General features: G+C 38.2%; 2 protein-coding genes and 1 non-coding gene across 8 annotated transcripts; 1 reads left to right on the forward strand and 2 right to left on the reverse strand.

Annotated features, from left to right (window-relative positions):
- Positions 1-534: 534 nt before the first annotated feature.
- LOC112917310 (C-type lectin domain family 4 member D-like) lies at positions 535-27,217 on the forward strand. Of its 6 annotated transcripts, none has more exons than XM_025995272.2 (7): positions 535-629; positions 16,286-16,388; positions 18,482-18,571; positions 21,054-21,158; positions 22,107-22,258; positions 23,296-23,411; positions 23,753-27,217. In XM_025995272.2, the coding sequence occupies exons 2-7, from the start codon at positions 16,358-16,360 to the stop codon at positions 23,895-23,897; spliced, it is 639 nt and encodes a 212-aa protein (XP_025851057.1). In that variant the 5' UTR covers positions 535-629; positions 16,286-16,357; the 3' UTR covers positions 23,898-27,217. The 6 variants fall into 6 exon arrangements, with proteins under 6 accessions (XP_025851057.1, XP_025851059.1, XP_072622182.1 ...); XM_025995274.2 differs by having other exon boundaries at positions 18,485-18,571; XM_025995273.2 differs by lacking the exon at positions 535-629 and adding an exon at positions 8,946-9,069.
- On the reverse strand, positions 26,714-33,864 carry LOC112917311 (C-type lectin domain family 4 member E-like). The gene is made up of 6 exons (XM_025995276.2): positions 33,730-33,864; positions 32,597-32,689; positions 31,439-31,528; positions 30,821-30,972; positions 29,746-29,861; positions 26,714-28,540 (listed from the first exon to the last, which is right to left on the reverse strand). The coding sequence occupies exons 1-6, from the start codon at positions 33,764-33,766 to the stop codon at positions 28,348-28,350; spliced, it is 681 nt and encodes a 226-aa protein (XP_025851061.1). The 5' UTR covers positions 33,767-33,864; the 3' UTR covers positions 26,714-28,347.
- A 28,620-nt stretch (positions 33,865-62,484) lies between these two features.
- Positions 62,485-62,615, reverse strand: LOC112917637 (small nucleolar RNA SNORA70). Its single transcript, XR_003234499.1, has one exon. It is a non-coding gene; the product is annotated as a small nucleolar RNA SNORA70 (small nucleolar RNA).
- Between the last annotated feature and the right edge of the window lie 9,474 nt (positions 62,616-72,089).

Consider the following 72,089-nt stretch of genomic DNA (forward strand, 5'->3'; position numbering starts at 1 on the left):
TGGAAGGGAAGGAGGGCGGGGGGTGGGGGGTGAATGGGTGACGGGCACTGAGGGGGGCACTTGACGGGATGAGTACTGGGTGTTATTCTGTATGTTGGTAAATTGAACACCAATAAAAAAATAAATTTATTATAAAAAAACCCAAAATAATCTGTAAACTGGATTCAGGAGTATTAAGATTAAAGAGAAACAGCCAGTGAGTTAACAAATAGCTATTGGTTACTTTGTGACTATCACTGTTTAGGTGTTTGAAGTTGATTGATGTGGAAAACATAAAAATCTCTGCCCTGGAATATGGAACTTAAATTTCAGTGGGGAAAGAACCAAAAATAAGTGTGTGGGCATATAAACAAACAAGATAGATAAATACAAACAGGTAGTATTTCAGTATGGTCTTTATAGAGCTTGCCTAGAGACAGGATGGTAGTGGTTGGAAGCAAGTCAGCTTGGCACAGATATATAAAGCATGAGGCTGTACGGTAACAAAAAGAAAATGATGAATACTAATCCTTCTTCTTCCTTCACAGTGACTTATCATTTTACATATGGCAAAACTGGCAAGAGGCTGTTTGAACTACAAACATATCATTCACATTTAACCTGCTTCAGTGAAGGGACAAGCATAGCAGGTAAGGTGTTGCGATGTCTAACTAGATTTTCCCTTTTCTCAGAGAGAGGTCAGGGTTGATCTCAACATTGGTTTATTCTCTCTCTCTCTCTCTCTCTCTCTCTCTTTTTTTTTTAAATAAAGCCTCTGCTTTAAGATATCTCCACACTTACATGTTCATATCAGGCTCTGCATTCACCCTCAAAACAATTTTTCCTCCACACTTCTTAATCTCAATAATGCTACCAACATACACTATGTAATTTGCTCAAGCCAACACTAGAAGTTATTCATAATAGTTCCTAATTTCTTTGTGCTTTAAGATTTTATTTATTTATTTGAGACAGAGAGAGAGAGAGAGAGGGCATGACTGGTGGAGAGGGGCAGAGGGAGAAGGAGAAGCAGGCTCCCCACCCTGAGCAGGGAGCCCAACATGGGTAGAGTTGGTCCCAGGACCCTGGGATCATGACCTGAGCGGAAGGCAGATGCTTAGCCAACTGAGCCACCCAGGCACACTTCATAACAGTTATTTTTTTTTTTAAGATTTTATTTATTTATTCATAAGAGACACAGAGAGAGGCAGAGACATACATAATCAGAGGGAAAAACAGGCTCCCCGGGGGGAGCCTGATGTGGGACTCGATCCCAGGACCCCTGGATCACGACCTGAGCCAAAGGCAGGCACTCAACCACTGAGCCACCCAGGTGCCCCTCATAACAGTTCTTGCTTCACATTATCCTCACCCTTATTAAATGGATAAAATCTTCTTTTTGATATATAAGGTTCTCAATAATAGCCTTCTCCATTCCAAGTATTAGCTTTATTACTGGTCAGTTTGGATCTTGGGACATGGCTCAGGATGAAACTGCCCTCACTCTAAAATATAGTCCTGGTAACTTCATTTGTGAAGAATTAGGACATTTCAGAATCATTGTCTGCCTCACACTATGTCTACTGAAAAAAGTCAAAGAGAGGCAAAGTGCATGTTGGTAGTAGTCTTTATGGCCTTACTCCTGCCAAGAAAAAAAATCCAAATAGATTTCAGACTCTTGCTACTTTAAGAACTAAATAATCTGATCCTCTGCTCTATGGAGAAACCTATGAGAGGTTAAAAGAAGACAGAAGTTTTATTTCTGTGAGATGTGGCAATTTTCTCTTTTTTGCTATTTGGCAAGAATATTGTGTATGAGGTGAGGGATAATTTTCTTTACTCTCCCTGATGTCTGGTTCTCTTGTCACATTGGGGTTCTTTTGTCAAATGATTATGGAGCTGGCCCTTCTGAAGAGCCAGAATGAAATTCTATCAGGATAGTCTTCCTCCTGTCCTCTGGAGAAATACTTGCAACTAGAGTTTTAAAGAATGCCTTCTTGCAAGCAGCAGGTGGAGCTTTAGCTTTTGCTTTTGGAATGCTCTGAAATGAATGAGATGGGTATTGATTAAATTTTCCCTCTCCCTCTGCTGCTCCCCCTGCTTGTGCTCTCTCACTCTTGCTCTCTCTCTCTAATAAATAAGTAAAATCTTTTTTAAAAAAGAAAGGCTTTCAGTTCTAAAATATTATAAATATTGACATTTAAAGAACTCTTACATCTCTTTTTAAAACCTATCTACTAGTGATTAATTACTATTACAGAAGTGTTACCCCTACTACCATCATTCATAAAAAAATGAACATGTATTCCTTAACCGTTGTATGTTTTATTCTTTTCCCCTTCAACTAATATTTATATCATACTTCCCCAATTTTCTAAAATATGTAATATAAGTATATATTTGATACTTTTATTTCCTAAGGAACATTGGACTTTACATGTTATAAAATTTCTTCTGGATTGACTTATCATCAAAATTATCATGAGGATAGAATATTCAAAATATATCTTTATTATAAATTTTGATAAATCATTACCAACAAAGTAAAACTGTTAGAAACTCATCTCTCTTTCTTTTTTTCTTTCAAAAGATTTTATTTTTTTAAATTTTTTAATTTTTTTAATTTAATTTATTTTTTTTTTTAAGATTTATTTACTTATTCATGAGAGACAGAGAGAGAGAGAGAGAAGCAGGCTCCATGCAGGGAGCCCGATGTGGGACTCGATCCCAGGACTCCGGGATCACGCCTTAAGCCAAAGGCAGACACTCAACCACTGAGCCACCCAGGCATCCCAAATACTTTTTTTAAAAAAGATTTTATTTATTTATTTGACAGAAAGAGTACAGCAGGGGGAGGGGCAGGCTGAGGGAGGGAGAGAAGCAGGCTCCCCATTGAGCAAGGAACATGACACTGGGCTCGATCCTGGGACCCTGAGATCACACCCTGAGCTGAAGGCAGACCCTTAACTGTTGAGCCATCTAGGCGTCCCATCCCCAAATACTTTTTTAAAAATAAATTAAAAATATTATTCCATTGTCTTCTTGCATCCAATGTTACTATTGAGAAACATGAGGTAAATCAGACTTTTCTTCCTTTGTAGGAGATTTGTTCTTTTTCTCTGGGATTTTTAAAAATACTCCTTCTATCTTTGGTATTCTTAAATTATGGTAATTTGTCTTAATATGTCATTCTATCTTTAGCTTTTATTATACTATCAACCCTTTCAAAAGCCATAATTCTATTCAAAATGAATAATTTTGTGACTTATTTTCTTTTCATAAGTAAGAATTTCATTACCCAGCAGCTACATAACTCTATCACATTTTTTCTCTTTTTGTGATGCTAGTAGTCACTAGTGGCCACTGGTGGCTTTTGATGACTAGATCCATTAATTCACTGGGTTACAAAATGCTGATATTGTAATTGTATAATTTCTTTGTCCTTTATCAGTTGGAATGCTTTTAGTAAGAGATTTTTCCCTTTCAACTATTGTACCTGTAACATTTCATCTAAGAAACATAGGATGTATACTTGATTCTTTCAATTTACTTACTATCAACATTCATGAATTTGTTCTCCGTAACTCTTATAAGATAGTTTAATTAGTTCATATGTTAACATTTTAAACTCATGGATTTAAAGATATTTGATGGGTGTCAATCCATTGGAATTCTTCATATTAAAGCTCAAATAATAACTTTTGACCAGAGAAAGACTCATAAGGTTGACTTCTGAATATTTTTAACATGATTGGAGAACTGTTTGGTAACTTCCTTGCTATTTGAAATGGTTCCAGGTTCATCTCTACATTCCTTCCCCCAGACATGCAATCATCCGTTCTTATGAGAAACTCGGCTTTCTCTTAGTGGAAAATAGCATTTCAAGACCACAGTCAGAGTGTTAACGATGGTCGTTGATAAGCTGGAAGAAGTTTTTTAAAATAAATATTTTATGTTAATGATGGTCATTGATCAGCTGGAAGAAGTTTTTTAAAATAAATATTTTATGGATAAATATTTTATGGAAGTTTTTTAAAATAAATATTTTATGGATACAAATATTTTATGGTTTTTTCTTTTGCTTTTAAAATGGCAAACTTTTTTTTTTTAATATATCATTGCTAATAAATAATATGTGCTTACTAGGTACAGACACAAGTCAAATCCCAAACACATACCAGGGTATCAACTGGATACAAAAAACACATCCTTCCCCTGTGGTGAGAGAGACCCTCACACCAGCACGAAACCTCAATAATATTGTTCTTTTCTTTTTTTTTTTTTTTTTTAATTTTTATTTATTTATGATAGTCACACACAGAGAGAGAGAGGCAGAGACACAGGCAGAGGGAGAAGCAGGCTCCATGCACCGGGAGCCCGACATGGGACTTGATCCCGGGTCTCCAGGATCGTGCCCTGGGTCAAAGGCAGGCGCCAAACCGCTGCGCCACCCAGGGATCCCAATATTGTTATTTTCTGTTATTATCTTTAGGCAGTTTTATCCATTACCTGTCAACTTCTAAATATAATTCTAGGAGAGAGAAAAGTAATTTGAGGAAAAAACCGGAATTTATTTAGGGAGTGATAAAAATAGAAAACTACTTACAGCGAGGATCAATACTGTAGTGGACTTTCTTAAAAACAATCTTTCCTTACAGCTATGAGGTTATATTGTTCTGCCTAATAAAATAGTACAGCTTAAAAAAAAAAAATCCTCCCTGGAAATTGCATCTTTAGTACCTGAAGAGAGTCAAGGAAGAAAACCCTGTCCTGCTCAGAGGGTGGCCGGAGCAGAACGCTGTGCTGAAAGGTGGCTGCCTGTGCACGTCGCAGAAGGAAAGAGGCAAAGGTCCATGCCACAGCATCGCTGCAGACGGACTTCACTCTTGCTCTCTAGAGGAGCTTCTCTAGCGTGGCTTTCTCCGCTCTCTTACACTTCTGTGCAACAATCAGTTCCCAACATTTGAGATACAGCCACATGAGTCTCCTTCTGGCATGCATTGGTATTCCAGGCACTGCCACAATGTGGATCGTGCTGAAGTATGTTGGTTGGGGCAGCTGGGACCGTGCATGCTCCGACAGTAGGCTCTTTTTAATTTTTTTTTTTTAAAGATTTTGTTTATTCATGAGACACACACACAGAGAGGCAGAGACACAGGCAGAGACACAGGCAGAGACACCGGCAGAGGGAGAAGTAGACTGTGTGGGGAGCCTGATGCAGGACTGGATCCCAGGACCCAGGAATCAGGCCAAAGTCAGTGGCTCAACAACTGAGCCACCCAGGTGCCCAAAATACTTTATTGTTTGAGAAATCCCTGAGGTATTTCCTGCTTTGGAAACTGTGGATATAGTTCATCTTCTTCATTAACATGAAAAGCCTGTGGTTTTTGAACTGTCATAACTGAAGACTGTAAAAAAAGCCAAATTTGTTTTACTCCCTTGTTTATAATGGCTATCTTCATCAAAACAGAGTATTAAGATGCCTTCATTTACATTTTGTAAATCATGACGAATGCTAAGATAATGTATGGGTCCTATGTCTTAGTTCTGATTTATTTAGAGGAGATTGAGCCTTTCACCCAGGTCAAATGGATTCTACTTGCTTAGATTCTATAAGTTATTTTAACTCGAGCTACATTTTAATTTGCTTCCTAATTGGACTCTACTTTCTCATACAGCTTTCCCCCCTAGTATTGTTAATTGCCTTTTATTAGATATCCTGTTTCTCTTATGCTCTTATTTTTCAACCCTTCCAATTAGTGTGCCTCTTACATGGCATTCAGCTTTAATCTGTTGTTTCCAGAGCCCTCCTCCTACTGCTCCATAGTGGACCCATTGCTATTCACAGTGGCCATTCAAGGACTTCCCTTCCTGGCTCTCCTGGTTAGACCTACTGTTTCTTGTACATTGTGCCTTTTTCTTTGTTGTTGTGGTCATAACTCTTTGTCTACAAACTTAAATGTGTGAATAATTTCACAGTTTTAAGTACAAATAAATCTGATTCTGAGATTCTGGTATGCCAGCCTGGTAGGAAACTCAGTCTCAGTCATCTTGGAGCTCCTTTTCCCTCACTGCTATTGCAGAAGGATCCAGGAAGCTTATGTGTTGTCCAGTAAAAGAGAGAGGGACTCTTAATTGGCAGTGCAATGGGGTCACCACAGCTTGTCCCATTGTTTGAATCTGTCTGGGATCTGGGTAGTGGATGGCATCAGATTTTCTGTGACAACAGTTCAGTTTCTCTCAGTGAACTAAACAGTTTTTCTTCTCTGAGGTCTATCCACTTTGGGTATCTCTGTCAAGATGCAGAGTACAAGTCCTTAGGGTTACTGGAATGTGACAACTTGTGTTCACATCTAAGTCTTTGGAAATCTCCTCTTCTATCTCTTTATTTGCCTTTTAGATGAATCACTCTAAGTATCACCATCTTCTGAAAAACAAAGGGGAAAAAGAGATATCATCAGAATTTTTTTCTTTTTGTCCCGGTGCCAAATACCTTCCCTGAGGTGAGAAAACGTAGGCCCAGTGACCTATGAAGGTGTAATTACATTATTCCTAATACCCAGTTATAATGGTAAGAAGTCAAAGATCAACTTTATGTATTTCTTTTGAGTAAATCTGCATTTTTTTTCTCTCTGGAAGAGTTTAGGGTCCTTTCTTGATGCTCAATCTTTTAAAAATACTTTGAGTCTGTGAGCATTAGTTTGTCATTTTTATGTGTTCACTTCTTGTATTATTTTAGGACAAAGAATGAGAGAAATATCTTGAAAAATACTGAGTCTCTGTCACATTTGAATGAGATCCTGTTTCATCTAATTAGTGGGTTATTTACTAACTATGCAATCTCATATTGTCTTTAAATCTCCCAGCACTTGTGGGATGTGGTGGGACAGACAAGTCCTATTCAAACTTCTACATCATCCCTTCCTCCACGGTGCCTTCTTTCCTTCCTCTACATCCCTATTTCAGCCCCATTCTGAGTTATGTGCTCCCATTTTTTTTTTATGATAGTCACACACACACACACACACACACAGAGAGAGAGAGGCAGAGACATAGGCAGAGGGAGAAGCAGGCTCCATGCACCGGGAGCCCGACGTGGGATTCGATCCCGGGTCTCTAGGATCCGGCCCTGGGCCAAAGGCATGCGCCAAACCTCTGCACCACCCAGGGATCCCATGTGCTCCCATTTTTCTTCATTATTACCCGGTAATTCTTTCTGGGCAGTATTCATTAAATATATAAGCATTTGTTGAAAATCTGTTTTACCATAATACAGTGTCAGCATTAGGAGGATGGACAATTTGGACCTATTTTGCCCATGGCCTTTTCCCCAATGCCTAGAAAAGTCCCTGGTACATAATAGGTACACTGTGGAACTGGTGAAAGACAATGTTCCCTGTTGTATTCCCACAAACTACAAAGAGCTTAGCACATAGTAGATACTTTCCAAATATTTGCAACTAATCAACTGATTCGTTTTTATTTCCATTACCTTCCTGGCCCTGGTTTCTTCATCAGGAATTTCCCTGTTATGTATTTCCTATTTCTCTTTTTCAGGTTTCATCATCAGACTGAGTCCAGACACTTTGAGTGCAAACAACTATTTCTTTGCTAAGTTTTGACACAAGATTTGGAGTTGAAATGTTTCTTTCACTTTAGAGTAATAATTCATCTGTGAGATAATGTGGGACAGTCTGACTAAAGCCATTATAGTGAAAATGGCAAAAACTGAAACCCATAGTATGGAAGAGATTGTACAACCCAAAAGAATGTGCAGCTCAGAATTTTCTCAACTAACAGGCTTTGCAATAATGCACGGTGACATTCTGAATAACAGATTATCCTGGATCCCTCACTCTAACTCTGGCTTGCATTCCATAGACTCATCTCCATTTCTGGGCCTGGTTGCCACACATTGGTTTGCTTATTTGGAAGGGTTGTCTGACCAACATCTTAATGAACTTAGTAGCCTGATTTGATTTTCATATCATTAAAAAAAAAAAAATTATTTATTTATTTATTTATTTATTTATTTATTTATTTGAGTGTGAGCAGTGGAAGAGAAAGAAGGAGAGGGAGAGAGAAAATCCCAAACAAACTTCCTGCTTAGTGCAGAGCCTGATGTGAGACAATCTCACAATCCTTAGATCATGACCTGAGCCAAAACCAAGAGCTGGACATTCAACTGACTGAGCCACCTAGGTGCCCCTTCATATCACTTTTTAAAAGGATGTTTGTCCTTTTCTTGTTCTTGTTTTTACTTCCAAGAAATAATATCTTTTATCATGTAGATATTTATTGCTGTGAACTTCCCTATTAAAACTGCTTTTGCACATCCCAAGAGTTTTTTTGTTATATTTCCATTTTCACTTGTTTCAAGACATTTTAATTTTTAGTTTGATTTCTTTTTTTAATTTCCTCTTGATCCATTGGTTAAAGCATTATTTTATGGTATGTGAAGTATGCCACAATCAAATAATAACAATTTCTTTAAAAGAAAAGAACTACATTCCCCAATCAAAATACATAGAGTAGCTCAAAGAATAGTACGTATGTATAACATGTTGTTTAACCTTATATATTTGTGAATTTCAGGTTTTTTCTTGCAATTTATTTCTAGATTTATGCCATTGTAGCCAGAAAAGATGCTTAATATGATTTCAGTCTTATTAAGACTTGTTTTATAGCCAGCCTAACGTGATTTCTCCTAGAGAATGTTCCCTGTACACTTGGGAAAAATGTATATTATGCTGCTCTTGGATGGAATGTTCTGTACATGTGTGTTAGGTCCATGTGTCATTTAAGTTCAATGTTTCCTTATTGATTTTCTGCCTGGGTAATCAATCCATTGTTTTTTTTTTTTAATTTTTTTTTAAAAATTTATTTATGATAGTCACACAGAGAGAGGCAGACAGGCTCCATGCACCGGGAGCCCGACGTGGGATTCGATCCCGGATCTCCAGGATCGCACCCTGGGCCAAAGGCAGGCGCCAAACCGCTGTGCCACCCAGGGATCCCTCAATCCGTTGTTGAAAGTGGGGCACTGAGGTCTCCAAGTATTACTGTACTGCTGCCTATTTCTCCCTTCAGGTCTGTTAATATTTGCTTTATATATTTAGGTGAGCCTGTGTTGGTTGCATATATATTTACAAATGTTATATCATCTTGTTGAATTGACTCCTTTATTCATTTTATTTTGACTTTTGCTATTTCTTATTATAGTCTTTGTCTTAGAAACTATTTTGTCTAAGAATAGCTACAACCTACTCTCTTTTCATTTCCATTTGCGTGGAGTATCTCTTTTCATCTCTTTACTTTCAGACTGGGGGTGTCCTTAGAGCTGGAGTCTCTTAGAGGCCGCATGTAATTTTGTTTTATCCATTTAGCCACTCCTATGTCTTTTGGTTGGATAATTTAGTCTATTCCATTTAAAGTTGTTATTGTTATTATTATTATTATAAGACAGCTTTATTGTGGTATACTTTATATACCATAAGATGTTTTAAGTTTATAATTCAGTGATTTTTAGAAAATTTGTAGAGTTGTAAAACCATTTCCACAATACAGATATAGAACTTTTTCATCACTCCATAAGTTTTTTTTTAAAGATTTTATTTATTTATTCATGAGAGACACACACAGAGAGAGAGGCAGAGACACAGGCAGAGGGAGAAGCAGGCTTCATGCAGGGAGCCCGATGTGGGACTCAATCCCGGGTCTCCAGGCTCACGCCCTGGGCTGAAGGCAGCGCTAAACTGCTGAGCCACCCAGGCTGCCCATCAAAAAGATTTCTTGTGCCTATTTTCAGTTACTCCTCATTCCCACTCCTGGTCCCTGGCAACCACTAATTTCCTCACTATATAATCTATGGATTTACCTTTTGTAGATATTTCATTTTAAAAAATTAACAATATGTATTTTTTGTGTCTGACTTTTTATCTTAGCATGATGTTTCTGAGGTTGTTGATATGTCAATATTTTATACTTTTTTATTGCTAAGTAATATTTCATTTATAAATACAGCACATTTTATTTATTTGTTCATGAGTTGGTAGACATTCAGATGTAGAGTAAATCTTTTTTCTTTAGAGCTTTATTGAGATATAATTTACATTCCATATAACTCAGTCATGTAAAGTATATAGATCAGTGGCTTTTTTGCATATTCACAGATTTATGCAACTTTCATCATAATCAATGTTAGAACATATCATTACCCAAGAAGACACCTCACACTGCTTAGTCATTACTCCAAAATCTATATCACCATGCCCTGCCCTAGGCAATCACTAATCTACTTTTTGAATTTTCCCAATCCGGACACTTCATATAAATGGAATCACACAATATGTGGTCTTTGGTGGTTGGCTTTCACTTAGCATAATGTTGTTAAGATTCATCCATATTGTAGCATGTAGCAGTATTTTATTCCTTTTTATTGCCAAATATATTCTGTTGTAAGGATGCAAAATTTTCCCTTCAGTGTTATTGAGATATAGTTGACATAGAACATTGTGTAATTTTAAGGTATACAATTGATGCATTTACAAATAGCAAGATGATTACCACTGTAGTATTAGCTACCACCTGCATCCTGTCACATATTTGCCATTTCTTTTGTGTGGCAAATGTTTAAAATCTATTTTTTAAGTAACATTCAAGTATATATAATATTTTTAGCTATACTTAACATGTTGTACATTAGACTGTTAATCTCATAACTGGAAGTTTGTACCTTTGACCAGTATCTCCCCATTTCCCCCACTCACCATTCAACCCTTGGTGACTACCATTCTACTCTCTGTTCCTCAGTTTGTCAGTTTTTGATTCCATACATAAGTAATATCATATAGTACTTATCTTTTTCTACCTGACTTAACTCACTTAGCATAATGTCCTCAATGTCCATCCAAATGGTTGCAAATGGCAGGATTTCCTTCCTTCTCATGTTTGAATAATATTCCATTGCATATTTATACCGTATCTTCCTTATCCATTCATCTGTTGATGGACACTTAGGTTGTTTCCATATCTTGGCTGTTCTGAGTAATGCTATAGATATCCCTACAATATTCTAATTTCAGTTTCTTTAGATATGAAAACATAAGTGGTATTACTGGATCATTGGTAGGTTTATTTATAATTTTTTGAGGAACTTCCACACTTTTCCATAGTAGCTGTACCAATTTACATTCTTACCAGCAGTGCTCTAGGGTTCCCTTTTCTCCGGATCCTTGTCAACAGTCGTTATCTCTTGTCTTCTTTATATAATAACCTTAATTTTAACAGGTGTGAGGTGGTATGTCATTGTGCTTTTTTTTTTTCCACTGTGCTTTTGATTTGCATTTCCCTGATGATTAGTGATGTCGAGCACCTTTTCATGTGCCTTCCGGCAATCGGTATGTCTTCTTTGGAGATGATTCAGTTCCTCTGCCTGTTTTTAAATTGGACTGTTAGGGGTTTTTGCTATTGAATTGTATTAGTTCTATCTGTCTATGTATCTATCTATCTATCTATCTATTTTATTTTATTCATTAGAGACACAGAGAGAGAGAAAGAGAGAAAGAGAGAGGCAGGCTCCATGCAGGGAGCCTGATACGGACTCCATCCTGAGACTTCAGGATCATGCCCTTGGCCGAAGGCAGGTGCAAAACTGCTGAGCCGCCCAGGCGTCCCAAGTTCTTTATATTTTTTAGATGTTAATGCTGTACTAGATATGTGTTTTGTAAATGTTTTCCTCCATTTTGTAAGTTACCTTTTCATTTTATTAATAAATGTTTTTGAATATCTGAAAAAAAGGCTTTTTAAAAAAGCAGAAAGCTTTTAAATTGGAGGTCATCCTACTTATTCATCCTTTGCTTTTGCTGCTTGTGTTTTTTGCTCTCATATCCAGGAAATCATTGCTGACACCAATGTCAAGGAATTTTATCCCTATGTTTTTTTTTCTGGGAGTCTTATAGTTTCAGATATTCTTAAAGTCTTTACTCCATTTTCAGTTCATTTTTATAAGTGGTGTAAGATAAGTGTAAGCACCACATTCTTACACTTGTGGCTATCCACTTTTCCTAACACTATTTTGAAGGGATGGTTCTATCTCCATTGACTATTCTTGGCTTCCTTGTCAAATATTTGTTGACCATAGGTGCAGGAGTTTCTGGGCTTCCAGTCTGACTCCATCGATCTATGTGTCTATTTTAATGCCAGTGCCACAGTTTTCATTACTTAGCTTTGTAGTATAATTTGAAATCAGGAAGTGTTATTTTCCAGTTTTGTTCTCTTTTTCTCAAGGTTGCTTTGGCTATTTAGAGTCTTTTGTTGTGCCATACAAATTTTAGTATAATTTTTTTATTTTTGTGAAAAATGTCATTGAGATTTTGATGATTGCATTGAATCTATAGATGATTTATATGTATAAAATGTGTGTAGACATTTTAACAATATTAATTCTCCTGATCCATGAATATAGGGTATCTTTCCATTTGTTTGTGTCCTCCTTAATTTTTTTCATCAAAGTCTTGTAGTTTTCTGTGCAGTTATTTTACTTCCTTGGTTAGATTTATTCCTAATTATTTTAGTGTTTTTGATGCTATTGTGAATGGAATTGTTTTCTTTATTTCTTTTTCAGATGTTTTTTTTGTGGTCTATAGAAACACAATTATTTTCTGTAAGATAATTGTGTATCTTACAACTTTATCGAATATGTTAATTAATTCTAGAAGTTTTTCGTTGGGATTCTTAGGATTGTTTTATATATGGGATCAAATATAAATGAAAGCAATTTTACTTGTTCCTTTTCTTTGGATACCTTTGATTTGTTTTCCCTGATTGCTCTGGCTAAGATTTCTAATGTTGTGTTGAATAAGAGTGGGAAGAGTGGGTACCTTTGTCTTATTTCTGATCTTAGAGAAAAAACTTTCACCTGTTCACCATTGATTATGATGTTAGCTGTGGTTTTGTCATATATGACCTTTATTGTGTTGAAGTATATTCCTTCTATACTTAATTTTTGAGCATTTTTATCATAAAAGAATGTTGTAGTTTGTCAAATGCTTTTTCTGCGTCTATTGAGATGATCATATGATTTTTATCTTTTATCTTATTAATATGGTGCATTACATTTATTGATTTACATTTGTTGAACCATCCTTATATCCCAGGTATTATTCCTATTTAATAATGATGATTTTTTTAAATGTGCGGTTGAATTTGGTTTGCTATATTTTGTTGAGTTTTTTTGTATCTATATTTATCCGGGATAATGGTCTATAGTTCTCTTTTCTTGTAGTATCTTTATCTGGCTATTGTATCAGAGTAATGCTATCCTCATAAAATGAATTTGGGAGTGTTTCCTCCTTTTCAATTTTTTGGAAAAGTTTGAGGATTTCCATTAATTCTTTAAATGTTTGGAAGAAAGTATTCCATTTGCACTTGAGAAGAATGTATATTCTACTTGTATATTCTACTGCTATTGGATGGAATGTTCTAGATTTGTCTCTTGGGTTCATTTGGTCTAAAGTTATTTTCAAGTACATTGTTTTTTTATTGATTTTCTGTCTCAGTGATCTTGTTGAAAGTGAGCAATTGAGAACCCTACTATTATTGTGTTGTTTCCTATTTCTCTCTTTGGGTCTCTTTATACTTTCTTGAAATATTATAGATGCTCTGATGTTGTATGCATGTATGTATATTTGTTTGTTTTATCTTCTTGATGTATTGATCTTTTGCCATTATATAATAACTATCTTTGTCTCTTGTTACCATTTTGGGCTTAAAGTTTATATTGTCTTATATTAGGATGGATACTTTTTTGTTTTTGCTTGCATAGAGTATCTTTTGCTATCTCTTTATTTTGAATCTCTGTATATGTTTGGAGCTGAGGTGAATCTCTTGTACTCAGCATATAGTTAGGTCTTGTTTTTTTAACCATCCAGCCACTCTGTGCCTTTGATTAGAGAACTCAATTCATTAACAATGAGAGTAATTATTGATAGGCAAGGACTTGTTAATGCCATCTTATTGTTTTCTGTGTTTCATGGTTCCATTTTTTTTCCTTCCTTTCTTTATGCTTTCCTTTGCAATAAATGATTTTCTGTAGTGGTATGCTTTGATTCCTTTCTCTTTATCTTAGTTTATATTTTAGATTTTTACTTTGTGATTCCAATGAGGTTTACATAAAATATCTTGTAGATATAACAGTCTATTTTATGTTGATAGCAATTTAACTTTGCTTCCATGCCAAAACTCCATCTTTTACTCTCCCTCTTTTTACATTTTTGATGTCACCATTTACATTTTTATTGTGTCTCCATCCATTTAGAAGTTGTTGATGCTATAGCTATTTAAAATATATATATTCATTTATTTTAGAGAGAGAGCTCGGATGCAGAGGGAGAGAGAATCTCAAGCAGGCTCCCTGCTGGGTGCAGAGCCCAATGCAGGGCTCTATCCCACAACCTGAGGTCATGACCTGAGCTGAAATTAAGAGTTGGACACTTGCTTTACCAACTGATCCACGTGGGCACCCCTGTCTTTTTGTGATCTTAACTATATCTGGACACAGCGTTTCATTTGGCTCAGGAAACTTTCTAGAGCAGAGTGTCTCTCATGTGTTTGAAATCGTGTTTGTTTTCTGGGGACACAAAATATGCCAGCTGTAGTTTATTTTTTCTTGTTCTAGGTGGGATTTATATATCCTCTAGGACCCTAGATTCTTTTAATAAAGAACACATATTACTTTATTTTTTTAAAGAGATTTTTATTTATTTATTCATGAGAGAGGGGCATAGGCAGAGGGGAGAAACAGGCTCCCTGTAGGGAGCCTGATGCAGGACTCAATTCCAGGACCCTGGGATCATGCCCTGAGCCAGAGGCATATGCTCAACCACTGAGCCACTCAGGTGCCACAAACACATATTACTTTATTTTTTTTAAGATTTTATTTATTTATTCATAAGAGACACACACACACACAGAGACAGACAGACAGACAGACAGAGACATAGGCAGAGGGAGAAGCAGGCTCCCTGTGGGGAGCCTGATGCAGGACTCGATTCCAGGACCCCAGGATCATGACCTGAGCCGAAGGCAGATGCTCAACCACTGAGCCACCCAGGTGTCCCAACACATATTACTTTAGACAAAGATCTAGTTTCTAGGGTTGTTTATGAGAGTGTGTGGGTAAATACTGTTGTTGCTGTGGAAATGCTTTGGGTTGTGACGGTGTTGAAAAATATATGTGTTGTCAAAGATGTAGTTTTACTTCCTCCTATTTCCAGCTTAACATAGCAAAGTAGTACGTTATTCAGGTCCACTAAATATATATATGTAGGTATACTTAAAGTAATATTGTAGCTTAAGGAAGAATGCAGGAAAAGGGCCATATTCTGAAGATGAAATTTAGGAAGACTCTCTAAGATGCTAGATACTTGTTTTTGTGATCTCAGGCTGCTCTAACAAAATACCATAGATTGGTGGCTTAAAAAACAGGCACTTATTTCTCACAGTTCTAGAGGCTGGAACATTTGAGATCATGATGCCAGCATGGATGGGAACACAAACATTCAGTCTAGGACAGTACTGTAGAAGAAGTCAGGGACCCTGATGCTGTCTTTATCACAGAATGTTACATTTCATTTGCCTTTGCCTTAACAAGCTTATTTTTCTCTCCTGTAGGAGGATTTGGGGATTTAATCAATAGCTCCACCATCCTCTTCTCAATTCCAAAACAAAAGTTCCTGTGTCTTTCCATACAATATATGTACACTGTGTACATTAAAAGCTTCAGCTCAAAAAAAAAAAAAATAAAAGCTTCAGCTCGATGTTCACATTGTCTTTTGGTATCTTGCACACAACTTACTCAGCTCAGAGAACTTTTTTTCAGAGTACTTTTTAAGGCAGAATTTACCTCCAGCCTGTAATTACCTTTGAAAATATAACATCCATAAATGAAAAAAGAGAGATGAAGGAATGCTTATTAAATTTTCATTAGGCATAATGATTATTCTCTTAGGGTATTGCTAAACTTTTTGTTTGAATGAGTGAAAACACATTGAGAAATGTCACATTACACACTCATCTAGTGATCTCAACATACTTAGTGGAAATTTCTACTGGCTGTTTTTGGGTGTTGCTTTCCCAATTTCCTTTTGCCTTTGCTGTCTCCCAGAGTGATCAAGGGAAACCTGTCTTTGAAAAGACTTCTTCTTTTGACTTGTCTTTTATTTAGGGAACTTTCTGATCTTACCAGAATAAGTAACATTAGTGTTCAGTCTCAAGTATTTCTGAGGGTTTACTCCTTTACCCACAGAAATACGCACTTGGGGAAGAAGTAAGAGAAGCTCTAGTTCTCCCAACCACAGGACAGCAAGAGAGTTAACCCATGATGGGGCAAGCAGAACCTCAAAATAAACGTGAGTACATTCTCTCCTCTCAGTTTTAAGGAGACAAATATCATTACAACTAAGATTTAAAAATACGAATTGTTAGTAGTTAATAGTTGTGAAAGATTGAAGATGATGAGGAGGAAGAGTTAAAGGAAATGTCAAAGACTTTGGTGAAGAGGAAGCTCATAGATTCAATATGTTGGGTAAGAGAAACTTCTTTGTGAAACATAAATTCAGCCAAGAAAGAAGATAAATTATACAGAAAAAAAAAGATGGGAAGAAAGAGAGTAATTTAGGAAGATTCTTTTAAAGGCAAGAGGAAGAAGGAAGATATACAAAATACACTGAATAAGGCTCAGTTTACCTGAGGCTCTGACTTTATCCCATTTTAAGCTGTACTTAAAGGACACAATATATTTGTATTACAAGAATATTAAGCCATATTTTTGGGAAATAGGAAAAATGTGAAATACATAATTTTTAAATTAATATTTTTGCTTCACCTCATCACTCCACCATGGCAGCCTTCAATGGAGCCACATTGTACACTGGTCCTGAAATACATTTTTTTTAAAGATTTTATTTACAGGCAGAGGGAGAAGCAGGCTCCATGCAGGGAGTCTGACGTGGGACTCGATCCTGGGACTCCAGGATGATGCCCTGGACTGAGGGCGGCGCTAAACCACTGAGCCACGCAGGCTGCCCTGACATACAATTTTTATGTAACAATATAAAATGTCATGAAGACTTTTTCTGTCAATACACACAAATATATAGGATTATTTTAATCACTGTGAAGAATTCCATCATAGAAATTCATCATAATTCAGAATATTTACTATTAATAATGCACATGCAACTATTGGTTTCTGGTGCATTTTTCTACTTCCAAAAGTGCTACATTGAATATCCTTCCATATAAATAAGTTCAGTTATTTCTTTTTTTAAAAAAAGATTTTATTTATTTATTTATTTATTTATTTATTTATTTATTTATTTAAGAGACATAGAGAGCACACATGAGCGAGTGGGAGAGAGGGAGGCAGAGGGAGAGTGAGAAGCAGACTTCCTGCTCAGCAGGGAGCCCACCTTTTGACTTTTGATATGGGGCTCCATCCCAGGACCCTGAGATCATGACCTGAGATTCAGGCAGATACTTAACTAACTGAGCCACCCAGACATCCAGTTCATTTATTTCTTTTTTATTTTATTTATTTTAATTTTTTTCAGTTCATTTATTTCTAAATGATAGAGCTCTATAATTGAAATTGTTGTGGCAAATGTAATTCATTTAAAAATTGATAAGTGCTCGGGATGTCTGGGTGGCTCAGTGGTTGAGCGCCTGCCTTTGGCCCAGGTGTCATCCTGGAGACCTGGGATGGAGTCCCACATTGGGCTCCCTGCATGGAGCCTGCTTCTCCCTCTGCCTGTGTCTCTGCCTCTCTCTCTGTGTCTCTCATGAATAAATAAAATCTTTAAAAAAAAGTTGGTAAGTGCTGCTAACTTGATCTAACGGCTTTCTAATTTATAGTTTAGCATAAGCATGTATTTCCTCACCAGAAGAGTTTATCTCTCCTCAGTCTTGCTGACGCTGTGTATTTTCTATTTTCTTTTAAAAATCTCATATGTGAAAAATTATACCATAGTATTGTAGTTTACATTCCTTTGAGCATACTTTTTAATGACTGTTTATAATTTTAGCAAATTAAATTTTCAGCAGATTTTTGCTCAGTTTTCAAACTGATTTTTGAAATTCTCTATACAGTCTAGACATTAATATTGTGACAAATTTTTCTTTCATATGTCCTTTGTGTTTCAACATTTTTTGTGTTATATAGATGTTTTAATTTTATGGACCCAAATTATCAATTTTTTATGATTTTCAGGTTTTCTGTCTTATAAAGACTTTCCATTCTAAAAAATTGTTTATATTTTTATGTATGTATGTATGTTTTTATCAGTAAGCTCTAAAATTGATTTATTCAGGAGGAAATCTTTAAGCTCTCCTCTAGATCTAAAGTATTATGATTTCATATTTAGCTTGCTCTTCAGTAGAATATTTTCCCGAGTTCTTGTGGCTGAGAAGGCAATATATTTATTTATCTTTCCTTTTATCCTAGTAGGAGGCCAGCATCTGCAGCTGATCCCTTGGGCCACTGCTGTTTTTTTCATCTCACTTCTCAGTGCTTGTTTTATTGCAAATTGTTTGGGTAAGTTATTAACAGAAATGAAACTCTGTGAATTATTTCCCCAAACAACTTTCAAAAAGTTTCTCTAGGCCTTTTGTTATTTTGATTTTCTCCCAATATTTCAATCCATACTGCTTTTTAGGGTCTTGACTTTAAAATCCAGAGCTATATTTTTAACCTTTGATGGTGCTGTCTTGTGTCAGAGAATGAAAAATGGGAGTCAAACTCTTTTCTATACATACAAAGGTTGGTGACTGTAGTAAATCATGCCCCATTTTTGACTGAGATTATAAAGGGCTGCATCTTATCAGTAAACAGTAACCAGCAACAACCCAGCTTTCAGATGGACTGTAGTCTGGTTTTGAAAAGAAGAACAATTGAGAAAGATTTGTTCTTTCTAATAGCAAGACCTTGTATAAAGTTATTATAATTATGGTGATATTGTATAGGTGCAAGTACAGATAAATAGACCAGAGGAGAGGAATAGAGAGCTTAGTTACAGATCCTGCATGTATGAACTCTTTATATAAAACAGAAGGGGATACTGCAGTTATCGGGAAAGGACAATTTTGTTCAGTTCATGTGCTAGAGGACCATTGAGTATCCTTATTCAAAAAGTGAAATTGGTCTCCTGTCTTGTATTATGTACAAAACCAACCCGAAGTGGATTATTGGCCAAAATGTGAAAAGCAAATCAGTAGTGCTTTTTAGAAGATAAATGGAGAATATATTTATCCTCAAGGCAGAGAATGATTTCTTACTCGTGCTATCCAATGGAGAAAATAAAGTAAGAATACTGTGCAACAGAAATATCAAGAAGGAAAACAGCCACAGGAGGTGTTTGTAATGCATGTAATGATTAAAAATTAGTGTACAGTATATACAAACAATACTTTTAAATCAATAGGAAAAACTCCTGACAATACAGCAGGAAAGTAGGCAAAATTTTGAACAGGTACTATAGAAAAGAAATTGGAAATGTTTAATAAACACATACAAAAATGTCAACCTCATTAGGTTTCAGGGAAATGAAAATTCAACTCACAATGAGATACCACTGCACAATACTAGGATGGCAACAATTAAAAAGTCTGGCACTATGAAATATTGATGATGGTGTGGAGCAACTGGACCTCTGATGAGTTGCCGCCGATGGGAGCATAGAGCAGTACAACCAGCTTGGAAAACTTTGCCACACTGGGTGATATGCTATATGTTGGCAAATTGAACTCCAATTAAAAAAAAAGAAAGAAAACTTTGCCACTATCATAGTTGGCAATATATATATCCTACAACCAGCAATTCCACTCCTAGGCATGTATCCTACAGAGATGCATACTTCTGTGCTCTAGGATGCATGGTCAAAATGTTCAAAAGTGGCATAATTCATAATAGTCAAACACTGGGAGCAATGCAAATGTCTACCAGAAGAATATATAAATATATTTTAATTCATTAAGACAGTAGATCACTTTATAGCAATAAAAATGAATGGATTATAGTTGTGTGTAACAATATAGATAAATTTCAGAAATTACACTGAGCAAAAGCAGAACCAAAAGAGTACATATTTTATGATTTTATTTATTTAAAGTTCAAAAGTAGTCAAATGTGATCTGTATGGTTTAGGGATATGTTATTAAGTGGTAAAATTGTGAAGCAAAGCACAAAGTGATTACTTTAAAAGCCATGGCATAGTTATCTTTAAGAGAGAGGAAGTGGGTTGTATTTGGGAGGTGAAGGCCATCTGGGGATGTTGGCAATACTGTGTTTCTTAAGCTGGGTTGTTGTTACCTGAAGTGGTCACTTTTCAATAATTTGATAAACTGTACATTTGTGTTTTTCACTTCTTTGCACTCAGTTATATTTGAAAGTAAAAATATTTATTTATTTATATTTTTTAAGGGAGAGAGTGTGTATGAGTGGGGAGAGGTAGAGGGTGGAGGGGGGGAGAGAGAGAGAGAGAGAAACTTAAACAGGCTCCATGCCCAGCACAGAGCCCAATGTGGGGCTGGATCACACAACCCTGAGACCATGATCTGAGCCAAAATCAAGTCAGATGCTCAACCAAGTGAGCCAACCAGGCACCCCTCAAAGTAAAAATACTTAAAAGACCAATAAATGTATATAGCTCGTAAAACTTGGCAGAACTATCCTGGTGTTCACTAAAAATCTCCACTCTAACACATATTCTGATAGAAAAATATGCTTAAAAGCATATACACATGAAGGTTTGCAGAACTACTACCATAAAGCACAACATGGATAATATGATACTAAAAATATTAAATTTCAACAATTCTTTTCAACCTATTCACCTGGAGCTGGAACAAAGGACCTGGGAAGTAAGAATAGGGGATAGTTACCTTAACTCAGGAGAAGAGAAAGATCAGAGTGACCAACTCCCATTTCCCTAATTAAATGATTATAGAGGAAAAGAAAACTAAAGCAACAACAACAACAAAACAAAACCAAAAAAGCTAACTCTTTTCCCTTTTGACAGTGACTCATCACAACTTTCTACGCTGCAGTAAAGGAATGGGAGTGTTCAAGTTACCAGAGTACCACACGAAGCTGATATGTACCAGAGAGATATCAAAATTGAAAGGTACAGATAGCAAAGGGCACAGGAGAATTTATTTCTTTCTTCCATTTCCATTCAGGTTCATGATCTGGATTTAAAGTTATCAGTACTGAGCAGCGCTGGTGGCTCAGCTGTTTAGCACCGCCTTCAGCCCAGGGCCTGATCCTAGTAGACCTGGGATCGAGTCCCACGTCGGGCTCCCTGCATGGAGCCTGCTTCTCCCTCTGCCTGTGTCTCTGCCTCTCTCTCTCTCTCTCTCACTCTCTCTGTCTCTGTCTCTCATGAATAAATAAATAAAATCTTTAAAAAAATAAATAAAGTTATCAGTAGTAAACCAAGAGAGATTAAATTATAAGATGAGTATCTGGTGCAAGAGGGAATGTCAATAAATAGGAATAGATTTCTCATGACTGTAATCAGTTGTATAACTGGAGAATATAACTACACGTCTAAGGTCCATTTCCAGAAATCCAAAACATAATACTAATACTAATTTAATTCCATTTTCTTTTGATTCAGGTGTATCTTAAGGACTGTTTCCTGCTAGAATAGAGAGCTTTGCTGAAGTGACTTTATCTCTTTTATTATGCGGGAATTTGTAAAACCTCATTTGGGAGGATGAGGAAACCCTTGAGAGTTCTATAGGTTCTTTACCCCCTTTAGATAAAATTTCCTGCAAAAGACTTTGTTTTAGAAACACTTCATATATGAAGTAAATAGATGTAGGGACATTGAAAAATGATGATGTCTTCTAAGAGAATATCTTGTAATTTTCTTATAGTCACTATATGATTCAGAAACTTTTGTTCAAAAAACATTTAGAAATGTAATTTTCAGGATTTTTGAAAGAGGGGGAACGAATGATTTTGTGAATCCCCAAAATATTAACTGTATAGTTAACAGCATAGCTATGCAATCTGTTACAGATGAAATGCTCCTTTGTAAGTGATTTTTGTTTTAATTTCTCACCAGGGAGCAGGGGCAGTTGCTGTCCTTTTGGCTGGAGAGCCTTCCAGTCCAACTGCTATCTTCCTCTTAATGACAACAAGACCTGGGCTGAGAGTGAAAGGAACTGCACGAGTATGGGGGCTCACTTGGCTACCATCAGCACAGAAGCTGAGCTGGTATGTTAGGAGGCTCCCATCTGTCTCTCTGTTCATTTGAATCTCTTTGCAGAGAAAAAGGAATTTCTCTGCTCTGCGTCTATGCCTTTGCTTCATCTCTTTTATCTTCCTCTCTCCTTTTTCTTCATCTGGCCAACGTCTGGTCTTTCCAGATTTGATTTTTGTGTCATTTCCTCCAGAAAAATATCCTGACCACCTTCCCTTCTCCATCCTCCCTGTTCTAATTTGGAGATGCTTCCGTGTACTTTGTGCATTGTGTGATAATAGCACTGAGCTTATCTGTTCTCTGCCCCATTCACTTGGTAGAGGGTGGGGCCCTGCTTTTCTAATCTTTGCATCTCCAAAGTCCTGCACAGTGCTAAGCACACTGGATAGGTCTTGATAAAATGTTTGGTAAGTAAGTGAATAAATGAATGGTTTAATCAGGACTGAAATAGCTTCTCAGGAGAAAGCATAGGAAAAATAATTCAGTCGTATGGTTGTAATTCTAAATTTTAAAAAATTCTTAAGTTTAATTCAGTTCTTTAAAAACAAATGTATTTCCTCATCTAATATACATCCATATATGAACAAGAGCTCATAGTCTACCCTTTCCTAAGTTTGGGGGGTTTCCTGGAGGATTCTGTTCCAATGGCTTTGCAACCTATAGGCTCACTGACTCTTTGAATAAAATGGAACTTAATTTAATACACAAGCAATTAAAGAAGGCAATTTTAAAAATGAAAGTTTAAAAATTTGGATCCTATTAAGCACTGTGCTAAGGGATTTGCAAGTCTGATCTCACTAACTCTTCATAGAAACTCTGTGAAGTAGTAGAGTGGTCCCTTTTGAAGATGAGAAGTCTTGGGTTTGGTGAGATTAGAGCACTTACTAACATTACACAATATATGGGAGAGGCAGGGTTTGAAAGCAGATCTGACTGAAGACAGTGCTTTTGTGCTTAGCTGGTAATCTAGATCTTTTCCCTCTTTTCTTAACATAACAGTTATTAAATAACAAATGCAAATATACTTATAAAAATTTCTATTTTTATGCAGAACTTTATTATTCAATTTTTGGATAGACAGTTTTCATATTTCCTGGGACTTATAGATGAGAACCATAAAGGCCTGTGGTCGTCGGTGGACAAAACACCATTTAAACCAGATATTTTGTGAGTATATTGACTGGGTGAAGAGCTGGGGGTAAAGGTGAGAAAATAGTAAGCAGAAATCATTTGGGCTACCCAAATGATTCATGTTTCATTCAATAAACATACTGAAGAATACTTCAGTATTCTGGAGTATACTGATGTAGAAATGCTTACTCAGAATAGAACACCATGTGTTATGTAACCTTTATACTAATATACTACAATACTTCTATCAGACAGTGCACTCTAAAGTTTTCACCAGAGGGATTTTCTCTGCATGTCCCCTGACCCTCACACACACACACACACACACACACACACACACACACACACACATATATATCTTTTTTTTTTCATTTCAGATTTCGGCATGAGGATGAACCCAACAATCAGAAAGAAAATTGTGTTGTCCTTGTTAATGCTCAAGACAAATGGGCCTTGAATGATTTTCCTTGTAACTTTGAGACAAGAAGGATTTGTAAGTTACCTGGAACAGCATTCAACTAAAAGCTTCCAAAAGATTCCTTGTGATGGGGACAGAAAAGAAGAACCAATTAGATTCAGGCAGAATGTACCTGTACATTAGAACAGAGAAAACATGCTGGGAGAGTAGAACATTTTCAGTTAGGGTAGCCTTATTTATTTTTGTTCTATTCATTCAAGATAATGTGTTTTTGTGTGGTATGGTGGCAGGACTCATCATTACTATGAGAATTTGTTTTCATTAACTTTGCTTTCTTGGTACTATATCAGAGCATTTACTTTTCAACAGGTGTGCATCAATTACATATTGAACAGAGTGGCTCCAATGATGCAATCTCTTAGTCTTTGTTTTCCTCTACTCAGATTCTTAGCTTTTAAGATTCAAACATGAGGTATTCCAACTGGTAGTGGTATGCCTTTTTTTTTTTACTCCAAATATGACAAACTCACTAAATTTTTTTTTTTAATATTTACTTATTTGAGAGAGAGAAAGAGAGGAGGAGCAGAGGGAGAGAGAGAGAAACTTAAGCAGATTTCCCACCAAGCACAAGTCCTGACATGGGATCGTGAGGCTCAATCTCACAACCCCGAAGTCATGACCTGAACTGAAATCAAGAGTCTAATGCTCAGCGAAATGAGCCACTCAGGCTCCCCCTAATCTATGTCTTGCAGTCTGATTATTTTTCATTACCTTCATGGTGACCAGCACAGACCATCTTTCTTACCTGGGTTATTACAGTGGACTTCTGACTGGTCTCCCTGTTTCTACCCTCAGCCCCTGTCAATGTTTCCAAGTCTCACAGCATTTCTCCTATTCTTCATAATTTCTTTAAGACAGCTGATAGTAATTTCATAAAAATAAATGCAAAATTTATTAGGACGTTGTGGTAGTCCTAGAAGTTTGAAACACTTACAAAATTTAAATACTGGTTTTGTCTTTGAAAAAGAAAGATGTGTTAAAAAGGCAAACAGGAAAAAATATAAATAAAAGTATAAGTTAAATCTTCCACCCTGAATTCCAGTCTCTTAAATGCCTCTTCAGAGAAACTATGATTATCAGTTTCTTTCTTTTTTTTTTTTTTTAAAGATTTTATTTATTTATTCATGAGAGACACACACAGAGAGGCAAAGACATAGGCAGAGGGAGAAGCAGGATCCCCCTGCGGGGAGCCTGATGCAGGACTCGATCCCAGGACCTTGGGATCACAACCTGAGCTAAAGGCAGACGTTCAACCACAGAGCCACCCAGACACCCCTGATTATCAGTTTCTTATATGTATTTCCATATATGTTTAAATATGTGTTAGATAAATGTATGTATGTATATAACCTACTATTTTTACACTGATGGAAACATTATCTACATCATCTTAAACATCTTGCCATTTTTTTTCTCCCTTAAATCTGAGAGGTTTTTGTTTGTTTTTTCATCATGGTAAGTATACTCTTTGATCCCCATCCCTTCTTTCCCCTTTTCCCTACCACGTCCCCTCTGGTAACCATCAGTTTGTTCTCTATAGTTAAGAGTCTGTTTCTTGGTTTGTTTCTCTCTCTCTTTCTTTTCCTTTGTTCATTTGTTTTGTTTCTTAAATCCCACATATGAGTGAGGTCATATGGTATTTATCTTTCTCTGACTGACTCATTTCGCTTAGCATAATACTGTCTAGCTCCATCCACTTGTGCAAATGGCAAGATTTCCTTTTTATGGCTGAATTATATTCTGTTGTATATATGACACATCTTCACTATCCATTTATCACTGGATAATTAGACCTGGGCAGAATGTATCTGTACCATTAGAACTTGGATACTTCTGTAGTTAGGCTATGTAGATAATGCTGCAATAAACATAGGCATGCATATATACCTTTGAATTAGTGTTTTTGTATTCTTTGAGTAAATACCCAGGAGTGTGATTACTAGATCATAGAGTAGTTCTATTTTTAATTTTTTGAGGAACCACCATACTGTTTTCCACAGTGGCTGCACCGGTTTGTGCTCCCACCAACAGTGCAAAAGGGTTCCTTTTTCTCCACATCCTTGCCAACACTTGTTTCTTTTGTTTTTGAGTTTAGCCTCCTGACAGGTGTGAAGTGGTATCTCATTGTTTTTTTGATTTTTATTCCCCTGATGATGAGCAATTTTGAGCATATTTTCATGTGTCTGTTGGCCACCTGGATGTCTTCTTTCTTTGGGGAAATGTCTATTCATGTCTTCTGCCCATTTTTAATTGGATTTTTTTTTTTGGTAAACATCTGGCATTTTTTACTTAAAAATACCATTTGGAAAATGTTTTATACCCTGTTCCATATAAGCAAATAGTATTTCATTATATTGATATATCCTAATCTGAAATAATCTTTAAGTGGCAAAAATATTTCCATTATATAATAAAAATCAATAAAATAATGGCTGTGAAACAAACCATGAGAACAATCCTAGTTCAGATCAGAAAAAGAAGACAGTTCCAAGAGGATTTCTTTTCCTTATGAAAATATGGGACTGATAAACTGTATTTGAATACATTAGGAGGTGATGTACAATTCTGCATAGTTAAGGGATGCATTATTAATCAGTACATAGAAAACTGGATAGGGATCCCTGGGTGGCGCAGCGGTTTAGCGCCTGCCTTTGGCCCAGGGCGCGATCCTGGAGACCCGGGATCGAATCCCACATCGGGCTCCCAGTGCATGGAGCCTGCTTCTCCCTCTGCCTGTGTCTCTGCCTCTCTCTCTCTCTGTGACTATAATACATAAATAAATAAAAATTAAAAAAAAAAAAAAAAGAAAACTGGATAAATAACAAATACTGCCAATATTAGCTATACAAAAAGCAAAATGTTTTTTTTTTCAGCACCAAAAATCAGTTTTTTAATAAAGGATGCCAAGGTCACATTACCCTCTTGAATACATTAAGAGAAAAGATTCCATAGAGAAAAGATTCCATTCCAGATCCCACCCTAAGCAAAATGTTTTTAAGGAAGTATATAATATAATCATGATACAGTACAAGATTCAGCTGTGAATAATATTTACATATGTATAACATATCTGTAAAAATTTTTGATAATGAGTATGTATCATTTTTACCAAATGTATTAGAATGATTTTTCTTTAAAATATTCAGAGGCCCAAATGGTAATATTTATATTTTAACAATAGTTTACTTTGGGAATATTGTCTTGGGAATACAGATTACTTACTCTTTTATATTTTGTAACTTCTGGCTTTTCTGGTATCTAAGTATTTTTGTAGGCCCTATTGTAATATATTATATTTTAAAGTAGTTTCAACCTGATGATCTACCCCTCAGAATTTTCCAAATAAATAACTTTAAGCACGAAACTCTGATTGTTTCTTTTCTCGCTGAACTTGAAGACAAAGTTAATTGTATAATAAATGATAAATATATGGTGAAATAATGTGTACTGATACTTGCATATATCTTTCAGTATTGAAATAAAATTTAAAATATCAAATTATACCCTACAGAGAAACAATGGTGAACAAAAGTATTTCCATAGGTCTTTCAGTGTGTCCTCATTGATGTTTATAATTTGAAAAAAGGGAATTAGAAAGTAGAAGATACATATACTGGATTACTTTTAGGTTGAATGACTTTTGGTTTAAAGGCATTTTGGTTTCAAAACCACATATGGTCACTTAATACCTCAGAGGAATAAACATTTGTAAGGAAAAATATATTTTATATTAATGTGCATGAATTAATGATGTATGAATTTTGAGGGTCTCTTTGTCAAGCTGTGTGCAAGAAACATGAAACATGGTTATTAAAGGTGCTATGTTCCTGAAATATTCTTGAGTAACCTTATCAGTATTGAAAAAAAAATATGCAAGAAGTGAATAGGCTTGAGGTAGGAAATTGTCAAGCTGAATGTTCTCTTAGAACAATTTGACTGTTGGACCCTGGCCCTAGCTGAGGAATAGCCACAAATTCAGGTGAGATTCAGTTATTCAGTGGAAGACAATAAAGAGAAAAGGGAGGTGCTGGGTTGAACAGACTAATAGTCTGTTTGGAGCTGAAGCTTAGCATGGCCTGCTCCTAGCGAGGCGCAGTAAAGGTCTTTAGTTAGAAGTCCACATGTAAGCAGGAGTAAGTTTCATGACTTGAAGGAGCCTTACTCACTGTACAGGAAAACATAGTTGAGGGTACATGCTTGGGCAGGAGTAAAAATGAATGAAGCAAATCCTGCCAAAAGGAGCATTCTTTTCTTTTCCCAGTATTTGTTAGAGAATTGCTTGGTGAGTTTTGAGAAGTCCTGAGACTAATATGAAGAAAAATGCACGTCAATCAGTATCACAAATTATAACATTTAAAACTACTTATTTTATATCAAAAGCAACACAGTCCTTATGAAGTCCCTATGAAGTCCTCATTAAGTGCAGCACATGCAGCACATACTTCTCTCATGCTGGAGTTATATTCATGCTCTTTTTCCTCCGTATTTATGCATTTAAGTTGTGCTTTCTGTTCTTAGAGAATTTTTTTTGTTGCTTGAAACATTTATTTCTGGCATTTCACAAATCCGAAACATGTTGAAGAAACAGGGAACATCATTCCAGTTTTTCCTTGGATTTGAAGAGTCTCGAATGGTGGCACAGTCCTCCACTGTAACTATATTATTGGGCTCCCCTACATCCCAGAAGCTAAAAGAGAGTAATGCAGGAGATTTAAAATCCCAGCTACAAGAATCCAAGTGACCTAATGTGCTAGACAAATTACATTTGTTCTGTGTAACTTCACAACAGTTTTGTTATTTAGGCATTATAATCTCCATTTTAATGATGAGTAAAAGGAGTCCCGGAAAAGCTGAACCATTTGTCTGAGTCAATAGAATTTATGAGTAGCGAAGCTGAACTGGATCTTCCTGACTTTCTATTTTGTCATGCTCCCTCATGAATGTAGGCTCATAATGAGAAGTTACTGATATTCTGATGGATTTGTTTCCTTCGCACTCAATATCACATCTTAACATTTGGTTCCCTTTATTACACATCAAGTTGGTGTTAACTTTGGTACATACTTCAGTGGTACTCCAGGGCTGTTGTGAAGCAACTTTCTAAAGTCTCCATCCAACTGGACTATTCTCTTAGGACTGACCTTAACCATCTTGACCTTTCATTTCCTCAAATGCTAAGTGAAGATTGATAATGTCAGTGTATCTCAGAATGGTGTAATTTAGGTAAAAATGAAATAATGAGGGGATCCCTGGGTGGCTCAGCGGTTTAGCGCCTGCCTTTGGCCCAGGGCGCGATCCTGGAGTCCTGGGATCAAGTCCCACGTCAGGCTCCCGGCATGGCACCTGCTTCTCCCTCCTCCTGTGTCTCTGCCTCTCTCTCTCTCTCTCTATGTCTATCATGAATAAATAAGTAAATAAATATTTTTTAAAAATGAAATAATGAATGAGATAAAAACTGAAAACTCCAAAGTGTTGTGCTCTAATGATGTAAGGTCATTATTAAAGAGAAAAGAGACATTATTGCAAGGGGCTTCCATGCTTTCGCTCCATAAATCTGCTTTCTCAAATCACTATTTTTGTCTCATTTACTAGTTTGGGGCATAAGACTCTGAACTACACTCTTTCTCTCTGCTGCATTTCCAGTGAATTAGTCTTTAATTCTAACCCTCTCCTTATTTTCATCTATTATTTTCCCTTTATTCAAATAGTCTCAGAAAGTGGGAGCACTAGATCCTTATGCTTTCTTCATCTATCTTCTTGCATGTAATATCACCAAGAGTTGACCTGAAAATATCTCATGGAACAGAAGGAGGTTCTGAGAACTCCCCTAAACAATGGTCTAACTTCGAGATTTAAGACCGCGTTAAAATTCTTCTGCGAGAAGGAAATTACCTCAGAGATTCTGTGAAAGGTGTGCCATCTACCCATTGCCATTGACCCTCTTTCACCTGGTCTGTCAGTCCAATATAAAACTCTTTCCTCTTAGGTTTCGCAAAGAAAAGGAATTCCTATGGAAGCAACACATTAAAAAAAAAAAAGATCAATTGTTTTAATTTTGAACAAATGTTGAAGGTAATTGTTATTAAAAGTGATAAAGCAGGACCCAGACTACAGATGATAGATAAGTGGCTCTGAAATTGTAAGATCATGGAGAATTCTCTCCTAATTTTTTTTATGGTGGTAAAAATATACATAACATACATCTTTAACAGAGAAGGAGGTTCTCAATATCTCATTCAAAGTTTATCTACTGTTATTTGTAGCAAAATTTACTGTATATATACATCATAAACATTATTAATCGCAGCTTAAAGATAGTAGACATATCCTTGACATATCTGACATAATCATATGATATGTTCATCAACATAATAGCCATTCTAAAATGAACTGCCAGGGATCACTCTGCCTCTCTCTCTCTCTCTGTGACTATCATAAATTAAAAAAAAAATAAATAAAATAATAAAATGAACTGCCAGGGGATCCCCGGAGGCTCGGTGGTTTGGCGCCTGCCTTTGGCCCAGGGCACGATCCTGGAGTCCGGGGATCGAGTCCCGCATCGGGCTCCCTGCATGGAGCCTGCTTCTCCCTCTGCCTGTGTCTCTGCCTCTCTTTCTCTCTCACTGTGTCTATCATAAATAAATAAATAAATAAATAAATAAATAAATAAATAAATAAATCTTTTAGAAAAAAAATAAAAATAAAATGAACTGCCAGCCCTTTTTCCCCCATCTTAATGAGAAAGAAGCTAAACACAGAAATGCCTTTTTTTTTTAAAAAAGCTCTTCTAATAATGAAAATAGAGTAGGTATCTACTTACAGAAATAGTAGGAACAGCACACATTTTAATACATTCATTTAACAAATAGTAATTGCGGGCTAAACACTATATACATGTACGAAGAAAGGAATAGATCCTATGAAGAAGGTTACACTGACACCAGAGGAGTCAATGCACTCCAACTACCTGCTCCTCCTGTGTGTTGATAACAACCAGATGAGCTCCCATGTTGGAGCAGTTTTTTAAACTCGATGTCCAGGACATAGTATTAGTAGAAAAGAGGTAGCAGCTAGATTGAAAATGTACCCAGTCTGACGGACAGCAATTCTTGACTGAACCTAGGAGAGAAGTTTCCATGAGTGTCCTAGCCCAGAGGAGCGCCATGTAGCATTCTTCTAAGCCTTGGAACAAGACTATATATATAGGAACGTTGGGAGTATATTTTTGAGATTTCCAAATTCCCTATTCTATATATATATTTTTCTCCTTCACCTCATTGGAAGCAAGTGAGGAGTGAAAAGAAAGTGCATTTCTGAAGATAATATCTTCCACTTCTAGATTTTCTGTTCAGACATACCTCAAATTTATTCTAAAAGTTTTCTATCATATCCCCCAAATCTCCTTGAACTTCTTACCACCAATTCCTTGGCATTCTCATATAGTACAGGCAAGATTTTACATTTTGTTTTTGAAAAACAGGACATCCTCCAACTACTTTACTCATCCTCAAATCAATCTAGAAGCCAAAAAAAAAAAAAGTGTTGATATATAAATGTTGATGTTCAAATTTGAGGACTATTATACCCAATCCGTCATTGGAGCAGGAGAAGTCCATGAAAGCCTCATGTAGCTGGAACTTATTCTCGTCACAGAGTTGAAAGTTATGATATGTCACTGTAAGGAAAGGGGCAGAGTTAATGTTCATTCCTCTTGAAAAAAAATAAATTTGATCATTTTTGTTTTTAAAACAAAAGTATCAATAATCATGATTTTTTTTTCTTTTCCTTTCCTTCTTTCTTTTTTTCCCTTCTTTTTTTACACTCTTTGTCCTTCTACATGGAGAGGCACTGAGATTTACTTACTCCAAGAAAGAAGAAGGAATTCACATAAAAAAAAAAAAAAAGATTCTATTTATTCATTCATGAGAGACACAGAGAGAGAGGCAGAGACACAAGCAGAGGGAGAAGCAGGCTCCATGCAGGAGCCTGATGTGGGACTTGATCCCGGGACTCCAGGATCACACTCTGAGCTGAAGGCAGATGCTCAACCACTGAGCCACCGAGGCATCCTGAGGGAATTCACATTTTATGGTTTTCCTGATTTATGAAGACAAACGTACTCAATCTGTGGTCCCAAAACCCAGAGAAAACAAATACATTTTCACTCTTGTCTTATGCCTACCCTTCCTCCCTTTCTTTCAGAAAGTGATTTTGTCATGTCTCTGGCTAGGATCCCATAGAGAGTTTACCCTAATGATAGGAGGGAATACAAAGGAGAAGACTCACAGCCACCAAAGAGATGAAAAAAAATGTCTATCATGAGAAATGTGTCAGAGGTTGCTGAGATGGGGTAACCATTCTGTGCTATTTGGGATTCTAGTTGAGCAATAATCTCCAGAGAAATAGGGAAGAAAGTGGAACAGAAATATCCTTGGGATCCCTGGGTGGCGCAGCGGTTTGGCGCCTGCCTTTGGCCCAGGGCGCGATCCTGGAGACTCGGGATCGAATCCCACATCGGGCTCCCGGTGCATGGAGCCTGCTTCTCCCTCTGCCTGTGTCTCTGCCTCTCTCTCTCTCTCTCTCTCTCTCTCTCTGTCTCTGTGTGTGTGACTATCATAAAAAAAAAAAAATTAAAAAAAAAAAAAAGAAATATCCTTTAGGGGAGAAAAGAACCCCCAGGCAACAAGAAAGATTTTACTCCTAATATTCACCAGGGAGATTAAACTTGCCCTTTAGAACTTACCAAGACATCTGGTGATAAAACAGACACTTAGCAGTAGAATGGAGACCCCAGCAATTGTCCTTAAGAGCACTTGGGAAGAGAAGCATCCTCTCTCTGTAGAAATAAATATGCAAACATGGTCAATCTTCCCCTTGCAAGATACAAAAGAGATTTGTTTTTTCTTTTTAAGATTGTTAAATTAAAAAGTTAATTAAATTGTTAAATTAAATAAGTTAAAAAAAACTTATTTATTCATGAGAGGCACAGAGACACAGGAAGAGCGAGAAGCAGGCTCCCTGTGAGGAGCCCGATACGGGACTTGATCCCAGGACCCTGGGATCACAACCTGAACATAAGGCAGATGCTCAACCACTGAGCCTCCTAGGTGCCCTACAAAAGATATTCTTATTCAACCACTTCTTTCCTTCCACTTGCACTGTTCTATATGGAGTAATTCTCCAACTTCAGCATGCATCAGAATCATTTAGACAGTTGGTTGGAACACAGATGATGGCGCCTCACATCCAGAGTTAACAATTCATTAAACCTGGTTGGGAGCCAACAAGTTCCCAGAAGCTGCAAAAGCTACTGGTCTGGAAACCTTCTTTCGGAACCACTAGAATAAACCATTGCTAATCTTAAGACTCATGACCCGAGAGAGATGTGCAACTTTTCCTTCCTAAGCCTCTCAGGTTTCAACCCTTCTTTGTCTTTCCCTTTCTCCCTCTCATCTTCTCTGTTCTTCTTGTTTCTCTCCTACTCTCCTTTTCTTGGTGTCTCATTTCCCAAGCCCTCTGTAAATCAATTCAGATAAAACGTAGGCCGTCTTCTAGTGGTTCCCCTCCTCCTCCTTCCTGACACACATTTTACAGACAAGGAAAGTGGGTTCCAGAGAAGTGAGGTGACTTGCCCAAGGCGACACAGGGAAAAGGTGGGCAGAGCAGTCTGATTTAGCTCTCCCTGGAATCCAGTCAGTGATCCTCAGTATAATATACCATCCCTGACCACTGCCTCAGCTTCCTCTCTTGGGTTCTGTCCCTGCCTTCCTTCTTTTGCTCTGGTGGAGACTTTTCTATTGTCCCATCCCTCAAAATATTTATCACCTCTTCCCAAAGGAAAGATCTACAATAGAAAGGGAGAGTTGCAAATTTTACCTGTGCCTTGGGATATAGATGGTTGGGATGAATTCATTTTCTCTCTCTCTCTCCCTCTCCTTCACTTGTCAGTTTCTGAGTCCAGAAGTACTTTGTTAGTAAGATTCAAGGAAAATGAATCTTTTTTCTTTCTTTCTTTTTTTTTTTTTTGGAAGTGTGACCCTAAGACATAATAACATAACGTGTTCTGTGGTTTTGCATTTCAGTCAGTGTTTCCTTTCTTGCATAAGGATGAAAAGGGAACTTACTGGATGACATGTCTGTCTCCTCATTTTAGGAAACACAAAATGGGGAAATGATGAGGTGGTTAAGTAGCATCAGAAATGGGCTGAGCCTGTAGATACACCAAGGGCTTAAAAATACTGTTTTGTTTTGGTGGATAAAATGTCTCTACTTTCCTTCAGACCTCACCCATCCTTTAGTTTGTCCTTGACATTTGTGAGGCCGACCTCTACATTTCCAATTTCACTTTCCATCCTTACCACCACACATTTGTTAACAAGGGACAGAATCACACTTGGCACAGAGCTAGGCATACAGTACATGCATTTACAGCTTAGCCATGTGAATTCCTTTTCCTATTTTATGGTTTTGTTTTTTCTTTCTCCTTCACTGGCATCTCTTGAAACTTCTTGATTTCTCTCACGCTTGTATATGTTGTATTGGGGTTTATATCTCTTCTATCAAAGTGCTCACCACTATGCAATCTCACAGGTCCATCCCAGCTGAATCACCTCATGTGGTGTGACTACTTTGAAATTCAGCTCCATTCCTATGTCAAAACACAGCTTCTGGAAACTTCAAGACTCAGCAGATAGTGTCATTCTATTCTTCTGAACTATTTGAGGATTTTTGTTTTGTATTGGTGCCTATATTAGGAGAAATAAATTTGAATGTCAGAAGAAGCAATTTCAATTAGACAGGGGGGCACCTGGGTGGCTCAGTGTTTGAGCATCTGCCTTTGGATCAGGTCATGATCCCAGGACCCCACAGGGAGCCTACTTCTCCCTCCACTTATAACTCTGCACCCACCCCCCGACCCTGTCTCTCATGAATAAATAAATTATATCTTAAAAAATTCAATTAGACATGAAAATATAATGTTTCTCTGGAAGGTTAGGTAGATGTAGTAGTGTTCCACTCCCTTCCATAAAAATACTTAAGAACAGGATCAAACTGGTCTCTATTGATGAAAATTCACAAGTGTCAGGAGGCATTAGTAATATACATATATGACCTGGTAATCAGTACACTGTGACTCACAGATTTCACATCTTAGAAAATATCCTTGTTCTCAAAGGGACTTTTTATTTATTTATTTATTTATTTATTTTTTGTTTCTGTGTAACTTTATTATTTTTTAAATTAATTTTTATTGGTGTTCAATTTACCAACATACAGAAAAACACCCAGTGCTCATCCCGTCAAGTGTCCACCTCAGTGCCCGCCACCCATTCCCCTCCAATACCCGCCCTCCTCCCCTTCCACCACCCCTAGTTCGTTTCCCCGAGTTAGGAGTCTTTATGTTCTATCTCCCTTCCTGATATTTCCCAACATTTCTTTTCCCTTTCTTTATATTCCCTTTCACTATTATTTATATTCCCCAAATGAATGAGAACATACACTGTTTGTCCTTCTCCGATTGACTTATTTCACTCAGCATAATACCCTCCAGTTCCATCCACGTTGAAGCAAATGGTGGGTATTGTCGTTTCTAATTGCTGAGTAATATTCCATTGTATACATAAACCACATCTTCTTTATCCATTCATCTTTCTATGGACACCGAGGCTCCTTCCACAGTTTGTCTATTGTGGCCATTGCTGATAGAAACATCAGGGTGCAGGTGTCCCGACGTTTCATTGCATCTGAATCTTTGGGGTAAATCCCCAACAGTGCAATTGCTGGGTCGTAGGGCAGGTCTATTTTTAACTCTCAAAGGGACTTTTTATTGTTTCGATGTATTACTCAATTTCTTCTGCATCCTTTATTTCACAGTTATGTAGTTTTTTTTTTAAAGTTAAAAAATTCTACATGTATATTTTATAAAAGATATGCATATCTAACATGGGTTTTATCAGCAAATTGCTTTTGACTGGTAAAAAGAAATTATCTAGTGGATGGGTTAAATAAATTATTAAATGATGAATCATAGTGACTACAGTCCATGATCTATTAATTATGATCAATCTGTAATAACAAATATCAAGAAACAATTATATGTTAATTTTATGAACATGCAATTGACTAATGTTAATAATCAACAAATTAATATCTTACTAGTCAAAATACATGTATATTTTATCCTTTGTCATTTTTTCCAAATTATAAAAGCAATATTTTTATTGTTAATAGTACGAGAAAAATGTGGCAAGTAAAAGACCTCCCATCTGTGCTAAGTGCACCCTTCTAAAGTAAACCAAGCTTAATAATATACCTTAATGTCTCAATGTGTATACATGCTTAAAGTATATACCTTGAGACATTTTCCAAGCTTAAGTCAAGTTTACATAATATATTGCTTATTTTTGGTCAAATGAGATCATACCTGCAATATTTTCATGTTTTAAAAATTACTTTTATAGTCACCAATGTCTTTAGGTATCTATCTTAACTCTATTGTTTAAACTTTTTCTGTAATCTATAAACCAGGCACAAATAATTTATAGTTTTTCCTTCCTCTTACACATGAGGTCATGGCTACCTTTATATATATTTGCAGGTGCACATCTTTTGGCTCAATGATACATGCCAAATCTTAAAAATAATTATTTGACTTGAGTTTTCATCATAGAATAACACTATGAGCCATAACCATAAATATAAAATTTTATCTGAAGGCAATTTTCATTGCAATTGAATATTAAACCTTATTAAGTAAATGTAACACAATGGCATTACATTTGGGAGCATTGATTGCTTGACAGAGCAGCTGGTACATGACTCATACAATCAGTATGCTGCTATTTTTTTGTGTGATACAAACTTCCTCTTCACTGTGGGAGAATAGAGAACAAGATATTTTTGGACACTTTACTCTTCTGAAATCTCTTATTGCTACTCTTTAACAACAATAAGAATTTCTTTCTGTATCAAATATGATTTTACATGAATTTTGTTAAGCAAGATTTTGGAACTTTTCTGCCTATGAAATTGCAAGGTGGCAAAATTGATATTCTGCTGTTAATTCATCTGTGTAAAATGTGAAAAATTCCCATGTAGAATTTAACTTAAAAGACCTGTCACCTAAATGGAAGTTAAATAACAAAACAAATGACTTATTTCATATTTAAAGATTTTTACGTCTTTCAGAGGTATTCTGCGAAGATTAAATGCTATAATTAATTTCTGTTACATTTGTATTATTAGCTCACTTTTTATAAATGTATGTGAAGCATATTATTTAAATTTTTCTGAAAAATTTTATTAAAGCTATGAGACATTGTACTCCTCATTTTCTTTAGAGATTTATTGATTGATTGATTGATTGATTGATTTGAGAGAGAGAGAGAGAGAAAGAAAGAGCATGAGTGAGAGGGGCAGAGGGAGAGGGAAGGAGAGAATCTTAAGCAGACTCTTCATTGAGTGGGGAGCCCAACACAGGGTTCCATCCCATGACCCTGAGATCATGACCTGAGCTGAAACCGAGTCAGACGTTTAACCAACTCAGCCACCCAGGTACATCTGCACTCCTTTTTAGTATTTGTATTCACTACCAACTGTTCTATGTATTTTTTAATTAAAAAAAAAAAGAACTTTAGAAGAGAGATTATGAAGATATAACTATTTGAAATGGTAGCTGTAATGATGATTAGATCATAATGCACATTCCTTAGTGAATTACTTGGCATGCAGGTCCCAAGCCTTCAGTTAAGTGGGGCTTTCTCTTCCCTGACCCTCCCTTCCCCCTCAACTTCTCCCTTCCCCTTCCCTCCCTTTCAGTTCAGTTCTGTTAGGAGCAGATTGGGAAGAGCCTGCTACAGGTCTCTTGAAGACTCAGTCAGAGATGAGCAAAGTCACGGGAATAGCATGTAAAACACATGAAAGAAGCAAGCATCTTCTAAGGCCTAATGAATTCTATTTGGGGGACAAGAACAAGTTATTCATTTGCTTTTCCCCATGCTGGTCCCAATTGGATGCTACTGCCTCTTGTTCTAAAAATTCTGCTTTGGGCTTCAGTCAGCTCTCACTGTATTTTGGCAGCTGAAAAATCAAATCTCTTTCCTCTGGCAATAGAACCTCTCTGTGAAACTATCTTTGATACGTTGATAATGTTGCCCTTGTGCTTCTTATATATCTCAATAAAGGAAAGTGTTATTTCCTATCACAAATTCAATTATCATCTTTTTCCTCAGTTTATAATCAACAGTGGCCTTAAATGTTTGAGATTTACTATGTGAGCTCTATGATATTTACCAAGAGAAAGGCAAATGCACAGGGAATGGAGGAGAATGTCGGAGCTCAATGCAGTGATCTAATATAATACATTCATTCACAAACATGATACTGTGTCCCAAATAGGAGGGATTATTTGCTGGAGATCATATAAATAATGAGTGACAGGACAAGATTTAAGACCCAGACCTCTCATTTCAGTGGTTAGTGCCATTTCCCCCTTATTTCCTGCTTGCTTCCTTACTAGAGAGTAGGTTTTCTCCCAAAGGCAGTTGAGAAAATAAAGTGGCCTTCACAGAGTCTGCCATCAAAAGGCCACAGACCCTGGATTTAAAGAGCAGTCGTGGAATTCTGACAGCCTTTTCCTGAATTTACAAAGTAGAGCAAAGGAAAAAATGCACATTGTCTACACATAGGATTTCACATAGGAATTAAACAATTCATACATTTTTATTGAGATATAATTTACATATAACATTGGGTAAGTTAAAGGTATACAACATGTTGATTTGATACATTTATAGATTGCAAGATGATTACCACTGTAGCATTAGCTAACACCTCTGTCACATCCTATAATAATTATTATTATTTTTTAAAGACTTTATTTATTTATTCATGACAGGCACAGAGATGGGGTGGGGGGCAGAGACACAGGCAGAGGGAGAAGCAGGATCCATGCAGGGAGCCCAACATGGGACTCCATCCCAGGTCTCCAGGATCACACCCTGGGCTGAAGGCGGCACCAAACCGCTGGGCCATCGGGCTGTCCTATAATTATTATTTCTTTTTCGTGGTGAGTACAGTAAGTTCTGGTCTCTTAGCAACTTGGAAGTCTATAATACAATACTGTTGACTATAATCTCCATGCTGTGCATTCAGTCTTCAGGAGTTATTTCTCTACTAGTTGCAAGTTTGTGTCCTTACATAATATCTTCCCAAATATTTAATGAGCATAAGCAATGTGGATGGGATAGATGGTACCTGTTTATGAAGGTATTATCATAGTAATTCAAGTAGGAAAAAGAAGCAGTGGTGTAAGAAATACCTGACACTACCATCTATCTGTACTACTCATTTGTTCTTTAATATATGTCACTCAGTGGGTTAAGCTGTTTACACAAATCTCATCTAATGCACAATGATCAATAATGAGGTCCCATTATTAATCTAATTTTAATGATGAGTAAATTGAGCCAAGATGGAGAGGTTAGAGGGCATGCTCCATTACATTAAGATGTAAGAAATAAAGTCACATTTTGAACCCATTAAAAAATTTTAAAAAGAACTTCTTAATAACTATTTAATATTAGTTAAATATTAAATATTAGTTAAAAATTTTAATGAAATTCTTGGTATTTGACTTTGTATACAGATTTATCAACTTTTTCAAAACCATTATTGTAGCATTTTATTCTTTTAGGTAGGTTCTAAGCCTAACATGGGGTTCAAACTGAGGATCCTGTAATCAAGACTGCATGCTCTACCAGCTGAGCCAGCTAGGTGCCCTTGTAACTTTTTATTCTTGATAATACATATAGATTTGTATTTTATCACACTTAAAGGAGTTTCAACATATAGATCATGTAGACATTTAAAAATTCAATTTCTATTTCCAATGCCTGATTAAGCTTAAATAAATCTATAAGCATTGACAATGAATCCAATGAATGCAAAGATTGTATTGACATTGATTAAATAGGATAATTCCCTTTGTGAATGATGATCACACACAAGTCAAGGAGTTCCAATAATGACCTATGAGTATACACATTCAGCTATCTGGCCTTCCAAAGCTAGAAGCTAAGGCCTCTGTGAATGTGCAGATTCTGACTAATAAATTAGCCTAAAGCCATAGGCACTACATCCCTCTCTTTGTAAATTTATTTGATTATAGTCACAAGATAAATAGCTGTTGGGGGAAGTTCTTGAAGAGAGGTGACCCATGTGCTGGATCCAGGCACTCAGAGGTTCCTCATTCCCTCCCCTGTCTCTGGAATGTAGATTCTACTTGCCCTCCTTCTCCCAGAGCCTACCCCAAGAACATGGCCTTGAGATAGTCACGTGATGCTGAGAACACCTGCATGGTGTACAAGACCAAACCCAGCCAAGGCCTCTTTAAACTTTAGGATTTGCTTACCGGCCATGTGTATGTCATCAGTGAGAATGGCTAAAATTAACAAGACAGGAAATAGCAATGTTGGAGAGGATGTGGAGAAAGGGAAACCCTCTTGCACTGTCAGTGGGAATGCAAGCAGCCACTCTGGGAAACAGTGTGGAGTTTCCTCAAGAAGCTAAAAAGAGAGCTACCCTACAACCCAGCAATTGAACTACTGGGGATTTACCCCAAATATACTGATATAGTGAGACATTGGGACACCTGCACCCTAAAGCTCATAGCAGCAATGTCCACAATAGCCAAACTGTGGAAGGAGCCATGATGTCCTTTCACAAATGAATGGATAAAGAAGATGTGATATATATATATATATATACATATGCACACACACACACACACAGTGGAATATTACTCAGCCATCAAAAAAAGATGAATACCCACATTTTCTTCCATTTGGATAGAACTGGAGGGTATTATGCTGAGTGAAGTAAGTCAATCGGAAAAGGACCATGATCCTACGGTTTCACTCATGCGTGGAACATAAGAAATAGTGAAAGGGATTATAAGGAAAAGGAGGGGAAGTGAGTGGGAAAAATTAGAGGGAGACAAACCATGAGAGATTCCTAACTCTGCGAAACAAAAGATTGTGGATGGGGAGATGGGTTGGGGGGATGGGGTGACAGGGTGAGGGGCACTGAAGAGGGCACTTGATGGGATGAGCACTGGGTGTTGTACTATATGTTGGCAAATTGAATTCAAATTAAAATAAATAAATAAATAAATAAAAATTTAAAAAACCGAACTTAAGATTTGGCGGCCAGTGCAGGCATTCCTTGGTCTCCCTGCTGCCCAGGGAAGCCTCATGTGTACATTCCCTTTGCCGAACAAAACCGCCCCCTACCAACCTGGAGCAACTTGTCTCTTTCTGTGGCCTGCCCCTGCCCCCTACATAAGGGGCGGCGGCGAGGGAAGGGGGCGGTTCGGATTTGAGGCAAGAGGCTCCCAGGCGGCTTGGGCACAAGCGACAAGCCGGCCAGGAGACTGGCAAAAATGGGCCCTGGCCCAGAGACGCCTGCGGAGGCAGTCCTGAGTGGGCCAGCGCCCTCTGCGTGGGGAGGCGGCCCATGTGGCAGGTGCTTGTGAACCACCACACGAGCAGGGGGAGCCCCCGGATGCCAGCCAGCCTCATGCTCGTGGAGAAGCGGGGCAGCCCGCGGCGGCGGGAAGGGAGGCGTGCGGCTGGGTGGCCGCCGCGGGCTGGCCTCGACCGAGGGCCGCTCTGCCCGCCGCCAGCGCCCAACCGGAGGCTGAAGCTCGGGCTAGAGCGTTAGAGAGGAGCTCGCGGTAGAGACGGATGCGGATGCGTGGGCGGCCGCTAGTCCCGGGCTTCCGCGCAGCCCAGGCGGGGAGCAGGGTAATCCGCTGAGTGCTTAGTGCGCTGTTTTGCAAAAGTAGGAGGGCTTGAAATGCCTCAGATTAAGATCCAGACACCTGTGACAAAGCTTGATTAGGATGCTAAGAAGGAGAGTCTCTGAGAAAGAGGAGAATGTTGTGGTAATTGATGAGAAAACAAACAAAATGGCCCACGTCTTCAGACCCCTAGTACAAAGGGAAATTTTGAATAGCAATTAACAACCTCCAAACTGCTAGGAGACAGTCTACGTTTGCTGGAGGAACCCACAGAAAATTCAAGGCTTGGGCACCACTTTTTTGGCAGTTCTCGTGGTTGGGTCAGACCCATTGTAACCCAACCACCATGAGTTTGATCCTTGGTGAACCACAGATACACCAGGTGGAGTTGTCTCACAAAGTAAACTTTATTTGCAGCAAATGAGATCACAGGGAATAACTTCCAAGGCCATGACCCCTCCCACTCCCGCCAAGCAAGGGTGCATAGGTTCCTTTTATTGAAGGTTCAGGTGAAAATTTAGTTAAGGAAGCCTTGTCACCATAGTATGTAGAGGCGGGCATAAGGCCGCACGTGTGCCTAAAGGTAACACCCTATATACATGCTGTATGTTATGTAAAGGAGGCTTGTAGTCCTCCTTGGGTGGCGATTTTAGTATTATAATAAAGTAAAGGTAACTGTAAGTCATTCTAGAGGTCACTCCATGGTCCATGTGTAAGACAGGAGTGGGGGTCACTTTCAAGCGTCTGGGTGATCTGCGCTGGCTGGGGGTCTTGTCAGGGCAGCCTCTTCCTTGAAGGGTGGTTTGGGTTTCCATTTGCCTAAATGAAGAGAGAAGCTGGAAAGAAGAACTTAAGGTAAAATGTGGGACAATGGTCAGTGAGTACAAGCAGGTGGGCAGTAAAGGTCAGGTCTTGGGGTCCAGCTGGTGACACCACCTTGTCCCAGAAACTGTGATTGATAAGATGTAAGCCTATCCAACCCCTAAGAATGTGAAAGAGGCGCAAGCCTTGGTAGGGATTTTGGGGTTGTGGAGGACTTTTATTCCCCACCAGGCACAGTGCTTCCATCCTTTATGTCACCTGGTAAAGAAAGGGCGTGTGTGGGACTGGGAATCAGAGAAGCAAACTGCCTTTGAGAAAGCAAAAGTACGAGCGAGGCATGTATTAAATATCTGGGTATCTCCCAAGCAGGACTGGTGTTTGAGTTAGATGTGTCTATGACTCTGGGAGGTATGGGTTAGGCACTGTGGCAGAGCCAACAGAAGGGAGAGTACCCCTAGGATTTTAGTCCCAGCTCTGGAAGGGGCCAGAAACCCAATATACTCCCATGGAGCCTCAGCTCCTAATGATATACACAGTGTTCCTCCAGATGGAACCTCTCACGAAGGTACAGTACATTGTGGTGAGAACTTCTCTGCTTGCTGAGGGCTGGGTTGAGAACATGTTCCATTGAACCACCTCAGCGATGGCTTAAACCCCTGCTTTGAATTAAGTGACTTGTCTCTTTGTAGCGGAGGAGCACTATGTCACCAGCCCTGTCTCTAGAAAGGCGGGTGGTACTGGGTCTTGTGGAGTATTTAAATCCTCCAGATGCCTGCCCCTATTTCTTCTTCTCCTCCCCCGCCTCCTCCTAAGACTTTATGTATTTATTCATGAGACACACAGAGTGGCAGAGACATAAGCAGAGGAAGAAGCAGGCTCCCTCAGGAGAGCCTGATGTGGGACTCCGTCCCAGGACCCAGGGATCACGACCTGAGCCAAAGGCAGATGCTCAACCACGGAACCACCTAGGCATCCCAACCTGCCCCTATTTCTATGGCAGCCCTTGCAGCCTGTGAAGAGGGGCCAAAGGAAATTCTTGCCGATGCATGGTGTACAGACGGGTCTAGTCAAGAAAGCCAGCCCACATGGACTGCTGTCACTATTCAACCCATTAATGGATGCCTCTGCATGGAAATGGAAACAAACTGTAGCAGCCAGTGGGCTGAGCTCAGAGCAGTCTCAATGGTGATCACTATGTGCCCTGGCTGTTAACCCTTTACACGGTTGTTGTCCTGCTCTAAAAGGATTAACCCTATGGTGTGGACAATGGAAAGCCAAAGGGTGGATGATTATGAATAAACCCTTACGGGGCTCAGGATATGTGAAAAGACACTTGGGTCCATCTGCAAAAGCCTGAGTGGCCCTCGCTGTTTTTCATGTCCTAGCTCAGAAAGCACTGACACTGCCCGGCCATCAGGAAGCTGAGTCCTTAGCTCAAGTGTGAAACTTAGCTATTGACCCTCCAGTAGATACAGCAGATTGGATGCACAGAAAGAGTGGCCGTCACAGTGCCATCATACCACTCGGGATAGTGTATTGCCGGGAATGCGGAACTGCCCTCCAAGTGCAGTGACTTGGTTAATGCAGTAACAGCATGTTCTGTGTGTTCTAAATAATGCCCAAGGCAACTGCCAGAAGAAGCTGGGAGTCATTCATCAGAGTCCCCCACTGGTGAGGGACTGGCAAATTGATTATATTGGCCTCCTCCCACTGAATGAGGGTTCTAAATATGCCCTGGTCAATGTGGACACTGCATCTGGCATAATCCAGGCTTCCCCTGTTGCTGTGCAAACCAGGTGGTCACCATTAGGGAATAGTGATTGGGAGTCACATTTCAAAGGTCATGGTATGTTAGATTGAGCAAAAGAATGACAGTGAGTAGACATTCCATCTCCATAACCCACAAGCAGTGAAGTTGGTAGGAAGATCTTACAAAAATGCAAATCCGATATTATTTCTATAATTTAAATCCAGCAAGAGCTCTCCACACACCTTTTATTTCTTTTTTAAGATCTTATTTATTTACTCATGAGAGACACACACAGAGAAAGAGAGGCAGAGACATAGGCAGAGGGAGAAGTAGGCTCCATGCAGGGAGCCTGATACGGGACTCAATCCCGGGACCCCAGGATCATGCCCCGGGCCAACGCAGGCACTCAACCTCTGAGCCACCCAAGCATCTCTCCACACATCTTCTAAAATAAAGTTCAGATTTATTATTATGGCCATAGGCTGTTCATTAGGAGCTTATCATTTCAATATGCTTATTAGAACATTTCCACATACACCTGTTGTTGTTTTTTTAAGATTTTTATTTATTTATTTGAGAGAGAGAGAGAGAGAGAGAGCTAGCAAGAGTATAAGCAGAGAGAGACAGTGAGAGAGAGAGCACAAACTCCCCACTGGGAGCCTGATGCGGGGCTCAATCCCAGGACCGCGGGATCATGACCTGAGCTAAAGGCAGACGCTTAACCACTGAGCTACCAGGTGCCCCTCTACACACCCTTGTAATAGTATGGCTAATACTCCTGCTTCTCCTTCCCTCTAGCTGGAAGTTAGATTGCCTGTGGTCTTTCTCTTGGAATCTCCAGTGCTTGGTATTCATATTTTTTATTTTTTAATATTTTTAAAAAGATTTTATTTATTCATGAGAGACACACAGAGAGAGAGAGGCAGAGGGAGAAGCAGGCTCCTTGCAAGGAGCCCAATGTGGGACTCGATCCCGGGTCTCCAGGATCAGGCCCTGGGCTGAAGGTGGCACTAACCCACTGAGCCACCCGGGCTGCCCCATATTTTTTAAATATATAAAAAACAAGACAGAAAATGAGTGGAAGTGGATTGCCAAACCCAGTAAGTTTTTATAGTGATCATAAAGAAGTCCTTGTTCCTGAAAACAGCTGGTTCATATCACTCTTTTGGAAAAGAGATTCACAGCATAAAAATGATCAACATTTTTTCAATATTCTTGGCAAAATTTTGTGCAGTGCAAACCCACATTTGAATTTGTAGTTGTTTTTCCAGTATGAATTGTGTCGTGTATAACTGTTCTTCAGTGTGAATGAGGTCAAACCTTAATGGATAAAACTTTGTACTCTATTGTCCTTGTTTTGCAATTTCTTCAAAACATATACTTATAAAGTTTCTTCTACTCATTGTTATTTTTTACTGTAAGCACTAAATGATGATAAATCTGTTGTAAAACTGCTATCATAATCAAATTATAACTTTCAAAAAAGCACTTATCATAATAAAGATACTCAATAAGCATGAGGGTTCCATATTTCTTAAGTTTTCTGTAATTAAAGTTCAGAATTCTTGGAATGTATTCTCTCTTCCTTTCATACATTGTCAAATACATTTTTTATATAGTCTATGTTTTTTGCTCAGTATCACTGTACTTTCTAAATTCTTGCTCTTTCAGTGTTCATTTCAATTCACTCTTTCTGGATATTTTGGATTCAAATGTCTAATAGGTGATTTCTCTCTTAAGGAAGATCTTTATTTTTCAGTGTTATGGCCTAATGAATGTAATTTGGTATATTTATCTCAGAATTCAAATATGACTCTGTTTAAGATATATTTGCTTTATACATCTATTGGGGGAATGACTGCTGGGATATAATAAATCAAGCTGTATCCTGTTCAGATATGTATGAAGTATTGGATTGTCCTGAAGACCCACATCCAAACAGAGAAATCAGTGCCTCCCCAAAAGTATGACTTTTTTTTTTTGTCCCATGAAGATCTTCTAGGAGCTGATCTGGCCTTCTGGCTATTAGTTTTTCTCTCCCCACTGTTCTGATCTTAGGACTGTTTGTCCAATATGGAGACATACATAATGATATTTGCATTATCAGAGCAAATAATTGAAATCTCAGTTATATCCTCCTTGTTTCCTTAATGCTTTGCTTCTTCCATTCTTTGATTTTTATTGGTTGGCCTAGTCTGGTAATCTTTGTCTTGAGATAAACATTCTTTGGAGTTATAGCTTCTATAGTTATTTCTGCTATTTTAGCCAAGACCTCCATTGTGGTTGTGGCCTTCAAAACCATAACATCAGGAAACACTATGAATGTGGTTGGTGATCTAATTCTTAAATGCTATAGTCTATAGTGGGCTTCCTCATCCAAGTATGTATCTGCATGATCCGGCTGGGAACTTCTTCATCCTTCCCTAACATTGACACACAATCAGTCTGGCAAAGTTTTCCTTCAGTGTAACGAGGTATTCAGCACTGTTTTCTATTGTGTTCTGGGTAACTTGGGCTTTCTAGCATTTCTGAGCTTGACTACTGCTTTTCTGGGTCTAAGGCTACCAAGTAGTTTCAGTAAGCCCCAAACAATCACATTCAGCATGCTGATTATCTGTAGTGTGTGGATTGCTTTCATACCCACCTATCTGAGCACCGAAGGCAAAGCCATGGCAGCTTTGGAAACTTTCAATCTTCATTGATATGAAATGAACAATAATGTGGATAAAGATTCCAAAGTGTGGCATGAAATAAATGATTTTTATCAAAAATGGCAATTGCTTTTTAAATCAAGTGACACTGTCATCACTGTGGCAGCAAGCCATGGTGAAAAAAGCTGCGGGGTCAGAGAGAGCAAGGTTCAATTGCAATACCCCTACTGGCTGACTCTGACTTCCAGTGTATCCAATTAAAATTTCCTTGAATAACATTTTTCTCATCTTTAAGCAACATGTAGCAGGTGAACAAGGGTTAGGGTGAAAATTAAATGAAATCATTCATGTGAAAATATAATGAGGCTCAAAAATATGCTGCCTTTCTGGGAGCTCTCTTTTTCTTCTTATTCCAATAAAAATTAAATTTTAAGACATTTTAAGTTCTGGTGGTAGAAAGCTAGTGATGTTTAGTTATCCCTCAATAAACTATTCATAAACATGAAACAAGATGAAATATGAGCTTTGGGTGGTCTAAATGTGCTTCCATACACCCACATGACATATGGATCCAAGCTTAGGGAGAACTGAGGGAAACAGTGCTTAAGGCAGATCCCTCTGAAATAGAAGTGGGGAAATGATCAACTGAGAGAGAGAAGAGCATCCTTTATGAGAGAGGATTGCTTTTGAATATACTCAGAATTTCCAGACATTTTCTCTTTTCTCTCCTCCCCACTGATATCCAATATACAATTTCCTAATTTTCTAGTAGTGAGATGTGTAATGGGTTAGATATGAATCAAGAAACGAACTTTTGATCCAGGAATGTAAGATAACAATTGTGGTTAAAAGCACCTGGATGGGGCAACCCAGGTGGCTCAGCAGTTTGGCGCCGCCTTGGGCCCAGGGCCTGATCCTCAAGACCTGGAATCGAGTCCCATTTCGGGCTCCCTGCATGGAGCCTGCTTCTCCCTCTGCCTCTGTCTCTGCATCTCTCTCTCTCTGTGCCTCTCATGAATAAATAAAAAATAAAATCTTAAAAAGAAAAGAAACACATATTTGATAAATATTCACTTGAACATTTGGTTAGGCTCCTGCAAGAATGTAAAATTTCTACCATTTATATGGAAATGTTTCTGGGGCAGCCCCAGTGGCTCAGCGGCTTAGCGCCACCTTCAACCCACGGTGTGATCCCGGAGATCCCGGATCAAGGCCCACGTCAGGCTCCCTGCATGAAGCCTGCTTCTCCCTCTGCCTGTGTCTCTGCCTCTCTCTCTCTCTGTGTCTCTCATGAATAAATAAATAAAATCTTAAAAAAAAAGGAAATGTTTCTGAAGACATTTATTCCTTCTATTAACACCTTACAATTCAGTGCTTGATATACAACCCCAATATAGAAAGATTCTCTCTAGAGAAGGTGACCTTACATTGTCATAATTGGCTGACCTTCTTTCTGGTTTTTTAAAACTAAGCTTTATCCCTTTTTAAGTGATAAGTTCCAGTGAATAGATGCAAAATATACTCGTAGAAACTTTCCTTTTTTTTTTTTTTGTAGAAACTTTCCAACACAAGTTCTGAAACACAATCTTTTCCATTATCATCAGGTAATAAACTGTGAGTATAATTTGCCTTACATCAAAGCAGATTCCAATGGACTATTCCTTCCTTTTCCTACAAATTTTATGGCCAAATAGAAGCAACTCAATTCCATATAATCAAAGTGGCAAATTTATCTTAATTTTAGTTAGGAATCTATTTTGGGGACTCCAGTGACTCAGTCAGTTGAGCAATCAACTCTTAATTTCAGCTCAGGTCATGATCTCTGGGTCATGTGATGGAGCCCTGTGTTGGGCTCCCTGCTGTGTAGGGACTCTGCTTGAGCTTCTCACTCTCACTCTCCTGCTGACCCTCCTCCTCATTCTAAAATATATAAGTACATCTTTTTAAAAAAGAAATCAATTTTGTTACAGAAAGAAAAAAGGTGACAATTGAGCATGGATTTGGCTAAGAATACCTTTAATTCCATGTTCCTTAGTCTTACAGTTGTACTGTGTTCAATATTGTGTGCAAACACAATTCCTCTTGAGCTCCAGAACTTTGAATGACATATAACTCTTGCTCTAAGAATAACCCCCAAAACTTTTACCTGATATAGCAATTTCTGAGCATCAGTTGTTTCCAATGCTTCTATTACTACTTGGGGCATGGCCACCGGGGACCCTGACCACCATAGCAAACTCCAGCTTAAGCTCTAGAAATTGAGTGTGTGGCACTTGTCTGTGTGTCCACACAGATGATGACATGGCAACTGAGGAGAGCTAACAGAGGAAGATCAGTGTACTCCTGTCCCAGGCAACTTGGCCTTTGGCCTTTAAAAGACTTATATAGAGGGATTGATCTATTACTGGATAATCAGAAATGGTCTGGACAAAAGAATTCCCTTGCCAGAAAAAAATAAACAACTGGAAAACTACATCTCCCAGAGAGAATTGTTCTACAGGTCACCCAGGTGCTTTTTTTTTTTTTTTTTAAGATTTTATTTATTTATTCATGAAAGACACACACAGAGAGAGAGAGGGAGAGGCAGAGACACAGGCAGAGGGAGAAGTAGGCTCCATGCAGGGAGCCCGACGTGGGACTTGATCCCAGGTCTCGAGGATCAGGCCCTGGGCCCAAGGCGGCGCCAAACTGCTGAGCCACCTGGGTTGCCCCATCCAGGTGCTTTTAACCACAATTGTTATGTTACATTCCTGGTCTCCAGGAATCTCCAGGATCTCCAGGATCTCCAGGATCACATCCCGGGCTGAAGGCGATGCTAAACCGCTGGGCCATCAGGGCTGCCCCAAATATGTGTTTCAAACCAAATGTTCACAAGTCAAAATAGATGGTAAGGGGGCATTCTACACAGCAATTAATTCATGGTTAATGCAGAATACTTCATCATCCAATGGTCCTTTACAAAGTACCTAAATTTATTATTTCAGGTGTTGTTTTTTTTTTTAGATTTTATTTATTTATTTGAGAGAGAGAAAAAGAGAGCATGCACGCACACATGTAGTGGAAAGAGGCAGAGGGAGAGGGACAAGCTGGTTCCCCACTGAGCAGGAAGCTGGGACCTGGGGCTCGATACCAGGACCTTGGGATCATGACCTGAGCTGAAGGCAGACATTTAACCGACTGAACCATGCAGATGCTCCAATTACTTTGTAATATAGTACCTAAAAGTATAGATAATTTTCACATACTGGTTAAGGAATTTTCATTGTATGAACACCTTTATTATAACCATCTTGCTAAAGTACGTAGGCACCTGGGTGGTTCAGTTGGTTAAGTATCCACCTTTGGCTCAGGTCCTGGTCCCAGGGTCCTAGCATCCAACCCAAGTTGGGCATCCTGCTCAGCAGGAGGGGGGTGGGTTGAGGGGTTGTGGGGGTGGGGAGTGTCTGCTTCTCTATCTCCCTTGCTCCTCCCCCTCTTTGCTTGTGCTCTTTCTCTCTCTCAGATAAATAAATAAAATCTTAAAAAAAAAAAAAAAAAAAGTATCCGTATCTATGAAGTTCCATTCCCCAGGGATGTCCTTTCCCTGACCACATTCTGCCCCCTGCAGGTCTCTAGAGGGAAGCTCTACTCTAAATTTTGTGTTCATGGAGGGAGGGGAAGATGGCGGTAGAGTAGGGGTCTTCAACTCATCTGGTCCCACAAACTTACCTAGATAACTTTCTTTCTTTTTTTTTTTTAATTTTTTTTGTTGGAGTTCGATAGGCCAACATTTAGCACATCACCCAGTGCTCATCCCATCAAGTGCCCCCCTCAGTGCCCATCACCCAGTCACCCCAACCCCCCCCCCCCTTCCCCTTCCACAACCCCTGGTTCATTTCCTAGAGTTAGGAGTCTCTCCTGTTCTGTCACCCTCACCTAGATAACTTTCAAAACATCCTGAATACCTACGAATTCAACCTGAGATTTTAAGAGAGAACAGCTAGAACGCTTGAGAGAGAAAAATTTTTGCTCCTAAGAAGGTAGGAAGGTGAAAAAAATAAAGAAGAATAAAATGCGGGAGGGGGACCGAGACTAGCAGAGCTAAGCGCAGAGGCCAAAGCCTCCGGGGCAGGAAGGCCCAGCCCTGGAGAAGCGGGAACTTTTCAAAAGTCTGCGCTGGAGGGAACCCTGGGTGGCGCAGCGGTTTGGCGCCTGCCTTTGGCCCAGGGCGCGATCCTGGAGACCCGGGATCGAATCCCACGTCGGGCTCCCGGTGCATGGAGCCTGCTTCTCCCTCTGCCTGTGTCTCTGCCTCTCTCTCTCTCTCTGTCTCTCTCTGACTATCATAAATAAATAATAAAAAAAATAAAAAATAAATAAAAAAGTCTGCGCTGGAGCTTTCCCTGAGGGAAAAGTGCTTAGCAGGGAAATCGGGCAGAATCGCAGGACCGGCAGCGAAGCCTCTGGAGAAGCCAGTCGGTTAGTGGGCCGGCTCCGAGAGGCTGCCACTGGGCGGGGGTGGGGGGGGGGGGCTGTACGCCATTCCCTTCGGGAGGGGCGGTCCCTGGGAGCTTGGGTCCAGTGGCACAGGGCCCCTGGCTCCCAGGGCGCTCAGGCAGACAAAGCCCGCGATCCTTCATTCCCCCTGGGACAGGCTGAGCGTGGAGGGCACAGGAAAGCGAGAACCCAACTGTCACTGGGCGCCCCGCAAGATGTGTGACCAGCGTGCCCGTGCCTGCCCTCAGGGGCGTCTGGGCCAGTGGGACTGGGAGACTGCAGTTAGTTGCTCTGGGGGAGCTTACTCCAGAGCTGGAAATCTGGCTGCTGTCATTTTTTCCCCTCCTTGTTTCACCTCGTGCCTGGGAGAGGAGGGGCCTCTAGGGAACAAAGGCCCCACAGGATTAACAGCTCACCCAGAGCCCAGCACCTGGCAAGGAGGGGGCATCTCTGCCCAGGCACAGCAGAGAATCAGCACAGCAGACCCTCCCCCAGAAGAACTGCTGGAAGTACAAAGGGAAAGCCAGTTTACTGATCAAGAAGCATTGGAAAGCTCCAGGACTAAGGGAAAATAGCATATAGAACTAGAGAGTCTTTTTTTTCTTTTTCTTTTTCCATTAATACCTGTTTTTATATCAGACTAAAATTTTCCAATATTTTTTATTTTCCCACCTTAACTACGATATTTTACCAACTCTTCATTTTGAAGTTTTTTCCTTTTTAACTTTTGTATATCTACAATTACTGTTTTTTTTTAATTCTTTAAAAAATATTTTGTTTATTTATTCATGAGAAACACACACACACACAGAGAGAGAGAGAGAGAGAGAGAGAGAGAGAGAGAGAGAAGCAGAGAGACAGGCAGAGAGACAGGCAGAGGGAGAAGCAGGCTCCATACAGGGAGCCCGACAGGGACTTGATCCCAGTTCTCTAGGATCAGGCCCTGGGCGGAAGGCTGCACCAAACCACTGAGCCACCAGGCTGCCCTACAATTACTGTCTTAGATATATTTTTCACTTCTGGACTCCCTTAAACATGTTCAATTTGATTTTGGTGATATACAAGATATGGGTATTAGTTTTTTGTTTTTTTCTGCCTTGTTTTAAAATGGTGGAACTTAGTACCTTCTAACACATGACCAAAATATACCCAGAACTAAGTGGAAAACTGTGTTGGTTCATTCTGTGAAATTATATTCTCTCTTCCTTTCCATACTGCCCCATCTTTTATCTTGTTTATGTTTTTTTTGTGGTCAATGTTGGGCTTTATTATAAGTACTGTTGGTTTACATAAATTTTGGATTGAGCATCTTCTAACATACAGAGCAAAATACACTCAGAACCAAGAGGATCACCCTCTAGGACCCCTCAGGTAGACTACATTCTCCCTCCACTACCACTTCCTCACCATCACCATCCCCCCGCCTTTATTTTCTCTTTTCTTTTCTTTACTTTTCTTTTTTCTTCTTCTTTGTTTTTGATTTTTGGCTTTTTATTTTTACTACTTTGTTTTAAAATTTGTTTTTCACTTTAGTAGTCCTTTTATTTTGTTCAGTTCTTTTTTTTTCATTTTCTGGTCTCTGGCCTCTTCAGAATCATCTAGAGTATATTTTACTTAGGACATGGTTGGATATTTTTGACTCAGCCCACTCCTACAACCACTCTGCACTGGACAAAATGACTAAAAGGAAGAATTCACCACAAAAGAAAGAACCAGAAACTACTCTCTGCCACAGAGTTGCAGAATTTTGATTTAGATACAATGTCAGAAATTCAATTCAGAAGTATAATTATAAAGCTACTGATGGCTCTGGAAAAAAAGCGTAAAGAACTCTAGAGACTTTGTTACAGCAGAATTGAGATCTAATCAGGCAGAAATTAAAAATAGATAAAATGATATGATCCAAACTGGATGTTCTAACAGCTTGAATTAATGAGGTGGAAGAGAGAGTGAATGACATAGAAGACAAGTTGATGGAAAGGAAGGAAGCTGAGGAATAAAGAGAAAAAACAATTAAGAGCCCACGAGGAAAGGCTTAGGGAAATAAATGATAGCTTGAGAAGGAAGAATATAGGTCTAATTGGGATTCCAGAAGAGGCTGAGAGAGAGAGAGCACCACAAAGCATATCTGAATAAATCATAGCTGAGAACTTCCCAAATCTGGGGAAGGAAACAGGCATTCAGATCCAGGAGATAGAGAGGTTCCCCTTCCCCCCAAAATCGATAAAAATTGTTCAACATCTTGACATTTAATAGCAAAACTTGCAAATTTCAAAGATAAAGAGAAAATCCTTAAAGCATGAGAGACAAGAGATCCCTAACTTATATGGGGAGAAATATCAGATTAACAGCAGACCTCTCCACAGAGACCTAGCAGGCCAGAAAGGGCTGGAAGGATATATTCAGGGTCATAAATGAGAAGGACATGCAGCCAAGAATACTCTATCCAGCAAGGCTCTCATTCAGAATAGAAGGAGAGATAAAGAGCTTCCAAGATAGGCAGAAACTGAAAGACTATGTGACCACCAAACCAACTCTGCAAGAAATATTAAGGGGAGATCCTGTAAAAGAAAGAGGAAGCCAAAGAAACAATCCACAAAAACAGGGATTGAATAGGTAATACGATGACACTAAATTCATATCTTTTGATAGTTACTCTGAACATGAATGGGTTAAATGATCACATCAAAAGACGCAGGGTATCAGACTGGATAAAAAAGCAAGACCCATCTATCTGCTGCCTACAAGAGACTCATTTTAGACCTAAGGACACCTCCAGTTTGAAAAGGAAGGGGTGGAGAACCAATTACCTTTCAAATGGTCCTCTAAAGAAAGCTGGGGTAGCAATCCTCATATCAGATAAATTAGAGTCTATACCAAAGACTGTAGTAAGAGATGAGGAAGGACACCACATCATACTTAAAGGGTCTATCTAACAAAAAGACCTAACAATCATGAATATTTATGCCACTAATGTGGAGGCTGCCAAGTATATCAATTAATAACCAAAGTAAGGAGATACTTAGATAATAATATGCAAATAGTAGGAAACTTCAACATGACACTTTTAGAAAATGACAGATATTCCAAGCAGAACATCCTCAAAGAAACTAAGGGCCTTAAATGATACACTGGATCAAATAGATTTCGCAGATATATACAGAACTTTCCATCTGAATGCAACTGTATGCACATTCTTTTCAAGTGCACATGGAACTTTCTCTGGAATAGACCACATACTGGGTCACAAATCAGGTCTCAACTGATACCAAAATATTGCGATTTTCCCATGCATATTTTCAGACCACAATGCTTTGAAACTAGAACTCAATCACAAGAAGAAATTTGGAAGAAACTCAAACACATGGAGGTTGAAGAACATCCTACTAAAAGACTAAAAGATGAATAGGCCAATCAGAAATTAGAGAAGAATTAAAAAGATTCATAGAAACTAATGAGAATGAAGATACAACCATTCAAAATCTTTGGGATACAGCAAAAGCAGTCCTAAAAGGGAAATACATCATAATACAAGCCTCCTTCAAAAAATTGTAAAAAACTTATAGACACAAGCTAACCTTGCACCTAAAGGAATTGGGGAAAGAACAGCAAGTAAAGCCTAAACTAAGCAGAAGAAGAGAGATAATAAAGATTTGAGCAGAACTCAATGACATGGAGACCAGAAGAACTGTAGAACAGATCAACAAAACCAGGAGCTGGTTCTTTGAGAGAATTAATAAGATAGATGAGCCCCTAGTCAGTCTTATTAAAAAGAAAAGAGAAAAGACCCAAATTAACAAAATCAAAAATGAAAGAGAAGAGATCAACAATCAACAGCAAGGAAATATAGGTCATTTTAAAAACGTATTATGAGCAGCTATATGCCAACAAATTAGTCAATCTAGAAGAAATGGATGCATTTCTGGAACAGAAATAGAAAACCTGAACAGGCCAATAAGCAGCGAGGAAATTGAAGCAGTCATCAAAAACCTCCCAAGACACAAAAGTCCAGGGCCAGATGGCTTCCCAGGGGAATTCTATCAAACTTTTAAAGAATAAATAATACCTATTCTACTAAAGCTGTTCCAAAGGATAGAAAGGGATGGAATACTTCCAAACTCATTTTATGAGGCCAGCATTACCTTGATTCCCAAAACCTGACAAAGACCCCATCAAAAAGGAGAATTATTTTTGCATATCCCTGATGAACATGGATGCAAAAATTCTCACCAAGATACAGTCAATAAGATCCAGCAGTGCATTAAGAGATTATTCACCATGGCCAAGGGGGATCTATCCCTGGGATGCAAGGCTGGTTCAACACCCGTAAAGCAACCAATGTGATAGATCATATCAATAAGAGAAAAAACAAGAACCATATGATCCTCTCAATAGATGCAGAGAAAGCATTTGACAAAATACAGCATCCATTCCTGATCAAAACTCTTCAGAGTGTAGGGATAGAGGGAACTTTCCTCAGCATCTTAAAAGTCATCTACGAAAAGCCCACAGCAAATATCATTCTCAATGGGGAAAAACTGAGAGCCTTTCCTCTAAGATCAGGAACACGACAGGGATGTCCACTCTCACCACTGCTATTCAACATAGTACTAGAAGTCCTAGCCTGAGCACAAAACAAAAAGAACAACAAAAAGAAAAAAATTCAAATTGACAAAGAAGAAGTCAAACTCTCCCTCTTTGCAGATGACATGATACTGTATATAGAAAACCCAAAGGACTCCACCCCAAAATTGCTAGAACTGATACAGCAATTCTGTAGTGTGGCAGGATACAAAATCAATGCCCAGAAATCAGTGGCATTTCTATACACTAACAGTGAGACTGAAGGAAGAGAAATTAAGGAATCATTTCCATTTACAATTGCATCCTAAAGCATAAGATACCTAGGAATAAACCTAACCAAAGAGGTAAAGGATCTATACCCTAAAAACTACAGAACACTTCTGAAAAAAAATTGAGGAAGACACAAAGAGATGGAAAATATTCCATGCTCATGGATTGGAAGAATTAATATTGTGAAAATATCAATTCTACCCAGGGCAATTTACACATTCAATGCAATCCCTATCAAAATACCATGGACTTTCTTCAGAGAGTTGGAACAAATCATCTTAAGATTTGTGTGGAATCAGAAAAGACCCTGAATAGCCAGAGGAATATTGAAAAAGAAAACCAATGCCAGGGGCATCACAATGCTGGATTTCAAGTTGTAATACAAAGCTGTGATCATCAAGACAGTGTGGTACCGGCACAAAAACCATATAGATCAATGGAACAGAATAGAGAATCCAGAAATGGGCCCTGAACAATATGGTCAACTAATATTTGACAAAGCAGGAAAGACTATCCACAGTAAAAAGGACAGCCTCTTCATTTTTTTATTTTTTATTTTTATTTTTTTTAATAAATTAATTTTTTATTGGTGTTCAATTTACCAACATACAGAATAACACCCAGTGCTCATCCCGTCAAGTGAGGACAGCCTCTTCAATAAATGGTGCTGGAAAATTGGACATCCACATGCAGAAGAATGAAACTAGACCATTCCCTTACACCATATACAAAGATAAACTCAAATTGATGAAAGATCTAAATGTGAGACAAGATTCCATCAAAATCCTAGAGGAGAACACAGGCAACACCCTTTTTGAACTTGGCCACAGTAACTTCTTGCAAGATACATCCATGAAGGCAAAAGAAACAAAAGCAAAAATGAACTATTGGGACTTCATCCATATAAGAAGCTTTTGCACAGCAAAGGGTACAGTCAACAAAACTAAAAGACAACCTACAGAATGGGAGAAGATTTTTGCAAATGACGTATTAGGTAAAGGGCTAGTATCCAAGATCTATAAAGAACTTATTAAACTCAACAGCAAAGAAACAAACAATCCAATCATTAAAAATCGGCAAAAGACATGAAGAGAAATCTCACAGAGGAAGACATAGACATGGCCAACAAGCATATGAGAAAATGCTCTGCGTCACTTGCCATCAGGGAAATACAAATCAAAACCACAGTGAGATACCACCTCACCCCAGTGAGAATGGGGAAAATTAACAAGACAGGAAATAACAAATGTTGGAGAGGATGCGGAGAAAGGGGAACCCTCTTGCACTGTTGGTGGGAATGTGAACTGGTGCAGCCACTCTGGAAAAGAGAGTGGAGATTCCTCAAAGAGTTAAAAATAGAGATAACCTATGACCCAGCAATTGCACTGCTGGGGATTTACCCCAAAGATACAGAATGAACCCCAATGTTTATAGCAGCAATGTCCACAATAGCCAAACTGTGGAAGGAGCCATGATGTCCTTCAACAGATGAATGGATATAGAAGATGTGGTCTATATATGTACAATGGAATATTACTCAGCCATTAGAAAGGGTGAATACTCATCATTTGCTTCAATGTGGATGGAACTGGAGGGTATTATGCTGAGTGAAGTAAGTCAGTCAGAGAAGGACAATCATCATATGGTTCCACTCATACGTGGAATATAAGAAGTAGTGAAAGGGATTATAAGGGAAAAGAGGGGAACCGAGTGGGAAAAATTAGAGAGAGAGACAGACCATGAGAGACTTCTAACTCTGGGAAATGAACAAAGGATTGCTGAAGGGGAGGTGGGTGGGGAGATGAGGTAACTGGGTGACGGGCACTTGAGATGCGCACAGGGTGTTATACTATATGTTGGCAAATCGAACTTAAATAGAAACAAATGTAAAAAAGTAAAATACACTAGAGATAAAAAAATGTTAATAGTAGCTACATCTCAATTTTCATAGCATTTAATTCACATATAATTTTCATTCTTGCTATATAGTATTCAGAATGTAATTTTGATAGCAACGTAATATGTATTGGTTTACTTTAACCATACTCTGTCATTGAATAAATCGTTTTCTTACCCCCACCCCCCAAAAATTGTGTTCATCATTTCCTTGCTTTGAAAATAGCTTTCCATCCCTTAAAAATATGTTGTTGAATTTTGGCTGTTTTTCAACTTTATATAATACTGTATACATTCTTCTGTAATTTTCAATATTTTAAAAACCTGTTTTAAGGATTTATGCATGTAGTTGTATGTGATATTGTTTTACTGCATTCTTTGTCATGGCTGCATATTATATCTCACTATGTAAGAATATAATATAAACTAGCAAATTCTCCTCAAAATAGCTATTTGGTCTATTTCTTTTTTTTTTCCTATTGCAAATGATGCTATTCTATTCTTGCACAAATCTGTTCATGTGTGTACTATTTCTCTAGAAGTGGAATTTCTGTGTCATAGGGTATTTTTTGCTAGGAAATATCAAATTGCTTTCTAACTTCTATTTCTAAATTCTAAATTTGAACTTTCAACAGCTGTTTCTATAAGTTCCCATTGTTCCACATCTTTACCATTGTCAGGGTGTTGTGTTAATTTTGTCACTTGGAGATTGTGAAGTGGTATTTCATTTTGTCTTATATTATAATTCCTTGATTCATAATGAAATTGTCATTTTACTTCCCCTTTTCTTTGGAATCCACAATTTCACAGTGACATAACCAAGTGTTAGATTACTTTTCTTAATCATGTCTAGGTTATTCTTGTCTTTCTAAATATGTAGAGTAACTTTTACTATTTTAGGAAAATTCTCAGACATTTAAAAAACTATTTTGTCTCTTCTAATCTCTATCTCCTCTCCTTACAGATATATAAAAGTCTTATTCTATGCTTCTTAAACTCCATTTATATTTTTCAATATTCTTTCACTGTATGTTCTTCATCAAGGAGAAAAGTTATTTATCTTCATAAGTTGTCTTCAGCTTTTAAGGATCTTAACAAAATTTAATATCCATTCTTCACACAAACATTTGGAAAAGTATAGCCTGGTAATCCCCAAAGCCAGCTTCTTAATAGGGAGACACTATGTCATTCCCTCTAAGGTCAAGAACAAGGCAAGAAGCCTCACTTACTTTCATTACTGTTTAATACTATATTGGAAGTATGGCCCTATGCAATTTTTTTAGAAGGAAAATAACAAGAAACCTGGCAATTGGAAAAGAAGATACAAAACTATCTCTATTAGCAGATGATATGTAATATACCTAAAACATCCAAGAGAATCAAGGATGCAAACAATGAAACAGGTTTAGAGAGAATAGAAAATGAGCATACAAAATTAAAGTGTATTCTAACATAACCAGGCGAAGAGAAAACCCCATTTACAATAGCAACAGATAAGATACAATTCCTGGAAATAAACATAACAGGATATGTAAAAAAAACATTTAAGAAAGGCTTCAGCACACCTCTGAACATGGATGTGAACAAGTGGAACAATACCCCTTGTTTGTGGAAGTCAATTTTTAAAAAAAGATTTTATCTATTTATTTGATAGAGAGCACATGAGCAAGGGGGAGAGCCAGGGGGAGAGGGAGAGGGAGACTCCACACTGAGTAGGGAGCCCGATGCTGGGCTTGATCCCAGGATCCTGGGATCATGACCTGAACTGAAGGCAGACACTCAACTTATTGAAACACCCAGGTGCCTGGATGTCAACTCTTCTTAAATTAACATAGAAATTTAGCAGAATCCCAACACAAACAACATGATTTTTTTCTTTAAGCAAAACAAAAACAAAAAAACTCTGAAATTCATATAGTAAAAAATATACAGAATACTGTATAGAAAGGAAAAGAGCCATAAACAGGAATTAGTCCTTTCAGATATTAAAGCACATTATAAAGCCTCTGTATCTAAAACACTGTGTTATGGGCACAAAAGGAGACACAGAAACAAATGGAAAGAACAAAAATTTAGAAGTTAATACAAGTACTTAAAAATATAAAAGTGCCATCTCAAAATGGACTTTTTAAATTTTATTTATTTATTTCTTTGAGAGAGCATGCACATAAGTGGGGTCAGGGACAGAGGTAAAGGGAGACAAGCAGACTCCCCACTGAGCAGAGAGCCCCAGGCAAGGCTCTATCCCAGGTGCCCCCCAGGTCTGGGAACTTAACTGTGACCAATTAAAAGTCAAAATCCAGGGACGCCTGGGTGGTTCAGTGGTTGAGCATCTGCATTTGGCTCAGGATGTGATCCTGGTGTCCTGGGATGGGGTCCCACATCGGGCTCCTTGCATGGAGCCTACCTCTCCCTCTGTCTGTGTCTCTGCCTCTCCCTCTGTGTGTCTCTCATGAATAAATAAATAAATATTTTTTAAAAAACCTCAAAATCCAGATGCTACATAACCTATAAAAACACTACCTGCAGTGATAAGAGACAAATGAGAAAATAAGAGAAATATTTGTAAAATTCAGCATAAAGAACTTTTAAGAACAAAGAAAAAGAAAAAACAGTGACACTGTAATGGCTAGAGCACTTCATCCTTAGGTAGTGGCTCTTAGGCACCATTTCTTACCAAAGTGAACTGGAGGTTCTTGGAGAAATGGGCGATTGTAGGTCTGACACAGGGAAGGTATATGGCAAGCCCAGTCCATCTTATTTTGTGCAGAAAGCAAAGACGTGTTCAAAAACTGAACAAATGGATGAGGGAATCAACTCGAAGAGAGTCATACTAGCCAAATATGGGGAGATTTAAGCACAAAAAAAGCAACAATGAATTATAAAACATTTAATTAAAAACGGAATCTAGAGTAACTTAAGTTACTCAAAATATGGGTGGGGGGAGGACATGGGCTCTTCTTCCTGGAAGAATGCAAGCTGCTAAATATGCAAGAAATGACAGAATTATCAAATTGTGGCTTTGCATTGATCTCTAATTTTAACAATTGTTTCAGTCAGGAATCATCAATGGATTTTGAAATCAGTTGGAGAACGTTGTTGGGGAATAGGCCATGTGACTATGTTGGGAACAGCATTACAGGCAGAGGTATAATTATGGTTACAGTAATCAAGAGTAAGTGGACTATGAATCATACCAAAGAGGCCTCAGAGAAGTAGAGAGGGAAGAAGGGTCAGGGGAAAGGAGGAAACTAGGTGGTTAGATGTGGGGACCTGAAGGCAATTTTAAGGACTGGCTTTTGTCACATTGAAATGGGGAACAATTATAGGGTTATGAGCCAAAAAGTGGTATAACCTGACTTAAGTTAAAAAAAAAAAAAAGTCACTCTGAATAGTCTGGAGGGACAAGGAGAAAAGAAGAGATATGTGCCAGGATGGTATTGCTGTCATAAGCACAGGGAATCTAAATAGTAGTATTGTGTAAATGTGTAAATTAACAGAATGTGATGCTTCATTTTAGATGTTGACTGTATCATGGAGTACTGAGATATTTAGCAAAACATTACTTCTAGGTGTGTCTGTGAGAGTTTTTCCTGGTGACATTAGAATTTGAGTCAATGGTTGTAGCAAAGCAGATTGCCTTCTCCAACGTGGGTGGGCATTATCCAATCTGTTGAGAACCCGAATAGAATGAAAGGCAGAGGAAGGGAGAAGGTGACCCTTTCTAAGACATTGTCTTTCTCCTGCCCTTGACTGAAACTGATACCATCAGCTCCCCTGATTCTCAGACCTTTGGACTTGGACACTATCAGCAATCCTGGGTCTCCAGCTTATAAGTGGAAGATTGTGAGACATCCCAGCCTCCATAATTGCATGAACCAACTCCTTATTAACTTTCAGGGTTCCCTGGAGGACCCTGTCTAATACACAGAAAATTAATGGCAAAGGACACTTTTTTTTTTTGACAGTAAGTAGGATTTCTTGGTGGGCATGAATAGGGAGGGGGCGGTGTGGAGGCTGTCACGAGTGCAGAGCCCACCATTTGTCCAGGAAGCCACAATTAGGGATGTATTTGATACCACAACCATCGGGAATGAGCTGCTTTTCAGCCACCATGTCTTCAAATCCATCCACATTAAACTTAGTGTAGCCCCACTTCTTAGAGCTATGGATCTTCTGGCAGTCAGGGAACTTGAACTTGGCCATATGTAGGGCCTCAATCGCATGCTCTTTGTTCTGCAGCTTGGTGCAGATGGACATGATGACTTGGCCAATGTGGCCCCTGGCTACTGTGCTCTGGGGCTTTCCAAAGGCACCCTACATGACTGTCTGCAGCCTAATTGGATTTGGCATGAGGTCAGACCTCAAAGTCCACTGGAAAGGGCTGTCTCCAAGGCTGCTTAGGGCAACCCATACAATCAACAGGCTGCATACAATACCAAGGAGGCTGTCTGCAGCCCTGGCACACTGGGCCCCCATGGGGAAAGAGCACAGTCAGCTTACTTGGCTGCAGAGGACACATTTTCTTTATATGGTTTGTGAACAGTGCACATATTGAGAATAAAAATCAAAGTGTAAATTTTGGAAAATCAGACAAGATGTTAAACATGAGGGAAAACTAAATCTTCAAGTGTGAACAGGGTTTAAAAAGTAAGTGAGCTTGCCATACCAATGGCAATCTTAAGTCTTAATAATAGTCATTGTATTTCAAATACTACATCACTATATGTATCTCAGGAAAGAATGAAGTTCATAGGAATTAAGATACACATGTAAAATGACATTTCATAGAGGACTACAGTGGAACAAAAATCAATGTAATATATAGCACTTTCCCAAGATGTTCCAAGCAATCAAAACATGCAAAGTGAAATTTTATTGAGAGGCCCTTGACATGACCGCCAGTGGCTTTATGAACGTTTTAAGTTTTCTTTTTCTTTATTTTGACAGTGAGGATGTACTTTATTAATTTTTAGTTTTAGCATTTCATCAGTAGTAGAATAAAATTACAACCTTTGTAATAAATTTAAATTTCTGGTACATCCAATAGCTCCTTTGGAAATAGTTGAAATGGGCTTTGAAGCCTTGATGGGCACAGATTGTGAAAGAAATGAATGCACAGAGGGTAGGGGAGAAATCAAAGAATGTTTCAGCAAAGTAAGATAAATTGTTGAAAAATAGGAATCATTGTACTTGTAGCTAGAGAGAGCACTTAGAATTTTATCCCCAAACCAAACATGTCTGCTTTTATTCTTTAATGCCAAGACCCAAACTCTTCAATCCTTTGTTCCAACAAATTTCCACCCAACAATTGAATGGTTTATGTGAAATAATTGTCCAACCTACTGTGTTGGGTTTTTTTGTTGGTTTGTTTTACAATTTTATTACCCAATTTCAGGTTTACATAAATCCTCTAGAAAATTCAAAGTCAGTTAAAAATAATCTCAGAGGTAAGCCCAGGCAAACACAGCCTGCTGCAGTTTTCCCAGATGCATGAATTTTCTTTGTGAGGCAAGCACATGATAGGCCTTTAGAGGAGAAGAAAAAATGAAACAGTGTAATGGTTTCATTATGATCATTTCCCAGCCTCACATCTGTAATGATACTGAATCTGTTACTAATGAAATAGGGCTGTCATAGGAAATAAAACATTGGGGCCACAATAATGGCTGAGATACCATCAGAAACATAACCTAGGCCTCACACTTTCTTTTTGCCTGACCAGGCTTTAGGAAGGGCCATTGTCTTCCTTAAATATTTCTGAAACAAGATTATTGCCATAAACATCTATGTAATCCATCTCCTTCTATAATGGAACATAATAATATAGATAAGTAATTCCAAACTAGTTCTGTTAAAATAGTTTTTTCTCCGATAATTTAGAAAAATGAGTCTTAACTCATGTCTACCTTGGGAGTAGGGGTGGGGGTCAACATTGATCTGTTTTTCACCTTTGTAATTCCTTTAGTTCTTATCATGATATTTTTTACTTATATTTTTTTATTCGAGTTCAATTTGCCAACATATAGTATAACACCCAGTGCTCATCCCATCAAGTGCCCCCCTCAGTGATCATCATCCAGTCACCCCATCCCCCCGCCCACCTCCCCTTCCACTGCCCCTTGTTCATTTCCCAGAGTTAGGAGTCTCTTTGTCATGATATATTTTTAAAAATATTTATTTATTTATTATTTATGATAGACATAGAGAGAGAGAGAGAGGCAGAGACACAGGAGGAGGGAGAAGCAGGCTCCATGCCAGGAGCCGGACGCAGGACTCGATCCCGGGACTCCAGGATTGCACCCTGGGCCAAAGGCAGGCGCTAAACCACTGAGCTGCCCAGGGATCCCCAATGTCATGAAATTTTTAAGGAGATTCTTCCCAGGTCATGTCTTTGGCAGCCTGGTCATACAAATATCTTACCCTGTCCTCCTTAAGAGGTTTGAAATCATCTTTACCCAGCACTAACACTATAGAATGGCATCAAGTTCTAAATTAATGTTTGAGAAAGCATACCAAAAAATAAACTAATCAGGGTAAAAAAAAAAAAAAGCATACATGAATGGAGAACAAATTGGGACACATCATGGTGTCATGGCAGGAGGGAGTGCTCCAGGCTTCCTACCTCAAGCCAATTAGTCAATATAATTATGAAATGTCAACATCTTCCAAGAATGATCTGGTCTTCCCGTGTCTCCCAAATTCATACAAGGAAGAATTTGGGACTTCTGCTATCAGTTATCTTTAGCTAGACTTTTCACAGTATGAGTCATTTTACCACTATCTTAATTTACATTTTCCTCTTTACTGGTGAAGAGTATATGTTTATGTATTTATTGGAAATTTGCATTTCTATGTTTCTATTATAAATTTTATTTGGTTAATTCTAAGAACTTATCATGCAATAGATTTTACTATTTGTATATCATCTTAATTTTAAAAGAGAGATAATTTTGTTTTTTCAATGTTTACAGTACTTTTCTATTTTCTTTCCAAGCTATTTCCTTCAGTTTTAACTGACTGTGATCAAGACTTTACATCCCTCCTGCCCTGCCATATTCTTATTTTAATTGAATTTCTTAGAGACAGTGTTTGAATGAAAATGCTGACACTTCTCCTGAGACAAAACAAGTTCTAGTTGTAAACCAGTCCAAAAACCACATTTAGAGGGGGTAATTACATACTTTAGAATGTATAAAGGGATTTTTAAATTTTTAAATTAGGATGGGAGATATATACCTAATATATTATCCATATATTTTATGGAGAGAAAGAGATAGCTGACCACCCAGGAGTCCATTGGGAATATGCAAAAGGGTTATGAAATGGGTTCTTACATCAGTACACACACACACACACACACACACACACACAGCTGAGAGTTATTATTTATTCTTTCAACAAGCATTTATTGATTCAGGTGTTCTTTAGGTTCTAGGAATACTGAAGTGAAGTGAAGGCAGATAAAAATCCTTGCTTTAATGGTAAATATTTTCTAGTAAGTGGAGAAACAATTAACAGTATCACAAAAATTTTAAGTAAAACATGTAGCATATTAGATGATAAATAACATGGGTAACAAATAAAGTAGGAAAGGAGAGAGAAAATTCTTCCTGAAAGAAAGGCAAATGATCTCAGAGGCCATGGAGGGCAGGATCTCTGAGAGACTTGGCCTCCCTTTTAAGGATTCTCTCCGGCGTTACTCTGATTTCTGTTGGAAGCCACTGGAGGTTTTGCAAAGAGCAGTGTCACAGTGTGAGTTACCTTATCACAAGACCTCTCCAGTTGCTGCACTGAGGGGGGAAAAGAGACAGCTTAGGGAAATCTTTTATGCTTATAATAATAATTATAAACCCTATGAGAGATGATGCCATCTTAGGCCAAGGTGGTAAAGATGATAAGAAGTATTAAAATTCCAGATATGTTTTGAATGATAAACCAGTAGGGGGATCCCTGGGTGGCGCAGCGGTTTGGCGCCTGCCTTTGGCCCAGGGCGCGATCCTGGAGACCCCGGATCGAATCCCACGTCGGGCTCCCGGTGCATGGAGCCTGCTTCTCCCTCTGCCGGTGTCTCTGCCTCTCTCTCTCTCTGTGACTATCATAAATAAATAAAAATTAAAAAAAAATTTTTTTTAAAAAATAAATAAACCAGTAGGGGTGCTGATGGATTGATATGAATTATCAGGGAAAATAGGAGTTAAGGATGACTCCAGCAGTCCAGATTTTTGGCCTGAACATTTATAAGAAGAGAGCTGCTCAGTTGGCTATTTGGTACCATCCCTATTATATAGGAAGGTGGATATATAAATATCTTGTCCACCTTTTTAAAAGTAATTCGATCTTTTAGGAAATGGCTATATAGGCAATTAGCTAAAAGTTTATTTCTCAACTGAAATTTTGTGTTAGTTTGAGACTGTTCCCTGATTCTCAGTGCTTTGTTGATTTTAATTTTAGAGTTACTGTAGCATGGTTGGATTTTATTTCTTCTTATTATTTTTAGTTTCCTTTGTACTTATATATTTCCATCTCATCTGTACTAGTTTTTAAACAGATCAGTGTGTTCTTGGGACACACTCTTCTGTCTCTACACCTTTGTGTGGGGAGCAGAGAGGGTGGGGAGGGGAGGTGGGAGAGGAAGGGAATTTTCACAGTTGTAATTAAATATTTAATTGTGTAAGTACTGCTTATTTCCCTTGCCAGAATGTATCACTCATGAGTGCAAGACAATGTCTATTTGTTCATTGTTGTTTGCCCACATTTATCCCCCTGCCTAATTTGTAATTGTTTCGTAGTAAGTGTTGAAATTCCAAATGCAGGCATAAATTATAGAGGTACTTTAATGGAGCAGTGTTGTGCAATGCTGGGGACATTCGGAAGGCAAACTTTCATTCCAACCAAATTTACCACATTTATGCTCTAAGAACATAACCTCACACTGAGCTTATAACATCATTATGTTCTGGTGCTCCCTTCCCTATCCCCAAGTTGTTAACTAATATGTAGCATGAAGTGGTTTCCCTTCTCTTCTTTTCTCAGCTCCTAACCTAATTAAGGCAGCACCTTAAAGGCTGGTGCGAAGGTAGGGTTACCAGATGGGATACAGGATGCACGGTTCAATGCGTGTCATATATTTTAATCGCTAAATCTGGCAGCTCTTTGCGAAGATGTGTATGCATCTGTTCATGATGGTGTTAATCTGAGAGTTAACAGAAAAACAGGGTTTTTCTGGGTGGCTCAAGATTTGCTGGGTTCAGTAGGTTGAGCATCCGACTCTTGATTTCAGCTCAGGTCATGATCTCACAGTTGTGCGATGGAGCCCAGCACTGGGTCTCTGCCCTTGGTGTGAAGCCTACTTGAGATTCTTTCTCTCTTCCCTCTCTGGTCTTCCCAACTTACAAAAAAAAAAAAAAAAAAAAAAAAAAAAAAGCACCTGGGTGGCTCAGTGGTTGAGCATCTGCCTTTGGCTCAGGTTGTGGTCCTAGGGTCCTGGAATCAGGTGATCAAGTCTCACATCAGGCTCCCACAGGGAGCCTACTTCTCCCTCTGCTTATGTCTCTGCCTCTCTCTATGTCTCTTATGAATAAAGAAATAAATAAAATCTTAAAAAAAAAGCGAGTTAACAGAAAAACAAACAGCTTCCCTACAAAATCCCTCTTGCAGGTCCCTACAAAACCTGGCAGGGCAACATTTAGAAAATCAGCCTTCCTAGCTGTAAAATGTGCCTCTGCCCATTCTTGTTAAATGGACATGAAAATTTGAATTTGACTGAGGAGCATAGCATGGTAACATCTTTATTTTCCAGATTTGTTGGTTGCATGAACTTTCCTGCCAGAGTAAATTTTGCTGTGATTTTTTTGGATAGGGGCCTGTCTGGTAGGATCAATGAAACCCAGCATTACAGGGTCATGGTGTCTTCTAGAGGAGATCTCCTCTTTCACAATGTCACTAAGGCCCCAGTTTATTGGGGCCTTATTTATTGAAATAGGTCTATTTTCCTTTCATATTTGTCTTGTTGAGCTCATTTCTTACCCACTTACAGAGACAGAAAATAGAAAATCTAAATTTCATAAACCAAAGTGATTCTTCAGTATTTTTAACTCTATATGATTCTCATTCACTGAGTCAAGAAAGTATTTATTGGATGGCTACAAAGTGCCAACTAATGTTTTAAGAATTATAAATGCTATGTGATCGACAAGATAAATGATCAGAAGAGGATTGATTGTAAATGCAGGTAAAATACCTTCTTATAAATCATTTGGTGTTTTGAGTCTCATCCCTAGGGTGATGATGCCCTCTTGTGGCTCTAGATTGCTGCCAAATCATTTCTCAATTTCTTTTGGAATTCAGGGTGCTTATTATGAAATGCCATGACATATTTGTATGTTAACATTAAATTATAGCATAAAAATCTACATTAAGCAAACTTTAAACTTACTCTATATTTTAGGATATAGATTTCCAAGAAAAAAATTTACCTTTAATTTAGTTTTTTTCTTTTCTGTTGGGAAAATAACATAATTAATTTGGGTTGATAGAACATCGGTACGTGTGTGTGTGCATGTGTCGTTTATTCACGGTACTTATGTTGTGTAAAGTCACTGAGAACACGGGATTAGTGAATACCGAACCATTGCTCTTAGACGAAATATAGAGTTAGCTGTCTGTGAACCTCGGGTCACATTTTTTTGGTCAACTGATCAATATATCTGTTTTCTGCATTTTCTCTTTAAAGGCACTGTATTAAGTATATATATTGATGGTTCACTATCATAATAAGATTCATTAACTGCCAACAGCAGCATAGCTCATGCCTAAGGAAGTTTATCCAACACACGTATTTTCTCCATTAGGCACATCACAGCTTTTCCACTTAGGAACAACAGACAGCACATCAGCCCTGCATGTAAAGGAGCATTTTAGACAGTGACCTCACCAACAGAGAAGCACAAAAATACACACACAAAAAAAACCCTCCACTGCACTAAATGTACCACAAAAAGGATACTTGTTTAGTGTAGGGGAGGGTAGACAAAAAGGCAGAGCATCAGCTAGCTTGCCCTCTGCTGATAACATGTGCCTCAGGCAACTCAAATTTTTGTGACTGTGCACGTCCATGAATGGCCATGAAAGTCTCATGAGTATTGATTTTATTTTTATTTTTTCATAGTTAAATATATTTTTTAGTATATTTGACATACGATGTTACCTTAGTTTCAGGTGTACAACATAGTGATTCAACATATACATTATGCTTTACTCACTAGTGTATCTACCTACCATCTGTCATGCAATGCTGTTACAATATCACTGATTATATTCCCTGTGTTGTCCCTTTTATTCCCATGACCTATCATTCTGTAACTGGAAGGCTGTATTTTCCACTCCTTTTCATTTATTTATCTATTTATTTAAATTTAAATTCAATTAGCCAGCATATAGTAAGTACATCATTAGTTTCAGATGCAGAGTTCAATAATTGACCAGTTGCCTATAACACCTGGTGGTCATCATATCCCGTGTCTTCCTTAATGCCCATCACCCAATTATCCCATCCTGCTACTCACCTCCCATCCAGAACCCTTGAGTACTGACTTTAAGTTTGCAAGTACATTTTAGCAAATAAGTGAATTTATAAATACATGAAAAATGAAGATCAGTTGTATACGTGATCCCTCCTGAGACATTTAGGGATCTGAGGCTAGGAAAAAGCTCAAGAATAACTATGTTTATTTTATCTGACCAAACAAAGCGATATAAAATAAAGCAAAAAGTTACAATATTATTCTTAAATATAAAGAGTCAAAGGACCAATTAGTGATAATTGTCATCATCTTTACTTTGAAGGAAAGAGCATACCTTGAGTATTGTGTTTGGCTAATCTCTGAACACTTTCAGAAGAATATTGGCCAGGATGGATGTTCATACTATATTGTTAATTCCAAAAAATGCAAGTAGAAGGTAGAGATAAATCAACTATAATAAATTTGAGAAAAAGAAGTATGTTACAGTTAGCAAATTGAATCACTCATAACTCATATTAATATTTGTTATTTTAGGGGGTTAAGATAGGGAAGAGAATAATAATTAGTATCTTGAGCCAAACTCTCTAAAATCCCAGTTCAGCCATTAACTAACATATATGACTTTTCCAATAACCTAACCTCTCTGTGCCTTAACATCTCCTTCTATAAAGTGAGTACAATAGTGCCTATCACTATAGCCAATTTCCTCCTTAAAATATTGGGCAAATTCCGAACCATGCCAGGGCCAGATACAATAAAATAACCCAAAGTCTTCTGAAAAATAGAAGTTTTTGTAGCCTAGTGATGTTAAAGAGACAAAGATTTGATTCTAGAGCTCACCAAAAAGGTCTCTAGAGAACATACTAAGCTTTCAGTTGAAAGCCTTGGAGGACTATCTCAGGAACAGGACGAATAGAGATAGGCTGTTCTTTAGCAAAAATGAAACCTACACTCAACTCATTAGGATTGCATCCTACACTCAACTCATTGGGATCAGCATCTCATTAGGATTGAAGTGTTCTAACCCCACTCTAATCTGTCTGCCAGAGAAAAAGATATCATATGGAGTCTCTCTGGTTTTTATATGCTGAAATGACTGAAGACCAAGATAAAGGGTCCAATAAACACAGGTAATCCACAGGTGATCAGAATATTGAAATTAACATAAAGACTTTAAAATAAGTGTGATCTAGAAAGTTAAGTAAGTCAATGAAAAGAGAGGCAAAACTGAAAACATTTCCCTGGAGAGATGGAAATTCTGGTCGTGGAAGAACACAATACCTCAAATGAGGAACTCAAGGGATAGTTTTAAGAACAAATTAGACACAGCAAACTGGAAGCCACACCAATATAACATGTCCAGAATGAAGGACAGAGAGAAAAAAAGAAAACATAGAAAGAAGTTTGAGAGACATATTAGACATAGTGAAAAGTCTAACATGCATTACTTTGGAGTTTCAGAAGAAAAAAGAAAGAAAATCAGGGAGAAGCAATTTTTGCAAAGAAATGTCTGGGACGCCTAGGTGGCTCAGCGGTTGAGCATCTGCCTTTGGCTCAGGTTGTGTCCCAGGGTCCTGGGATCAAGGGATCAAGTCCCGGGATCCTGAGATCCCGTTCCACTTCAAGCTCCCTGCATGGAGCCTGCTTCTCCCTCTGTCTGTGTCTCTGCCTCTCTCTCTGTGTCTCTCATGAATAAATAAATTAAAGCTTTATAAAAAAAGAGAAAATAGCTAAGAATTTCCCCCAAATTATGAAGTAAACTAACTCATGGATAAATTCAAGAAGTGCTAAAATTCTCAAACAGGATAAACAACAATAAAACTACTCTTAGGAGAGTGCCTGGGTGGCTCAGTCGATTAAGCATCTGACTCTTGAATTCAGCTCAGGTCATGACCCAAGATCCTTGGATCCGGAGCCTGCTCTCTGCTCAGCAGGTAGTCTGCTTTTCCCTCTCCCTCTGCCACTCCCCCTGCTTGTGCTCATGCTCTCTCTCTCACTCTGTGTCAAATAAATAAAATATTTAAAAAACGACTCTTAGCTACATTTTAATAAAATTGATGAGACTTGAAGCAAAAGGAAAATCTTAACATCTGAAAGAAAATAATACATTTTTTCTTGAAAGGAACAAAACTAAGACCAAAACTGACTTCTTACCAGAAGATAAATAGGCACTGGAAATAGAAGGATATACATGTTTATGGATTACTCAATATATTAAATATCAATCCTCAAAATACTTAAAAATATCAATTTCCTACAAACTCATATATGAATTCAAAATATTCTCAGGAAAATTCCAGCAAAGTTGTGTGTGTGTGTGTATACATGTGTGTGTGTGTTGACAAAGTTATTCCAAAACATATATGTAAATGTAAATGGTATAAAACAGATAAGGTGATCTCAGTGGATAAGGACATAAGGACATGGAGTGGGGGCACATACACTGTTAGATATTAGACCTA

Source organism: Vulpes vulpes, chromosome 8 (genome assembly GCF_048418805.1).
Source record: "Vulpes vulpes isolate BD-2025 chromosome 8, VulVul3, whole genome shotgun sequence".
Taxonomy (NCBI): Eukaryota; Metazoa; Chordata; class Mammalia; order Carnivora; family Canidae; genus Vulpes; species Vulpes vulpes.

What these genes read in the sequence shown, in the direction of transcription:
- LOC112917310 (XM_025995272.2), top strand. Translation starts at nt 16,358, where the DNA reads ATGATGGGGCAAGCAGAACCTCAAAATAAAC. An exon ending in AGCAGAACCTCAAAATAAAC is followed by an intron (nt 16,389 to 18,481) that starts GTGAGTACATTC and finishes CTTTTATCCTAG; the next exon opens with TAGGAGGCCAGCATCTGCAG. An exon ending in CCATTTAAACCAGATATTTT is followed by an intron (nt 23,412 to 23,752) that starts GTGAGTATATTG and finishes TTTTCATTTCAG; the next exon opens with ATTTCGGCATGAGGATGAAC.
- LOC112917311 (XM_025995276.2), bottom strand. Translation starts at nt 33,766, where the DNA reads ATGAATTCATCCCAACCATCTATATCCCAAGGCACAG. An exon ending in ATCTATATCCCAAGGCACAG is followed by an intron (nt 32,690 to 33,729) that starts GTAAAATTTGCA and finishes TTATTTCTACAG; the next exon opens with AGAGAGGATGCTTCTCTTCC. An exon ending in CTGCTCCAATGACGGATTGG is followed by an intron (nt 30,973 to 31,438) that starts GTATAATAGTCC and finishes CTTCTCTCCTAG; the next exon opens with GTTCAGTCAAGAATTGCTGT.